Source organism: Planococcus citri, chromosome 5 (genome assembly GCF_950023065.1).
Source record: "Planococcus citri chromosome 5, ihPlaCitr1.1, whole genome shotgun sequence".
NCBI lineage: Eukaryota > Metazoa > Arthropoda > Insecta > Hemiptera > Pseudococcidae > Planococcus > Planococcus citri.
The window spans coordinates 15,601,433-15,672,781 of record NC_088681.1 but is presented as its reverse complement, the minus strand read 5'-3'; the positions used below and the strand labels follow the sequence as shown (position 1 = coordinate 15,672,781).

General features: G+C 33.5%; 4 protein-coding genes, 3 long non-coding RNA genes and 1 pseudogene across 8 annotated transcripts in view; 3 read left to right on the top strand and 5 right to left on the bottom strand.

Annotated features, from left to right (window-relative positions):
* Window positions 1–624, bottom strand: part of LOC135848703 (uncharacterized) — a 19,589-nt gene extending 18,965 nt beyond the window's left edge. Inside the window, exons 1-2 of the long non-coding RNA XR_010559415.1 lie at window positions 386–624; window positions 1–109 (exon numbers count right to left, since the gene is read on the bottom strand). The exon at window positions 1–109 is cut by the window's left edge and continues 18,965 nt beyond it. This is a non-coding gene — a long non-coding RNA (uncharacterized LOC135848703). The remainder of the gene's footprint in view (window positions 110–385) is intronic.
* Window positions 625–12,829: 12,205 nt separating this feature from the next.
* LOC135846729 (uncharacterized) lies at window positions 12,830–22,197 on the bottom strand. The gene is made up of 2 exons (XM_065365992.1): window positions 21,771–22,197; window positions 12,830–15,045 (listed from the first exon to the last, which is right to left on the bottom strand). The coding sequence occupies exons 1-2, from the start codon at window positions 22,031–22,033 to the stop codon at window positions 12,963–12,965; spliced, it is 2,346 nt and encodes a 781-aa protein (XP_065222064.1). The 5' UTR covers window positions 22,034–22,197; the 3' UTR covers window positions 12,830–12,962.
* Window positions 22,198–24,052: 1,855 nt separating this feature from the next.
* LOC135847069 (uncharacterized) lies at window positions 24,053–27,272 on the top strand (annotated as a pseudogene).
* A 13,622-nt stretch (window positions 27,273–40,894) lies between these two features.
* LOC135847105 (phosphoglycerate mutase 1-like) lies at window positions 40,895–42,995 on the bottom strand. The gene is made up of 6 exons (XM_065366520.1): window positions 42,816–42,995; window positions 42,583–42,654; window positions 42,020–42,131; window positions 41,708–41,940; window positions 41,370–41,634; window positions 40,895–41,293 (listed from the first exon to the last, which is right to left on the bottom strand). Exons 1-6 carry the CDS (start codon window positions 42,903–42,905, stop codon window positions 41,127–41,129), a joined length of 939 nt encoding a protein of 312 aa, XP_065222592.1. The 5' UTR covers window positions 42,906–42,995; the 3' UTR covers window positions 40,895–41,126.
* A 3,154-nt stretch (window positions 42,996–46,149) lies between these two features.
* Brf (Brf RNA polymerase III subunit) lies at window positions 46,150–65,687 on the top strand. 2 transcript variants are annotated; one of them, XR_010559522.1, is made up of 15 exons: window positions 46,150–46,475; window positions 46,614–46,938; window positions 47,022–47,158; window positions 47,234–47,338; window positions 57,779–57,928; window positions 57,995–58,088; window positions 58,670–58,802; window positions 58,877–58,991; window positions 59,075–59,281; window positions 59,363–59,602; window positions 59,689–59,790; window positions 59,877–60,012; window positions 60,095–60,183; window positions 64,503–65,366; window positions 65,442–65,687. XR_010559522.1 is itself a non-coding variant. In XM_065369743.1 (14 exons), exons 2-14 carry the CDS (start codon window positions 46,631–46,633, stop codon window positions 64,640–64,642), a joined length of 1,956 nt encoding a protein of 651 aa, XP_065225815.1. In that variant the 5' UTR covers window positions 46,150–46,475; window positions 46,614–46,630; the 3' UTR covers window positions 64,643–65,687. The 2 variants fall into 2 exon arrangements, 1 of the variants encoding a protein (XP_065225815.1); XM_065369743.1 differs by having other exon boundaries at window positions 64,503–65,687.
* lute lies at window positions 47,469–52,974 on the bottom strand. Its single transcript, XM_065369744.1, has 5 exons — window positions 52,634–52,974; window positions 52,132–52,416; window positions 51,898–52,045; window positions 51,234–51,816; window positions 47,469–48,275 (listed from the first exon to the last, which is right to left on the bottom strand). The coding sequence occupies exons 1-5, from the start codon at window positions 52,701–52,703 to the stop codon at window positions 47,808–47,810; spliced, it is 1,554 nt and encodes a 517-aa protein (XP_065225816.1). The 5' UTR covers window positions 52,704–52,974; the 3' UTR covers window positions 47,469–47,807.
* Window positions 59,235–60,611, bottom strand: LOC135849355 (uncharacterized). Its single transcript, XR_010559523.1, has 2 exons — window positions 60,330–60,611; window positions 59,235–60,249 (listed from the first exon to the last, which is right to left on the bottom strand). It is a non-coding gene; the product is annotated as an uncharacterized LOC135849355 (long non-coding RNA).
* A 2,978-nt stretch (window positions 65,688–68,665) lies between the features above and the next one.
* LOC135847825 (uncharacterized) lies at window positions 68,666–70,247 on the top strand. The gene is made up of 2 exons (XR_010559239.1): window positions 68,666–69,861; window positions 70,009–70,247. It is a non-coding gene; the product is annotated as an uncharacterized LOC135847825 (long non-coding RNA).
* The last annotated feature ends 1,102 nt before the right edge of the window (window positions 70,248–71,349 follow it).

Genomic DNA, 71,349 nt, shown 5'->3' with positions numbered 1-71,349 from the left:
GACGGTGTTCGTTTTCTATATTGAACGCTTCGTCAATTTTTTCTGATAAATTTCAGGTCGAGTAAATCCGGGTGTATCTTTCATATTGCATTCAGATTTTGTTGGAGATCTGAAAAATGAAGGTATTTGATATGTGAATAAGTAGAATAATACAAAAATAATGTGTAAGGAATTTTTTTCGGCTGGGTTGAAATCAAAATTTTCCGGGGTAATTTTTGATTTGGTAAAGAATTTTTCTATGCTGATTTCGAATTAATGTTTTCGTGATGAATGAATCAAATAGGCACATAAGTATGTACCTGTATCGTAGTGGGGGGGGGGGTCATATATTTCCCAAAGCAAAACAAATCCCGAATAAACCACAAAAACAATAATGAAAACTCACCTTCAACATCTGCATTTTTCTTGGCATAGTGCCAACTTCGGCCAACTCGGTGCATCCTGGTGCATCAATAAGAAAGTCACGACCGTGAATTTTTCAACACGCGAGTTCGCCTGAAACATTGCGAATTGGGTATTCGTTTTTCGCGGACATTTTATACACTTTACGAGGAGATATACTCGGATCTATGGTATGATAGACGCGCCATCGCAGAATGAATAAAAAATAGAGTAAAAGTGCGGTGCTTTTATTTAGATTAGGTATCAGGTTTACCAAGAAATATTTAATTGCAGAAGATCTCATATTGCGATTTTAAATTCCGCTCTGGCAATTTTAAGATTTTTTCAATTGATTGAGAATATGGTAATCTGTTTTTTCTTAGTGGAATTTAGCTTTCTAAGAAACAGCGATATGGATGTCGAAATGTAGTGATTTTATTTTTAATTTCAAAACTCGTTTGATCTCTAAAATCAATATTATGCTTCTCAGAAGGAGGCTTTAGGAAGAAAATTTTGAAAAAAGAATGCAGGTATCGAATTATAGGATTTGAAGATACTATTCTGAAATCAGTTTGACTCCAAAATTAAAATTGAGCCCTTCAGAAGAGAATTGGGCCTCGAATATTGAAAATTTCGGAATGATTAGTGTTTTTGTCCTTAAAACCATACGTGTTGAATTTTGACACCTGTATTGCATTTAAAAAATTTTTGAGACTCAATATAGGTACTCACTTTTCTGCAGCTATGACAATTTTAAGTCATTTCTTCCCAAATTTCAGTCTGGCGCACTATGCCCCCCGCCTACCACTATTCAATAATGATGACTTTTTATACTTATGATTTTTTTCGCAATTGTCATTGCTTTCACCTCCAAAGTTATTGGTTTTTCTGGGGAAAAAAATCCTAAAAAATTTAAGATTTCCTGTTTCCAGTTTGAAAGAGGCCGTACCGGGAAATCCCCTCCTCCACCATTGAAAAAATCAACCAAAAAAAAAACTAAAAATCCAATTCACCTATCTAGAAATTCACTATTTTCGTGTCAAAATTGTTCTACTCGTAAATAATCTATTTTTGAAAAAAAAATCTTTCACGACCCACTCAAACAATGCTGTTTCTCTTGTATGGGCGAAACACTTCAATTAAAAAAATTATAGCTCACGAATTTTTGAAAAAAATTTCGAATTATGTAGCTTGAGATATTCGATTATTTTGTGTTGAAATTTTGATATAGTTAGATCAAGCATACCTGGTATAGTTAGAATTGTGATAAATATCTGGATACCTATTTAGAATTTTCCTCACATTCTCTAAGGGAAGAATGAGAGTAGATTTTGCCTGGACTAACTCAGTAAGAGACATTAAACAGTCATGCAGTCTACTATAGTCAATTATTATGTAATGAAGAAAGAACTTATTCCAACATTCAAGACAAATTACAAACATTTTATTGAAACGTAATTTACATAGGAAAGCATATTATCCTTTTACAAACATAAATGGTTGCCTATGGGCCGTTTCAAGGCAGAGTATGAACATTTTCACATCATGGTACAATAGCATAGCAATAATATACATCGTAGCTAAATCTAACTAAAGATACCCAGCTCTAATGAGTACATGATTAATAATTTAAAGAAACACGATACCCGCACAACAATTGTCGACGTCGACATTTACATCGACTACGTTTTTTTCCAACATAATGATGGAAAAGCGATAAATCAATTATTTAGTAGGAATCTTCTGTCCGTACAAAAGCCAGGTAAATGAAAAGTTTCAAAATTTTCTGATTATTTCTGATACCTCGACATGCCATCTCGACATGTAGATGTAAAATTCGATGCTCAAAATTTACATCTACAATTATGTCGACCAATTTTTCAAAATTAAAATTTCTGTTTTAGTGTTTAAAAGTTTAGTAAACATTCAAAGATATGATCTTGTTCAATGAGGCAAACAAACTTTTTAGGGCATTGATGAAATTATGCACTTTTCCTTAGTTTGGAGTTGTAGATGATATGATGTTGATATTGTGGATGTATTTGTTGATGTCGAATTTCAAATCAACATTAACATCAACATGTCGACATGAAAAATGGATTAGTTTAGTACTCTTAGATAAAGTATTGCACCATCTTTGATATAAAGAATTTCTGTTCAACTATTTGATTGTACAGACTTTTCGTCTGTACTTCTTCGGAAGTGGACTTTATGTCAATGCTGTTTTCAGCACGAGCAATAGCCACATCAAAGGAAATAATTTTTGGAAAAAAATGTTCAATTTTTAAACTCAAATTTTATAATGTTACGACGCAGGAGGTCGACATAAATTTCGATGTGAATGTCGATCCATCCACATCCGTCACTTTTGGATGCCACATGTCGATGTGAATTTCGACCCTGTGTTGAGCCAATTGTCGACACAAATGCAGATCAACATCAGTCGACAATTACATCGACAATTAGCTCGACACAGAGTCGAAATTCACATCGACATGTGGCATCCAAAAGTGACGGATGTGGATGGGTCGACATTCACATCGAAATTAGCATGGTCATTATTGTACGGGTATAACAATGTTTTAACTCTATTTGAATAAATAAATACATAAATTAAATTGATTGAACCCACAACCCCCGTATTTGTAGATTAAATCACCACCACTAATTAATCACTACATTTAAATTAATTAGTCCAAGTACCTAAGTTACTTCGAACCTACTTACCAAAACTGTACACTTTTTCCATCTCTTCTGATGCCTTTCCAATACCAATGGCTTCAATGGAACTTTTCTAAAAGAGGCACAAGTAAACACTTTGCATGATTCGCATATGACCGGCACCATACAAATTATTGATCATCGGATCCATGATCACTGAATTTACATTAGTAATTAGTATTAATCACACGCGGAGGTGACGTAAATCAAAGGGTGTAGGTCGCGCACTCCATTATCACAGATCACTAATTTTACACTTAAGGTGTGAAATCCTATGATAAGGAGAATTAATCGCGACTGTACGTATTTTTCACGACGAGGAACCGCAATTGTGCACTATTCGAAGCCAAGTCTCATCGTTGGCGCTAAAATCCCAGTATATATAGAAAAAAAGGTGATTTTAGTCCCTCCCCCGAGGTCACGTGGTCAAAAATAGGCTTAAAGGCGCTAATTTACAAAAGAAGCCTCTACCTGTCAGTAAGCGAGCATTCTTTCCAATAAATTTACCTAATTAATTGACTATTTTCCCTATCTCGGGGTATAAATGTCACTGGTGGCTGTCAACCCTTATATAATTTAATACCTATCTTTAAGGAGGGTTCAGTCGCCAGTGACGTCAAATGTACAAGTACATGAAGTACTTGTACATTTCTTCATCTTTAAAGTATACCTACACGCTTCCATAACCTATCGGTTTAAGGGGTATAGATAAAATAGGCATCTCCTTAAGTGGTGCTTAACATCTGCACCCCCTAAGAAGTGCGGGCCATATACACTATGTCGATTTTTCCAAACAATCCACTTATAGACAAAATTTTCCTCAGTCTCCCCACAATTTGGTCTCCTTGTGTAGAGCCCTCCAAAATAGGAAAATGCTTTTTAAAAAAATGAAGTCTGTGAAAATGTTTGAAAATTTTTCATTTCTGGTTAAATTCCTTCTAAGTAAGTACCTACTTATCTTTTTCACAAAAAAATGGTCTTTCTCCCCCCCCACCCAGTTAATTCTCACGTACAAAGCCCTTCACAGTCGAAAAAAAAATTGAAAGAATTAGAAATATTGTTTAGGGGATTAAAGAAGGTTTTTTCTTGAAAAGCAGGTTATTTAGAAAGTATTCTGATCAGAAATAAAAATCAAAAAAAAAAAAATTTGGACTTTGATTGTCAATTTTTTATTATTTTTTTCAATTTTGGGAGGGATCTATAATACAAGAGGACCAAGATTGTTTGGGAAACCGAGAAAGATTTTCTTTTCAAAATAGAATTATTTAATGTAGAATATTCCGACGGGAAAAAATGGAAAATTTTTGTATAAATTGGATTTTTAAACATTTTTCTAACCTGGAAGTGGGCTTTTGGCAACATTTTTTATGGACATTTGATACAAAAATTAAAAAATGGGGCTTTTTTTTCTCATGAAATCCAACAATTTTGATAGTGGCGGTGCAGAAATGTGAACTTCAAAATAAGAGCAATTCTAATGAATACATAGAAATTCCAGCTGCCTAATCGATTAATTGATTTTTGAAAATTTTTGTGGTAAAAAGATGTAATTCCTTATTACTGAATTTGAATTTTTTTCAAGTATAAGCAGAAAAGATTCACACTTTGTTTTCGTAGGTAAGGTGCCTACATATATGAATTTGTAGATTTTATCAAGTGAACTTTGTTTCGATGATACTTGAAATAGGTAACTGAAACAATCAATTTTGCTGGGTATAATTCTATAAGTTGCATATCATATTTATACAATTAGTACGATTATCAGTTTTCAACAAAGTATTCTAATTAAACTTGAAATTAATACTAATTTAGTTAATTAGTTGCCTTTGGAAAATTTCTACCGTTTTAAAAAAAATTGTCTAACGAATGGTTTTTAAAATTATTTGTTTTTTTGTGTTGTTGGAATGGTGTTTTTTTCTGAGTCTAAACTTACCCATTGATTGATAATCTTCCTGAGTAATGAATAAAACTTAAAAATGTGCCAACCACTTCGTATCTCATTTTTTGCAACTATTGCTGTTTTATTGATCTGTGATTTTAAGGCTCACGCTGGAGGTAAGTTGAAATTGCATTATCATTGCATTCAGTTACTTGTAATTCATTCAAAACAGGTACCTACCTTATTTCCTCAACAATTCGGATAAAGTTAGACAATGCTCGAAATGTGTACTAGCCTTGTTATCGTAGATACCCAGACTTAACCCGAACTCTAATCTGGTGTATGCAGTTTTTTTTGTTCTTTTTTTCAAGAGACCTGTCTCCTCCTCATCTGCCTTTTTATCGTCATCCTTGATTTTTTTTATTAATCCGTGTGACATAGTTAATAACAGACGCCTCGAGTAGAAGGAGAGGAGGAATTATTTATTTTCCTATGCTAGTGAGTTTTAGAAATATCACCTTAGGGGTGAATATTTCCCTATTTGCCTGGATAGCTCAAGACTCTCTATCTAACCAATAACCTGACATAACTATGCAAAAACTATGTAATGAACGATGAAATAAAGACAACCTGCATTACAATTTAAAAGAATTTATTATAACGTATTTATACATAGGACTTCGGTTCTACCAATTGGTAGCCTACGTCTACTATGATCCGTCATAAGGAAGTATTAAGCATTTATAACTAGTACCGAGTGCACTTAATTAATTTCCTCGTAGCATTCCTCCTATTTAGGGAATGCTCACGAGTAGAAAAATAAGAAACCTATACACAAAATACAGGATGAAGTCATGCAAAAACACCATTGATGAAATATTAGGTAGGCATGGAATTCTCCGATTCCATATACCTACCTATTACAATAATTAGTAATAAGCCAATTACCTTGATGATAAATGCGCTTTAACATTTATCTGAAAACTGTCCACATTGACCATCTCTATCTGGGGTCCTACCAAATCCAAGGATGACGATGGCACCTTAACTAAACGAGATTTCACGTAACACTTCGCATAATTTACAGGTGTCCGGATACACCTCAAACTACCAAAAAGAACTCCAATACAATTGATCATCGGATCAATTGATTGTCTAAATCAAATTATATAAATTTCACACGCGAGGTGTTAACAAATAAAAACTTATTACTAAATGACGAAGAACCATCTTGCTGCAGCTAATGAGACTAAGTGGAGAAAATGCCGCGGACTACTTGTATATATAATTTTTTAAGATAGTCACGTGACCAAAGGCTAAGATCTTTGTCGGCATTTTTCCCTATTTAAATAATCGACTTGCGGCCGCGAGCTCGATACAAAGACCTAACTTGTCATCATAAATCTGTCATTTAATTGATGACAAATTACTAACTATTTACCCTTCGTAAAGAACACATTCTCAAACTTTTCAGTTTAAGGGGTTCACAAAATCATCCCCCTTTAGGCGATGGAGGCAGTATGCCCTACAAGGGCGTATTCAGGGGGGGTGATTTGGGGTACAATCACCCCCCAGGGCCAAAAAATCCTTAGGTCAATATAATTTCCTACGATTTCTTGAATTGAATCACAGGAAAAAAATCATGTTGTTTTACGTTTCTAGGGAGATAATTTGCTACAAACTTCAAAATTCATTGAAAATCACATTATCTCCCTAGGTAGTTGCCTTCAAAATTCATTGAAAATCACATTATCTCCCTAGGTAGTTGCATTAATCTATGTACTAAGTATTTTTGTTTCTTGAATTATGAATTTCCAATGCTTTTGTTTGCTTTCCTTTTTTTGAAATTGAAATTTCTGGAAGCATATTTTTCGTTATTATAAGGGAGAAAAAGTGCTCCTTTTGCTCCAGCTTACTGATCATTATTGGAATTAAATACTTAGGTACAGGGATTTTTCTCTCTCATAACAAAAAATATGTTATCCAACTCAGGAGAAAAAATGATTTTTGACAATTTTGAATCATTTTCCTCGCGACGCTTGGGCAATAAACCTCGAAAATCGTCAAAAATCATTATCGCTCCCTAGTTGAACAAAATACTAATTCAAGTCCGAAGACGTGAGGAGTGTCAAGTTAAATCCAGAAAAATCAATTTTACAATCAGAAATGTAGTATTTTTTACTCTTTATTGAATTGACAAATTTCCAAAATTTTTCCCTCGCTTCGCTCGTGCTTATCTGAATTTCATTATAAATAGGTATAAACAACACAGGATAAATTTCAAAAACCTCACTTTGATCAACACGTTTTTCAAGCTGAAATTCAGCATGAAAATGTCTGAAATGTGCCTACTATTGAAATTTTCATACATATGAGCCCGTTGGGAATTTTGTGATTTTTGTCCCCTACTTATGAGTCATTCATCACCCCCCCCAGGAGGAAATTCTGGATACGGGCTTGATGCCCTATATCACGTGTTGTAAATACTAGGTACGATTATTTTATACGTTTCGTTTTATATCATCGCGTATACCGCAGTATACTATACCTACATACTTATTAAGGTATGAGCGTTAAAGTGTATTTATTTCTGTTTATTTTGAAATCTAATAAAATGTTGCTTGCGTCATTATTCTATTTCGCAAGGTTACAACGTTATGTTTCCTTTTATTAGGATAATTTTATAACATCGCTCTCTCTGTCTATCTCCATTCTCCATGGTTTATACCTTCGTTCAAGCGTAGTATTCCAGCGTCAGAAACAGCATTTTCAAAGGTTCATTCGATTAGCATTTTGTTTTTCGTTGGCGGAGTTGGTGGTTTTAAAAGCTCTTTGTCGAGAAATCTCTTTGCCACTTTCATTCATAAGTATACGGTTATTACACGATGAAAGAATACTGGCAACGGCGTGTATTTGAATGGTCGTAAGTCGAAAACTTGACACGTGGAGTCGTGAAGTGACTTTCTTTGTGGCGAATCATTTCGAGATTACAATTATTGTAATCTCGAAATGATTCGATTTTTTTTTGGCGCAGATGAATGATTGGGTATATGCAATATGCATAGGTTATGATTTTCTTTCTACTGATTTAAAAATTTATTCTAAAAAATACGCTACAAATTGATCAGCCCATCAAATTTGTCGTGGATTAGTACCTAGATAGATACCTATATTCGTAGGTACTTACATAAATACTATTGGGATGTTCATTCGATTTTCCTGGACCCCGTCCACAAAAATTCTCTCAACAGAGTACCTCCCTGCTCAATTTTTCGTATAAAACGCCCTTAAGTTGTGAATCGTCAGCTTCAGAGTTCAAAAATCGCAATTGAGTATATTGAAGTCCATCTCCTCTTTTGCAAAATGGCTGAGGGTGAGGGTCAATTGATTAGAGTTCTTTTACTTATTAACCACTACTTGAAAAAAAAAATGAAAAATATCGAAATTTAAGAAAAACACGAGGTCGGAAAATGAAAAGTCAACTTGGTGGTCATGGTCAAATTCAAAATTCAAAATTGCATTTGTTGATTGAAAGGAAAAAATAATTCCATAACAAACTCAAGTGAATAATTTATTTACAATTAAAATCTATTCATTTACGACTTGAAACATTAATAATTTAAACATACGTAGGTACTTACAATGAATAACAATAATACTTAATTCCTGAACTTGAAAAACAATTAAATTGATAAGTAGCGATTGAAAAGAAAAAAAGTAAATTCAAGTATAAATAAAATGCGAATTACAGCCTAATACGTCTGAAAATGAACGAGTCGCTAAATATGTAGCTACAGCTTCGTTACAAAGACATTAAGTTCAAGTACATAAGAGGTACCTAAGCAGATAACTTAATTAATATTTGTACATAGTAATCTAATTCCTAATTACAAAAAAAAAAAAAAAAAAAAAAAAGGAAATCAGCAGCTTTTTTCAACTGAAAAAACAGGAAATGAAATAGGTAAAATAAATTTTGAAAAAGACGATATCATTTCGAAAGTAAGAGAAACAATATTACCGAGGAAACTGGTTAGTGAAAAGGGGGCTGACCATCGAAAAATGGAATCATTCAGAGGGAATTGCTGATTCGACGGATAGATTCAGATTTAAATTTTTTTTAAATTCATTTTTCTGTGGGTTTTCAAGAGAGAAAGAAAGATCCTATACAGCTCTGTCCTGTATTAAGAGACATTAAAAAAAAAAAAAAAAAAATGAAATACTTAAGTTTTGAAAACATTTTATTCATTTCATTTTTTGGCTTTTCAAAGGAGGAGGAGGAAGGGGTCATGTTGCGAAGCAGGTTCAGAACAACAATATTGTTTAGAAAATCGAGAAAGGGTTGACTTTGAAAAAAGTATTTTGCAATTTCGAGAAAAACTAACACAGAAATTGAAACTTATTGAAAAATTCAATTCATTTCATTTTAATGGTTTCTTTAACAGAAGGCGTAGGTGGGAGGAAAAGGATTTGGTAGGTGGTTGGAGGAGGGGGTAGGTTCAGAGACAAAAAATTGAAAAAAAACATCATGTCATGTTTTCAACTTTGTTACTGGGAGAAGTAGGCAATTCTTAAAGAAAATAGTTATACTCGTACACTTTGAAGAATTTTGAAGCAGAAAGTTATGATTCGCTTAACCCATTGAAGGTTCTCTAAGATTTGTTGGGGAATCAAATTGCTTTGAGGGGTACCCGGCCCAAATGGCAAAATCTCAAAATATGAGTAGTTGAGCTTTCAAAGGAAAATAATTTTGGAAAATTAAAGTTTTGAAAAAGCTCAAATCCTTCATTTCCACAAAACGAATGAATAGGTATGGACACAAAAATAATTGAAATTTTTTTTCAAAAATAATTCAACAATAAATGAGTAAGTAAAAAACACTAGTCAAAAGCAATTTTTAAAAATATTTTTGAAAAATGAATAAGAAAAAAAAATTGTAGGTACCTAATAACGGTAAAAAAGGACATCTGGTATTTCCCAAGTTGAGCAAAAATAAAAACATGATGAAAGAAACACATTTGACCAATACTTACATGAAAAAGAAAAAACAAACAAAAATCTAGGCAGAAAATAAGTAGACGATTTTCAATCAAAACATAAAGTCTTGTTGAAAATCGGACCGAAATGTGATACAAAATTTAGCGAAATTGCAAGCTTTGTAGTGGGCGTAACTAATAAAATGTAGAAAAATTTTTGCTTGGAAGCAGGAGTTGTAGCTCAGAACTTTCATTCATTTTGGAAAAAAAGAAGTACACTTTTACCGCTTAATCATTATTGTTGGAATATGAAGATGAACATAAAGAGAAATTCTTCATATTCCAACATCTGATCAAGTGGCAAAATACTAGGTATTTTTTTTCCAAACTGAAAGAAAGTTCTGTGCCTATTGACTCTTGCTCCAAAATAAAAATGTCTCTTTTATTATAGTTACCTACCCCCATTACGAAGCTCGCAATTTTGCCAAATTTTGTGTCGTACTTTGGTCCGATTTCCACGATTTGATGAGATTTTTGTTTTTTTCATATTTTGGTCAGAGGCATTTCTTTCATCAAGTTTTTACTTTTGCTCAACACTCGGCAAATCCCAGATGGCCTTTTTTACTATCGTTATTACGACTGTTTAAAAAAATATTTTCAAAAATTATTTTTGACCAATGTTTTTTATTACCTATTCATTTTGTCGAATGAGGTAGGTACTTTGAAAAAAAATTACAATTTGTGTACCACTGTTCACACATTTATTTGCTTTGTTGGAAATTAAGGATTTGAGCGTTTTCAAAACTTTCGTTTTCCAAAATGATTTTTTTTTAAAAGCTCCACTTTTTTTTTGTGATTTGGTAAATTGGGTAGGGTACCCTATTACATTATTTTAAAGCAATTTGTTTCCTAACATGGAAACCTGGAGAACCTCCGAAGGGTTAGAAACAGTTTTTTATTTTTTTGAGTTTTTTTCCCCACAAATTCATTAGTTAATCCAAAATTTTTAGTTTGGGTGCCCATATCAACTTTCAGCTTTCTGGGTTAATTTTGTTCTTCTTTTTTCTAGTGGCCACTTTTGGTTTCTTGCAATTTCAAATTGGAAACTGTTGGGAAAAAATTGAAATTTTTAAAAAGAAATTTCGCGGTCTATTTTTCGAAAATAAGGTACGAGTAGATACCGGTTTTTGAAAAATGCGGTAGCCAAATTTGAGCATTTTTACCTTATATTATGATGGAGAAAAACCCCTGTAAGTTGATAAACTCACAAACGTTGAGTGGATGCTTATAGAGGGTGCACGAAAATATCCCGGTAAGTCCATTTATTCCAATTCAAAGTACATACATACTTACACGAATTAATTATACTCATCCTTTAGAAATAATAAAAAGATGTCAAGCAAAACGTATGTAAGTACAATTCGAACTTCCAGAGAACAAGTGAAACGTAAACCAAAATAATATTTTAGAATAAACAGAAAAACGTAATAAATTCGTAGCCAATAATATTTAACATAATTCTAAGGTTTTTAGATGTACGAGAATATTTTTCTCTTAACGCTCCCCTCCATCTAAAAAACCGTCTTTAAATCTTAATAACTTTTAAAAAATAAACTAAATTACAAAATCAAAAAAAATTAAATTAAAAAAACAGGATATCTCTTCGGTTTGGATAAGTTAGGCCGGACCCATTTGAAACGTTCTTTTTGACCAGAATAATTATTCGAAGTATTCGGTGTAGGAGCTTGCGGACAATTCCAACCCTGATGTTGATCGGTCATTTGGTTACAACCATAACATAACCAACGAGGATTGTAGCAAACCTTGTAACTGTGACCAATTTTACCACATCTGGTACACTTTGTAGCATTACGATCGTTATTTCTATGATACGGTTTTTTCTTGAAAAACTTCTGACGCCGAACAACATGTTGATTTTGATTACGAAAATTCGATTGATCGTAATTCTGCGGAGCTGAAGAAACGTTAGCTGCCGTTTTGTCACCGTCTATATTATTTCGTTCAGTGACTTCTTTACGTGACTCTTCAGCATCTTTTAATAACTCTTTCAACTCATCTAGAGTTGTATTATCGGTTGATTCGTATTTAACTTCGGGAAATTGAGCTTTAACGGCTGCTAAAAAATTATCTTTAGCGTCTTCTTCACGCTGTTCACGTTTTTCTTGTGAATTATTTTTATCGTATAACATAAGACGCTTAAACGAACTGTCAAACCTGGTAATGAATTCAGACGCAGATTCGCCATTATTCATTTTAATATTTGAAAACGATCTTTTCACCGCAAAACGAGCAGTTTTTACCACAGGCTGACTAATAGTCTGAATTTTACGTAACATAGTTATCGGATCGGGTGCATCGGAACAAGAAATCTTATAATTTTCACAAATACGAGATAATAAATAGGCATTGATCCAACCAAAAACTCGCTTTTTTTGTTCATTTGAAATATTTGGCTGAACCAATTTTGAATTAATTGTCCAGTCTAGATTAAAGGCACGTAACTCATTGACTATGTGATTTAGCCAAACTTGAAAATTCACATTAGCGTTCAAAATATAAGGCGGTAAAAGCATACCTGAAGTTGGTAACGAAATTTTAGAATCTGACCTTGAATGCGATTTTTTCGAATTCTTTTTAGACTTATCTTTTTTCTTTTTATCGTCGTCATCTTTGTTTTCGTCCGAGTTAGAATCGTCACTCGAATCATCAGACGATTGAAGCAACTTTTCTTCGTCAGTATCGGATAATCCCAGACCAAAGTCGTCGCCTTCATATTTAGATTCGGCATATCTGCCATTATCGCGAAAACGTATTACACGCAATCTGCTACCACTTTAGAAATAATAAAAAGATGTCAAGCAAAACGTATGTAAGTATATTCGAACTTCCAGAGAACAAGTGAAACGTAAACCAAAATAATATTTTAGAATAAACAGAAAAACGTAATAAATTCGTAGCCAATAATATTTAACATAATTCTAAGGTTTTTAGATGTACGAGAATATTTTTCTCTTAACGTCATCAAGTGGATAACTACTCGTGAAATTAGGTTTTCGTTTGCGCGGCTGTTTCTTTCGATCGTTCTTATTTGCTGCTTGTAGCAGGTCGAAGGCAGGAAAGTCACCATTATATACTTCTTGCGTTTCAAGGGAAATTTTCTTATTTATCGATTCATTCTTAATATACTCCCGCACATCGCTCGCCAATGTGCTGTTGGCCGCGTCGATCTTGTTTATTATAATTTTACGATTTTTACACGGTATAAACACCCATGAGTAAATTTGATTATTCTTTCCTTTGTGAAAGTAGAGTACCAAAAGGTTTATTCTGCTTTGAAATTTTACGGTGCTTCGAAATAAGTCGTAATGGTTTATGTAGTATCTTAACAGTTGTTCGTAGCCTAACTTTGTTTGATTGTCAACTTTAATTTCTACAACTAAGTTAGGATGCAAGGAGGTCGTGAAGAAGTCTATGTCACCTTGGGGATTACCATTATCGTCGTCGTTTTCATCGCAGGGTTCACGAGTTCTCTTTATTTTTTTTCCGCATGTTGTTGTACCAGCATTGGTTTTTTGATTTTGCAGAATGGCGTTGTCAAACTTGATTTCGGTTTTGTTGAAAATCGTATGAATACGTCGAGTTACTTCGTACTCGGAAGCTTTGTTGCTCAACGGACCCTTGAAATTTGGAAAGCCCAGCATGTTCAGAATTTCGACAACCGTTGGAATATCTGGGGGGCAATGCCTCAAACGTTCAGTTAGTTTATCAAGGGCTTCGGATTCTTCCTTCAAATCAATAGTCGGCCTGAAGTTATCTATTTCTTTTTGCAAATGTTTTCGAATCTCACGATTAGGGAAATTCAAAATTGCAATATGTTCGTCTTCGTCGTAAGATATCATTCTTAGATACCCCGTTTGCAACATATACTGCCTGAGAGGGATTTTCTGAAGTGCGTCATATTTATATTCCAAATCGAAATTCTTCAAAGTATAATTTTTAAAATGTTTTAAACTTAACGGGATTTCGTACATTTTTCTAACAATATAATCCGACGTCAAGGTGCCACACCAATGACTATCGAACTTGAATTTTTTTAACGCGTTGATTACCGATATGGGATTATACACGTTATGATTCCTGTTAGAGACATTGCGGCCAAAATGATACCCGTCGTACCACGCCCTCATACGCTTCATAATGTATGTTGGCGTCTGATTCAGGCGAGCGGCAAATTCTGCTATATTAGCTTTGAAGGTTGTTTCTATTTCTTCTTTTGTAAAGCCAATGGATGTTGAAAAGTCGTCGCTCCAGGATATGTCCACAAAACTGTTGGGGCCACTTTGCAACGAGTTGATTGCAAATTTATGGACCCCTGTTACGAGTGCTAATTTTACCATTTTTTTAGCAGCAGCACTTTTAATCTGCTTATAAAATGTCTCTACATATATCAATATCCTATTCAGGAGGAGTTTGTTGAAAGTATTCTGGGCTAAGGTTATAATATCGTCGTATTCGTCAATCAGAATTACAACTGGGAGGTTGAATTTTTGATATGCCAGTGCAATCAGGCGGTAAATTGAAAGCTTTTTGTATGAAGTGGTGTCTATTAGCAATTTTCCGGCTGCATCCCGTAAATGTGCTGTTATGTCAGAACGTAGATCACGCATAGTTTCATCCACAGGTAAATTGCTTTCAAAATCGGTATCCACACCAGCAAAATCTAAGAAGATCACTGGATACTTTATCCATGTTCCGTTTCTACCGGGCGTGTTTCCGAGTTCAGACACGTTTGTTCCATTAAAATAATTCCATTCGCCACCGAAAAAGCTTTGAGTCGTTTGAAGAAATAACGTTTTCCCAAAACGACGTGGTTTGGCGAAGAAGTAAAGTTGACTACTATAATTCACAAAATTGGTTAGAAATCTGGTTTTATCAACAAAAAGCCTTTTTGCATCGTGAATATTCTCCCAACTATCGAAATCCATCGGAAGTCCCGTTCTTCCAAGGAGATGTGGCGGCACATTCATATCTGCCTTTCCAGTATTGTTCAGGGTGAAGTCATCGTCGTTTCTGTAAAAAGACAATACAAATAGGTAACAATAAGCTACATATATTATGCAAATTGCAAATGAACAACATAGAAAATTTACATGAAAATAAATCTGTTGAAAAAGCACACCTAGATACTTGATATTTAGTTAGGAAATTATGTTATATAGGTATGTATTTAGGTATACATATGTATTGTTGAGAAGAAATCTGAGGATTTCTTAACAATAATGAAAAGCAGAGCTACCATCATTTGCACTTTTCCTTAAAATTTCTTCAGTATAACTGGGGTATTCAAAGTACGTAGCATTAAAATGTCAAACACCTGATCATTTTATTCAGTAGGTATCATTCAAAAAGTATAACCAATTAATTTTTTTAATTTGTTATTTTGCATTTATTCTACCTCGTGTAACTGCAAAATTTAAGGTCACGTTTTTAGAAAATTGCCTTTTTGCATTTTTTGCATAATATGTACTTATTTGTATTTTTTAGAGCTTTAACAGAGAAAATAAAAAAGAAAGAATCAAAATACGATTAAAAACAGAAATAGGTCACAAAATTTGATTGATACCTATTATGATAGTGCTGTTGAGATAACCAGCCCATTTTAAGAATTCGGCACGAGACTAGAAATTTGTTTTCTTCGTTAGTACCTATGTATAATGAATCTATATTGAGAATGTATTCGAAATATTTTTAAAATTTTTCCCCATATTTTGGTGCAATTTCTTCAATTATCTGATTGAAAATATCTCGTAATTTAATTTGAGTCTTAAAGGAAGAGCAATGTAAGCTAGGGTGGACTGTCCCCTAAAACACCAGGACATTCTGACCAAATTCAGTAGAAATCTTCACTTCAAGTTGAAAGTCACTGAGAAAACATTGTAGCTCCGCACATGTTCTTAGATGAGGGAGGGGGGGGGCAAAGAGGAGATATTTTCGAAAAAATCATGTCTTTTTCACTCCCGTCGCTACCCAACCTGTCCACATTAGGCCCTCTTCGGTTTAAAAATGCATTATAATTACGTGACATTGTTCATTTATGTTTGCTTCACATGGTCTAAACTCTAAATTTTGAAGATATCCGGTCAGAACTGCATGTAGTGCATGTTCACAATTTTCATTTAGATAAAATCCTACCTATGTTAAAACCCATAAAAACAAAGAGAGACCAAAGGATGCCGTTCAATCTTCACATGATTTGACTGAATTTTTTTGTGAACTACCCACCTCCCAATAAAAAAATGAGGGGATGAAATCTGAACATTTCAAAAATTTTGTAATGATTTTCTCCGACTTTTTCCAGTTTTGTGGGCCAATTTTTCCAATTTTCCACACCCTTAAAATGTATGTAAAAACACACACACACACAAAATAATGGGGAGAGAGTGGATAGGACCAATCCGAAAAAACTTTTGCCAAGTACCTACAGAAAAAGGCCAGGATGGCTCTGTGAACGTTTAAATTTGGCTGCCCTTGGTGGCTAAATATGTAGTTTCATTTTAGGAATTTCATTGACTGAAAAATTGAGTACGAGTATAATGAAAGAATCTTGATACCAACAGAAGGAGAAAGAGATTAAATGCCCGGTAAGGTTTGAAACTTGCAGACATTTGAGTTATTTCTGGATATTTTGGCATCATACTGAATTTTTCTACCCAAAAATCTAAAAATACACGAAAACAAACCTTTAAGAATAATTCTGATCCCACGGACCCCTATTCTAGGGTATTTAATAATGGGCAAAACATTTTTGAAGACAGCAAAATTTCGAATGATCATCTTCGACTGCTCTGCGGAAGAAGGGCCAAACTGCATTTTTACACCCGTTTCTAAAACGGTACCTAATCGCCATACACATGATTTTATAGCAGTATAAACTAGGTTTCAAATTTTTCTCGCCTTCATTCATCATTCAAGTACAACTTTACGTGAAAAAATCACAGTTAGGTTCAAAAATTTATTAACAAGGAATGTATGTATTTGTAGTGAATGATGAAGATTGGCCCTTGGAGCTATAAATTATATTTCAATTTTTACAAAAATCATAAGGGCCAATCTAACAGTTTGATCAACATACTGGTACGATTTCACCATTCTTGGACAAGGAATATTCTCGAGAAAAGTGCCTTCTACTATTCCCAGCAACAGTTTTTCTTCTCTTGTCGTTTCTGATTAGTGATAATATGCCACAATACGAACTCCTTCTTTTGTATTTCACGAAGAGCCCAGTAATTTGAAAAAAAATTCATGTTTTTCTTGAATAACTTTTGAATGGTTGATGCTACAGATTTGAATTAAAAACCAGCTTGTAGAGGAGAAAGAGTAGATAATTTTTCATGCTTCAAACACCAATGTGCCCACTCAAAATTGAGATATTTCAATTTAAATGCAAAAAAATTGTAACCTTGAAACTTTGAACTTTGATAACTCGAAAATTTGATCGAGCACATGAGTGTTTGAAACATTGATAACTCGAAAATTTGATCGAGCACATGAGTGTTTGAAACATGAAAAATGATCTACTCTTTCTCCTCTACAACCTCGTTTTCCCTCAAAGCTCTAGCGCTTTTCAATCAAAAGTTGTGAAAGCTCAAATTGATTCATAAGCATCTCAGTTCCTATTAAATTCAACCGAAAAAACATCTTGCGCAGTACGCAAGATCAACCGACTTTGCTCTAAATAACCCCCAGCAATTTACACACATTTACCTCAGTAATTTACCACACATTACCTCAAAATTTACCAATTTACCAAAATTAACCAATTTACCGAAATATACCAATTTACCAAAATTAACCAATTTACCAAAATTAACCAAATTACCAAAATTTATACCAAATTACCAAAATTTATACCAAATTACCAAAATTTATACCAATTTACCAAAATTTATACCAATTTACCAAAATTTACCAATTTACCAAAATTTACCAAAATTTACCAAATTACCAAAATTTACCAATTTACTAAAATTTATACCAATTTACCAAAATTTACAAATTTACCAAAAATAACCCCAGCAATTTTGAATTTACCAACATTTACCTCACTGATTTACCAATTTTTTACCAACTTTTATTTTAATTACCCCAGTAATTTACTGCCATAGGTTTTTACCAATTTACCAAAATTTACCAATTTACCAAAAAAAAAATAACCCCAGCAATTTACTAACATTTATACCTCAGTAATTTACCAGACATTACCCCACTAATTTACCAATTTTTCATTACCCCAGTAATTTACTTCCAAAGGTTGATACCAATTCAACAAAATAAATTACCCCACTAATTTAACAATACCAAAAATTACCCCAGTAATTTACCAAAATTTTCAACCAACTTTATTGAAAAACTGAAAATTACCCCAGCAATTTACGAAAATTTACCAATTGGAATACCAATTTATCAAAAATTACGCCATTGATTTACCAAAACAAAAATTACCCAAGCAATTTACCATTTTCGACCAACTTTAATTACGAGTAATTCACCAAAAATAACTAGGTAATCATTTTATTTACTGAAAATTACTATTAATTTACCAAAAAAAAAAAAAAAAATATCAAAAGTTACTGGATATTTACCAAAAACTTAATGTTGTTTGTTGAAACAAAAATTACACTAGCAATTTTTGTAAAATTTTGATTTTTTATGGCAAAAAAATTTTGGACTGATAAAATTAACAAAAAAATCGACAAAAAATTTTCACCTCTTGACTCGCACAGGGTTGGAACACCCGACCTCCGGCGCACCAATCCGCAACCTACACACCCTAACCACCCGGTCTGTTTATTGGGGGCGAGCCGTTTGCTAGATATAATGGTTTACACAAATTTCAGCTTATCCAGTTAGCCTTAACGTTGAAACACACTTAAACGTTCATATCTCGTAAACGGCTGAATCGATTTCGACCAAATTAAAAATTTCTCTAGTTCAGTATCAAAGCAATATTTTGCCATCATCAGTTTCGACTTAAAGTTCGGAGCTTTTGAGTTCAGCGTGACACAAATTTATACATAAATTGATATACCTATACTTATATATATATATGGACCTAAGTAACCTCGACGTCACCATACATAAACAGTACCTTTTGGTCACCAGGCTTTTAAATGCCTCCGGAGGTGTATTTACTTCTTATTCGTTACCAGCACAGTTGTAATAGTGCTTATACTCTTTTCCCCACTTGATTTACATGCTTTAAGCTTATACAAAAAAAATTTACGAGAATGGTACCAATTTGCCTCCGATTATAAACTGATCTCTTCCGTGACCTTGTGTATTTAAAAAGATATTGACTATACCAAATTGTCACCTGCTGCCTTGCCTAATAGATTGCAACTGCGCTGGCTACGAGTACGAAAATATAACACAACTGGAAGCATTTAAAAAGCGGTGACCAATAGGTACTGTTTAGGTATATACGGTGACGTCGAGGGTATGTCCGTGTTGATGGAACAAAAATTTTAAAATCTGTATACAGTAGGGTAAAGTACCAGTTATGGCTCACTTTTTTCAACCGTTCATTACACCATGAAAATGACAAAAAATACTTTTTTTTTTAAATGCAAATGAAAATTCCATCCTTCTACTACACATTTTCAGCGTTGAAAAATTTTTAAAAATTTTTGCCTAAGCGCCACGATTTTTTGAAAAATGGTCCAAAAAGCCGCAACCGGGCCCCCGGGCCCGGTTGCGGCTCTTCAATATTTTGTAAAATTGAAATATTTCACAGCTTACCTACACCTTTCCATACAACAAGACAGCTGGAAAAATTTCGAAACGTTCAACTTCACATAGAAAAACGTGTTTGAAAAAGTACCAGTTGTGGCTCACAAAATCAGTGAGCCGCAAGCGGACAGATATGGATTTTCTTGGCCGAGCCGCTAGTGGACATTTAAAAGTTTTCAATTTTTTTTTGGTTTGCTTTGGTTTGTGTTTAGTTTTTTATCATTTCCCGCCAAATAGCAAACTCCAAGTCCTATTGAGTATAAAATTTTGATGCTACATTCTGAAAAAAATCAAAAATATTTAGTACCACTTGCGAATCACCCAACTTTCTGTCCGCTTGCGGCTCGGCAAATTTCGTACCATATGCGGCTCACACAAAAACTTCTGAAATTGATCGATTTTCGAATGAATTTCGTTCCTAGCACATCTAAGCTACACTTTAAGCACATACAAGCAATTTCTTATTTAAAATTACTAGCGAAATTTGCCTCCGAAAAATGTTGAAATCAACGTTTTTGTGTGAGATCGCAAATCAACAAAAGCTGCTGAAAGTTCGCAAATGAGCATGAATGATGTTTTACTAGCCTTCTACTTCGCATATAATGTATTTGTTCGATAAATTTCAAGGATTAATTGCTAAATTTTTCGAAAAAACTAACATCACCTTTTTGAAGTATCAAAAAATCACGCTTTTTCTTCAACATCAACTTTGATATTTTTTATTGGCTGTGTTATTGAACAAAACGCGATGTAATGAGTTGTAATGTGTGGTTGGAGGACTTGGGTATTAGAATATGGCAAAAAATTTAACTTTTAATCAATAGCGCTCCACACAGAGTAGTGATTCTCAACTGGTACGTTGAGCCTTAACTGGTACTTTACCCTAGGTGTATACATGACCTTTTCGTCACCGGACAAAGTTTTGCCCTTTTACGTTTCAGGGGAAAACAAACCGTTTGGACTTGTTATACACAGGGAAACGTTTTCGTCACCGGCAAAACGCCTCCGTCACCGATTTCGGTGACCAAGAGAACGCGTGAGTATATAAAAGGTGACGTAGAGGTACCATTTGCATATCTATACATGTAAAAACCATACATTACGAGATCCGTTTTATATAAAATCGGGCATTGCGAGATCCTGAGATCCTTTTGCCGGATCTCGCAAGTTCTGTCATATGCCATGGTACTCGTGAGATCCGGGGGACCCTGTACACACATTTTCAGCCGGATCTCGTTTTACCTACTATTTATATACTTATATACAATTTTTGAAAATAGATAAACGACGCATCTTGCGAGATCCACCCCCAAATCAGGTTTAGGCCGTTGGTGGATCTCGGTTTATGCGGATTGCGAAATTGATGGCGGCAATGCATAGAAAGGCACTGTTTACACACTGGAACGTGCGTTCGAACGAAGTTGTAGGGTTATTATTTGAGTTTTTAGCATTTTTCGAAATTTTTTGGGTCGGATCTCGCAATGTACTACTAAGATAGTATATATAAACTTATCTCGTTTTGCGCCATATGTCTTATCGTGATCAGCACACTTCAATTCGTCAAGAAAACCCACCCCCACCCAAATCCTCAACCATCATGACAAATACAATACCTTGACTTTCCGTTTCACGGCAAAGTCGGTAAAAATTTTGCACCACTTTCTATTTTTTGAAAGAAAATTGGAAGGGATAACTGGAATCTGGAACCACATTTTTTTCACTGAGGGCAAAACCAAAATTTGGGAATTATTTTCTCACCAAATGGAACAACTGTTGGGAGGTTGATGCAACAAAATTTCAAACTTGAATAGAAGAGCCGCCCTATAGTATACTACCTAGCCTAGGTATTTGATGAAACATTCAACGCCTTTGAGAGATTTTATATACCACACAAAGTTAGCAATTTTTTTAAAAATTATTCACGCGTCCGAGTATTTTTGATCACTTGAACCCGAGCGTTATGCGTATTAATACTTCGATGTGAATTGAGTGAAATATGCACTTACGAGTAATAATCGTATTCGTCAGAATCGAAGACAACGCTTTCTTCATCAGGGTCATAACGTTCAAAATAATTCTCGCCTGTTTCGAAGTCATCATTGCTTTTGTTCATCGGGGTCTTATGCGCGTAATCGTCATAGGAAACTGAGTCGTCCATCGAAATCGATGACGAAACATCGGCGTAATTGGCACGTGCGAATGCCGAATTACTAGTCCAACACAAACCCGCTATTAACGCGTGGTAGAGTTTTTTCGAAAACAGTTTCATCGTAAAAAATTTTAAGAATTAACGTAACCGAACAAATAACGCCTAGTTATATAGGTGTAGGTAGTCTAAATCTGCACTTTCGCGAAATAAACAGAAAGTCGTTGGCGACATGAGTATAGCGCGCGGAATGGCATAGTTGTAAGTGACCATCAGATTCTAGAATCGCGCATTTTAAATGGTACCTAACAGCTTATCTTTAATCACTGCTATCAGTACCTCTACGTCGAAACAACATTTTCTAATTGCTTAAACGTGGAGCTACTAAAACCAAATTATGAAAATTGTAATTAAGTTGAGTAGATGAATCAAAATTAAATATTTAATTTTAAAATTCTTCGTACATATAACCTAATAGTGGGATTCGATTGAGTACCTATTACTTGCGTTAGCAGTAGTAGGTAGGTACCTATCTCGCTATGGTTAATCATGGTATGTATCTAGGTGATTATTTGCATTCAGTCTTTGAAATTAAAAATCTTATAACTTGGAAAACATTTCATTAGCCGTTCTTAGTACTACTTATCTATCAATGATCAAGTGGCATGATTCGAATATGGAACTGAATCTTTACTCTTCAAAATCTCGTAACTCAAAATTAATAAATTTTGTCATGTATCTACTACCAGATAAATCCTAGCGATCAACAAATTTAATAAAATAAAATTCCTGAAATTAGATTCCTAATTCATAAATGTTAGCATCATCTAGAGGAGGGTGGCGCAAAAGTTCGCGACGAGGCAAAGGTACTATCGCAGATAAAACTTGTGCAAAACAATTTTCATCGGAAATTTGTTTGTTTTAGTGTGTGGCAACACTATCCACACTCCTAGAAAAAAAATCAGCCTTCTTGCTATAGATGCAGCTGAGAAATTCAAAAATAAGTAAAAGTGTTGAATTTTTCAAAAAAACTTGTGCATAATGAAATTTCAATTACCAGCATAAATATTTGATGAATTTTAAATATTAAGAACTGATTTTGAATCATTGTTCGATAAGTAACAACTTCTGATATTTTGTTTTAGCCTAAATTTAATATACATATTTTCTTCAATTACGAGATTTCTGCATAATAATTTATCCGGGGCAAATGTCCTATGATCAAACAATGAATTTCAACACTTGATCCAGGGGCACGCTCGTGCCCCACCCCGCCCTCGTCCCAGACAATAATGCAAAATGAAAACAACGATTATAAACGAAAACGAACGAAGGAAAACAACATATTATTGGGCCCGAGCGTGACACTGATATTCTGAAAGGAACTCGCCTTTGATCTCGCGCGTGCCGCCAACTAATTTTACTAAGAAAGCGTTTGTCAAATCAGAAAATTTGAAGTACCAATTTTTTTAATTTTTCAAGCGCTTTCTTTTGAGACCAAAATGAAGTTTCTACAATAAAAATTCGCGCACTTGGATTTCAGCAGAGTGTTGTAATTTTTATAAAATTCTTCGTAATGTTCAAGAGGGCTACTGAAAAAACGGCTGAACCAATCTTGATGAAATTTTGGAGTTGGGTTGTACTCATGAAGTGTTCTGAACATTTGAAATGAAATTTTGAAAATTTTGAAATTTGACCCTTCTCCCCCCCCATTTGGGGCCCCAAAATTTTGAAAAAATGAAAATTGGTATCAAAAACGGAATGTACGAGTTGAAATGCATAAGTTGTGAAAATTTGAATTCAATCGGATGATTTTTAAGTGTTGTAGAGCTTTCTGAAATTTTGCTATTTTATCAATTTCAGTCATTTTCGAGTTCCAAATGTGAAATAATGGCAATGAGTTGAACTTTAGGATTAGCAAAAGCGGCTATTCTCAAGTTTAAACAATGTATAATATACAAAATTTCAACTCATACAGTTTCCAATTAAGCTCTGTAGCTTTGATTCATTGATTGTACAAAAAGAAAGGACGGTTAAATTTGAATGCATGCTATTCCCATGCACATTTTGCCACCCAGTGCCGCAGTAATGTATGTATTGAAGTGTTCTATTTCTCAGTGCAGGCGCGTGGCTGCATGTATCATGCGGCAGATCACCATGTCGGATGTCTGTGGTTCAAACCCCACCCGACGACCCACATTTTTTTTCATTTTTTTTTCATTTTTTTTTTCAAGTTGATTTTTTTTAGAAAAATCAATTCACTGGTTGCATCAAATTACTCTTATAGGTATCTTTTTTGAACGTTAGATTTATGGAAATCTATGAACTTTGTTCAACTTTCTCTCAATGTTTCAGTGAATGAGTGAAAATGCATATTATTGATAATTTTGATGCGGATTTGGGGAGAATTGTTTCTGAAAAGTAGCAAAACAAAACTACGCAAAGAGGAAGTACATAGAATGAAAATCAACTGAAAAATTGATAACATTGCTAAGCTAAAATTTCTATAAAAATGCTTTCAGAAACTCAAATTTTCTCCAGGTGGTTCTCAACTTCAAATCAAGATCATTTTTGAAATTTTGTTGAAATGTATATGAATACACGTACCTAGTACCTTGTGGTGACCGGGTCTTTTATGGTAATTGTGGTGCCCGCGTACATAGAGGATCACATATATATGTATGATAAAGGTGTTTTGGTGCAGTTTGGATTTTTCATCATAGTTAGTCATCCATTTAGAAGATTACCTTCAGCCTTTAGATGTCGGAAGACATCCTAAATACGATCAGTTGATTGACGATGAGAAGCTGTGTTCGCGAAATTGCACGAAATACCCTGAGTCTCGTATTTGCTATTATAAATTAGTAGCCGAACAGTACCATCCAATGGGCCCGTAAGTGTCTGAATAATAATATTTCTATATTATCATTTTAATTTAAAATCATTCTATGCCATTTGTGGAACTTTTAGAGCTTGTAAGAATTATCCTGTTAATCGAGAAGATTGCTTTAGTCCTCAGTGCATCACAGCTGATGGTGTTGAGAGAACTGTGCTTGTATATTTAATCGATTGCTGCCAGGACCAGCTTTCCACGTAAGAATGTGCATCTTCAGATACTAATTTTTCAATCTGGTTAGGCAGAAATTCAGAAAATTGTACCTTCTCGTTTGTTTTTCTCTTCTTGAAAAAAAAAATGAGTTAAATTCATCGTTGAAAAAAATTGATGATTTTTTTATGAAACCAAAACACATAGAAGAGTGTTTCCCTCATCACTACATGACTCAATTTCAATTTTAGATTTGTGTCGGTGATCGTGTCATCGTAGACTTGAAAAATTCAATGCCTGCTCGAGAAGCTTCCATTCACTGGCACGGACAGTCTCAAGCATCTTCTCCATGGCAGGATGGTGTGCCTTATGTTACTCAGTGCCCTATCGCCAGTAATAGTTTATTTCGTTATGATTTCAAAGCCGATACATCTGGAACTCATTTTTATCATTCGCATTCTGGTTCGTCGTTTTATCTTATTCTTATATGTACGTCATCACTGGACCATTTGAAATCCACCTATACATACCTACCAAAATGTTTTAATGTGAAACAATATGTAGGTACCTAATTAATTCGTCATGTTTGATTCAGGTTTGCAATTATTCGATGGATTATCGGGGCCTTTTATTGTGCATACCAGCGCAGAAACAGATCCTGTGAGCAGCTTGTACGATTACGATTTATTCTCTCATACGATTCAAATTCGCGATTGGATGCACGAATTAATCGACGTTAGGTATCCTGGATACAAGAAGAATCAAAATCTGACAACCATCCTACCTGTTTCGTACCTGATTAATGGGTTAGGAAGCTATACGGTTTGTTTCGTGGTTCTTAAAATCCTTTCACCTTTGTGCATTTGTTCGAATAATATTAATATTCGAACAAATCATTCAATCACAGGAAACTGATTCGAATAAAGGCTTCGATACTCCATTGGCTGAATTCAACGTCAAGGCAAATAGAAAATACAGATTTCGAATAATTACCGACACATCGACCACTTGTTCGTTGCAATTTACCATTGAAAATCATCCTATGCTTTTGATCGCCGCAGATGGCTACCCTGTTGAGCCAAAGATGGTCAGGACGCTTTATTTGAGCGCAGGTCAGTATCCAGGAAGACGATTTTCATGATTAGAATGTCTTTCAACTCTTGAATAATTTTTTTTCAGCGGACAGCTATGATGTAGTGATAACAACGGATAAACCTTCGCGACCTTATTGGATTCGAGTACAAGGATACCAAGGAAGATTTTCCTTGGCACATCAGAAAGCCATATTGAGGTATGAAGGGGCCGATGTTTCATTACCTGCCACCACGTCGAATACTCCAGAATTATTTGATGTTATTCCAAACTTACCTGTAGGTATACCTATAGATGAATTCGCAAGTGATATGGAAAAGTAGGTATGAGATTCTCACTGAGTTCTTTTTTTTTGTTTTGACAGGAATTGAATAATGTTAGGAAACCTTGCCATAATAATAATACAGATAATCTTTGCTTGGATCAAATACATTCGCTGTATAAGGCACCGGAAAGGTTGCTGAAGGATGTTCCTGATCAGCGTTTTATTTTTGAAGCACGTTCTAATAGATTCACAGAAACCGAATTGTTCGATACGAAGACATATCATAGATATTACCGTAAATATTTGAAGAAATTACAGCTTAAAATAATGTAGGTGACTTCTGCCTATATACCAATTTGTGAAATTGTACGTATTTGTTGGCAGTTCCTGCAGGTGGGCCTGGATCGAGCCCTGTTGGTGGAATGTACGAGGACACGATTAATAATAAATCAAGCGTTTTCATTCCAATTGCACTTTTGCACGATCCCAAGAATCCGTTGATAGATCAGATGAAATGTCCAGACGAATGTGCTAATCACTGCCGATGTTTGCATTTGATCAAATTGGGTTACAATAACGTTATTTAAATGGTTTTCATAGTCAGTATGCTCGTATTACCATCTGTTGTAAAAATTCGATGCACTGGTGATTTTGCCTGAACAAATGTTGAACTGTTTTGATTTTTTTTTTCTTATCTAGAACGTACATTTCCACCATTTGGAGGTGATCATCCATTCCACATCCACGGTCATTATTTCAGAGTAATGAAATTAGGCACCCAAGAGCAACTGATGTCTGATCCGGATCGCCTTAAAATCAACGCAACGAATCAATACCCTATGATCAGAGACTCGATGCCGATCAAACCAGGTGGTTATGCAGTCGTTAGATTCATCGCTGATAATCCAAGTATGTATTAAGCATGCCATTTAAAAAGTGCACTCGGGTCAGTGCCTACGTACGTGCAGGTATTTAATCAACATTACTTTGGTGTAGGTTTTTGGCCCCTTCATTGTCATTTTTCTGACCACAATGGCAACGGTATGCAAATCGTTTTACAAGTGGGAGAGCCCGAGCAATTTCCTCAGTTACCTGGTGATTGGCCAACGTGTGGGAATTATTTGCCCCCTGTTTACTGAAGAGGATACTCATTTTTCATTTTAATACCAGTATCGTATTTTGGGATCAGTTTTTGAACCCCTGGATTTTTCCAACGTGTACAGGAATCGGTGTGGTAGTTTTGTAGTTTTGCAGTAATGTTTGGGAGCTTCTGGATCTCACGTTACTCTGCGTAAAATGGGTCATTTTTCCGAAGTAGAATTGTTTTGGGAATCCATGAATTTTTAGAGAAACAAAAATGTTGTCAATTTTAAGGGTCGTACTCGGTTACTTGAGTCGCTTGAAGTGAATTTTGGTTAGTGATATGTTACTTTTTTTTTTAATTCTAAAAATTCAATTCTTTTCACACACCTTGAGGAAAAAAATGTTTGTGTCAATGAGCAAATAATATACAAAATTTCCAACTGGCTATTATTTGTATGCCTTTCAATGTCGCACTTACACATGCCTTGCCTTTTTGCTAAGATTGTCAAACATTTCAAAAATCTCGTTTTTTGTCAAAGTTGCCAAAAAGTCTGGTTTTTTGTAGAAATTTCCTCACAAACCGTCATCTTTTGATTTTTGGATTTTTTAATATTGAAAAGAGCTGGTCAAAAAACCACTCTTGAGGTGTCACTCCCGAAATCGGCTCAAATGTAGATAAACTCGTTAAACAGGTCGAGTATAATACACAACTCGATTTTTAGCTGCCCAACTGCATATTCGCACCTTCTGGAGCAAATTCAAAATTCTGGAGAAATTGAAAAATCGCGCTGGAGGCTCCAGAATGGCTGGAAATTGTGAAATTTGAATTTGGGGGGTTAGTTACAGACAAAATACAGCGATTCGCGTGAATTTTGAAAATTTCCACACAAACGGGAAACTTTTGATTTTTTGGATTGTCTAATTTTGAAAAAAGCTGGTCAAAAAACCACTTTTGAGGTGTCACTCTCAAAATCGGCTCAAATGTGGGTAAACTCGTTAAACAGGTCGAGTGTAATATACAACTAGATTTTTAGCTGCCCAACTTCATATTCACGCCTTCTGGAGCAAATTCAAAATTCTGGAGAAATTGAAAAATCGCGCTGGAGGCTCCAGAATGGCCAGAAATGGTAAAATCTGGATTTGGGTAATTAATATTAGTTTCGGGACTTATTTTGACCATTTTTACTGATCAAGTTCGTACTTGTAAAAAAAAACATAAATCGCCAAAAACAGTCAATTTTGAATTTTCAAAAATTCGCCAAAAATCGAAAAATGAACTTGAGCAGCTGAAAATTTGGTTTTGGGGAGTTTAGACTATGCTCTTTCCAAAAATCGCGGTCCCGTTCAAATCGGAGTGTGACACCTCAATAGGTTCCCTTGTAATATTGTCAAAAAATTTCAAAAAATCTCGTTTTTTGTCAAAGTTGCCAAAGAGTCTGGTTTTTTGTAGAAAGCTGCTAAAATATTACGTGTTTTTTCCAAAAACTTCCAATGAACAAGTTTTAATTTTTTCTCTTAAAAGTTGAAATTACCCAAATGACGCCTTTTCACTATAAAAGTTGGAAAAAAGTCTTGCATTTTTGACAAAAATCGCATACAATGTACATTTATGATTTTTTGCCAATTATTTCCCAAAGTGTCCTGTTTTTTGCTTGAATTGTCAAAGTCTTGCTTTTTGTCAAAAATTCTTCATTTGTAGCAAAATTTCAAAATTTCACCTTTTTCTCAAGAATTGCCCAAGAGCCTCACTTTTTTAAAAATTGACAAATGTTACCTATCACTTTTTATAAAAATAGCCTAAAATGATCGATTTTTTGCAGAAAATTCCGTGTGTAAGTCCCTTTTTGTTGCTAAAATTGTTAAAGTTTTGTTTTTACAAAAAATTGACCAAAAACTCTCGCTTTGTGGTTTTTCAAAAACTGACAATAGTTTAAGCTTTTTAACAAAGTGACAAAAAAATAAAAAATGTCGTTTTTTTTTGGTAAAAATCTAAAAAAGTCTCTCATTTTTTCAAAAATTGTCCAAAAGCGCAAGAAATTAGGTATTTGCTAAAATTGTCAAATGACAAAAACCTTTTGCTTTTCACCAAAATGGCTAACTTGTAAGAATTTTCGTTTTTTTTTTTTGGTTTATTTTTTATTGCAAATTTTATGTTTTTCCAGAAATTGTCCAGAGGTCTCATTTTCTTTTCTTTTTTTTTTTTGACTGAAATTGCAAGAATTCTTATTATGTCCTAAAATCCTCGTAAACCCAAATTTCATGAGCTTAAGTTGATCATTTTTGGATTTTTGGCGAATTTTTGAAAGTTTAAGAAATTTAAAAAAAAAAAAAAATTTCATTCTGGTGTTGAACGTGTTCCGAGACAGTCGTGTTTTTCGCTCGTTTCTGTGCTCAGTGCTACATTTTTAGAGAATCATTGATCATATAATCTTTTTATTTTATCATTAGTAGATAACGTTTTATTTTCACACTGATAGTGACTGTTGCAAATTGTTATCTCCGGTCTCAGCTTGGCTGAGCCGGCTACACACCACACAATGACAAGTAACCCCTCTACTGGTACTGACTACAGACCAGGCACAACCTACTCATCTATAACAAGAAAGACAGATACCTTCCCCTCTGCCAAACAAGCAATTATCTTTCCGGCTATTGATAATGTACCTATAGCATACTATGCAAAGAAGATGATAAATGTAATTGGAGAAAATGTCCTACACTGCGCAAAAATCTCAGGTGAGAGAATTAGAATGTATTTAAAATCAAGAGAGATAGCTGAAAACTTCTTAAAATCCGGAGGTACCATTGAAATAGATAGGAAAATGATTCAAGCACGTTGGTATAAGAAAGAGCAAACAGACAAAAAAATAATAATCTCAAATGTACCTCCTCATGTGCCTCATGATATCATCATTAAACAAATGGCAACCCATGATGTTATACCTACATCCCAGATGAGATTCCTACACATTTCTCAAGAAGAAGAACTGAAAAATGTCCTTTCTGAAAGAAGATCTGTATTTATTCCTATTGAATCTGAATCTAAATTACCACCTTCGGAGATGATTACTTATGATGAAGAGGAATATCGTGTTTTTTACAATAATGCTCAAGTTAAATGTTTTATATGTCACCAACTCGGACATACTACAGCAACCTGTGATTTTGCTAAAAAAGATGACAATAAGATAGCAGAAAACACCATAATAATTCCAGAACTTGACTCCAGTTCCAGTGATGTAAAAATAACAGAACAAAACATTGAAAACGCAGGCCTGACTACCACACAGATCCATGATAATCAAGTAGAACATATGGACCTTGACCCTATCCAAAATGCAGCTAAAAGACCCTTATCTACAAGTACACAATTATCTGAAGAGGTACTTAACCTACCTAATATCACCACTGAAGAAAAAGATAAACAGGACAAAAAACGCATAAGATTTGAGCCTGAAACTGAACATCTAGAGCCAATTTCCATCAAACAACTACTTGCTCCAATAGAAGACAACTTCAAGGAAAACAGTGCAGATTATCCCATTTCTTTCAGCAATTTTGGTCTACTTATGGACATGGTAAAAGGCCAAAAAGATCCCTGCCAAAGTGTACTTCAATTTACTGCAGATTTCAAAGGAGTTATTAAAATTCTACAAGACAACTACAGTTTTCTATCTCACAGATCCATGAAAACACGTTTTACAAAGCTTCAAAATAAGCTCAAAAACCTCACCTCAAATGAACCACCTACTACAGAGCAAGATCAACAACTTTCAGATGAGAACTCTTAAACTTGAATTTAAATCATCAAGAACTCGCCAGATACTTCAGAAAACTTTCTTTTTTTTTTTCTTTTTTCATCAATTATTAAAGCATTTTAGTTATTTTTCCTCAAATAACTACCTGATTGATCTTATTATATAGGTACTTGGAGCAATGTATGTTAATTTTAGTTTTAATTTTAAGTTGTATTCACACCCAGGGAAATTAGTCATTGAGGTACAAAATTAAAATTATTTTTTCGTAGCAAAAATTTAAAAAAAAAAAAAAACATAAAAATTAATAAAAACAACAAAAAAAACCAAATAAGTTAAATTTAAAAAAAAAAAAAAAAAATGACATTTTTGATACAGTGGAACATTAATGGTGTTTATAGCCACTCTGGCGAGTTGAAAACTATGATTTATCACCTAAATCCTGAAATTATTGCTCTACAGGAAACACATTTTCGTTCCCATCATTCTTTCAAGCTCAAAAATTATTCATCTTTTCGTTTTGATTTTAATGGTGGAGAAAAAGCTTGTGGAGGCACAGCTATTTTTGTTAAAGACTCAAAAACAGCCTCTCATCTGAATATCACTACTGGAAATATACAAGCAAATGCAGTATTGATAAACTCACCAAATTCTGCCTGTACCAATCTCACAATCTGTAATATTTACGTTCCTCCCCACCAAATTATTTCTACACAAGAACTTGAAGACATTTTCTCTCAACTACCAAACCCTTACATTGTCCTGGGAGATTTTAATGCCCATTCTAAAACTTGGGGTTCCATCTCAACTAATAATCGTGGCAACATAATTGATAAATTTCTCCTAAAAAATGATACCATACTCTTAAATTCTTCAAAGCCAACCCATTTCAATATTTCTACTGGTTCTTTTTCAAATATTGACTTGACTTTTTGCTCTCCAAACATCTCTCATCTCCTCTCTTGGAATCCTCAAGATGATTTACACTATAGTGATCACTTCCCAATTAATATAACTTTTTCTGATCAAATTATAAAACCAAATAGAGAAAAATGCCCCAAATGGATTCTTGATAAAGCAAATTGGTCCAACTTCAATAAAAAAATTCTCCCTATTGATTTTTCAGTTGAGGACCTGGACTCTATAGTTGAAAAATTTACAAATTCTATTATTCAAGCAGCTATACAAAGCATTCCAAAATCTTCCTCCAAAATTTCAAAAAAATCTGTACCCTGGTGGTGCCAGGAATTAAAAAATGCAATTCTTGAACGCAAAAGGTCCTTAAAAAAATTCAAGAAAAATAGCACCATGGAAAACCTCATTGATTTCAAAAAAAAGCGTGCTATTGCACGTAGGATCAATCTATCTAAACAAAGAGAGAGCTGGAATAAGTTCATGTTGAAAATCACTCAAAGCACATCAGTGAAAGAAATGTGGAAAAAAATTCGAATTTTAAAAGGATGTTACATACCAACTGAAATTTCCTACCTAACTGATGAAAATTTAACAATTACCTCTCCTCAAGAAGTGGCCAATGTCCTGGCCCAATCTTTTGCAAAGGTTTCCTCTACAAGCTCTTATAGACCTACTTTCCAAATGATCAAGGCACAAGCTGAAAATGAAACACTTGATTTCTCATCTGAAAACCTAGAGTCCTATAACACCCCTTTTTCTATGCAAGAATTACTATACTGCTTAAATCACAACATAAAAGACTCATCTCCAGGGCCTGATGACATCCACCCTCACATGTTGAAATATTTGGATGAAAATGGAAAAAATGACCTGTTGAACTTATATAACAAAATTTGGACTACAAATTTATTTCCTCAAACATGGAAAAGTGCTATTATCATTCCCATCCTAAAACCAGGTAAAAATCCTCATCTTCCTTCTAGTTATAGACCCATTTCCTTAACATCAGTCCCTTGCAAAATCTTAGAAAAAATGGTTATCAAAAGACTAAATTGGTTCATAGATAGCACAAACTCTCTCAGTTCCTTTCAAAGTGGATTTAGAAAAAAAAGATCTACACTGGACCATCTTTTTAGCCTACAAAATGAAATTAACACTGCTTTTGAAAATAAAGAATATGTACTTTCAGTGTTCTTTGACCTTGAAAAAGCATTTGATAAAGCTTGGCGTTATAAAATTCTCAGAAAATTACACTCCTTTGGAATTCGTGGACACTTGGCATACTTTATTCAAAACTTTCTAACAAATCGTTCTTTCAGAGTTCGCCTAGATAACACTTACTCAAAATCCTTTGAAATTAAAAATGGAGTTCCTCAAGGTTCTGTTCTTAGTACAATCTTGTTTCTGATACAAATTGATGACATTTGTGATGTTATAACTAAACCACTCTCTTTGAGAATTTTTGCAGATGACTTAAACATCTCTCTTAGATCTAAAAACCTCAACCTTATTGTAGAAAAAATTCAGGAAACCCTAAACCAAATTGAAAAATGGGCTGAAACAAACGGGTTAAGTTTTTCAGAATCCAAAACACATTGTGTACTTTTTTATAGAAAAAATCAAATCTACCCAAAACCCACTCTAAAATTTAAAGGTCGCTCCTTGGAGTTCAAATCTTCTACCAAATTTCTCGGACTTACGTTTGATGAAAAACTAACTTGGACCCCCCATTTTCTAAATGTAAAATCAGAACTCTTGAAACGTATCAATTTATTAAAAATAATAAAAAATCCTAAATATAACCCTTCCCGTAAATTATTAATCCATCTATATAAATCTCTCATACGCAGCAAAATTGACTATGGCGCAGTCCATGCTTTACAAAAATTTCCAATAAAACCGCCAATATCTTAAAAACTGTTCAAAATTCATCTTTACGAATTTGCATTGGAGCTCTTTACTCCATGGAACTATAATCTTAAAAGGGAAGCGACGTTGTATGTTGTAAAAAGTGAAGCTATCGCTATCTCTCTCCAACCAACGTTTTCGTGGTCATTATGATACGCGTGCTTTTTCAAATTTCAAGCGCGTGATCAAGATTTCGAGGTTTTCACATTTTTTTTATAGTTTTCGCACCTGTGAATCATTTATTCAATTTTTTTTTCAAACAATGATGAATTTTTTGTTTTAAAAAATTATGAAAACAAACTCCGTACAGGTACACTTCTATATTGAGTCAAATATTTTACGTAATTACCTACTGACCTTTAAATATAACTAATTTATTAAATTGACTTCGGATATAAGTATCGTAGTCGGATTTAATTTTACAAAACTGGTGTAGTCTAATATTTACATAAATTTCAATTATACTCTTTAGTAATAAATTCACGTGATTGTCAATAAAATCTCCACTATCCAGCATATGATCGTTCAAACTTTCAAAAATGTTTTCGTTTAATAGAGATGTTGAGACACAGTTTGTTATTTTTAAAATCGTTTGTTTTGTCACGAATGCGATATTTTTGCCATTTTCAATTTCCTTCAAGTAGGGTTCGCACAGAATACAAATTTTTACAACATCATCGGCTGGATAAATCAACTTCCCATAGTCTTTTATTTTTATGAGATCGTACATATGAGACGACTGAAGGTCCGCTCTCAGAGCCAAAAGACATTTTGAACATTTGATTTTTTTTCCAATGTGTGAACTACAAATCCTAAGGAAATAAAAATTTAAGCATAAGAAATTTTGTATGATACATAAATATTGAATTTTTGAAAATGGGTTATTTCTAACTCACCGGCTATGAAAGTTATTATCTGCTTTCGACACGTAGATAGTGGAATAGAATCTATGCAACAGTTATGGGCATAAGCATCAAAATTTTCAAAAATGTTTTCATCGGTTTGGTTAGAATTTAAAGTTGAATCATCCGAATTAGAATTCTCGGTGTCTGTTATCAAATTGGAAGTAGTACATGAGCTATTGATGCGATCGATTGGAGAATTCAGAATTGGAACATACTCTTGAGGGATACAGTTGCCATTCCTATCAGGCCTCAATTCAACATGAACAAGTATTTTCTTATAAGCAGCCATGAACTGCCAACAGGTAGGGTTGTTATTACATCCTAGACGACTTCGAATTGTACTAAAAAAGGTCTCCAGATGGTCTTGACTAAATTTATAGGATGGTATAAAATTCATGATTTTTTCATTCTGAACTAGATCGATGTAAATGTTCTTAAAATTCATAAGATCGATGATAGTACCTAAGAATCCAGTATATCTAGCACATTTTAAAATCGACCCTCCTTGAACACTTGTTTGTAAGTTTCTTAAATACGTTTCCAAATAGTCCATTTTTGATTTAATAATTTGAAAATTGTTTTCGTTCAACGGCTTTTTCAGCTTCCTCTGTTTCAGATTTCTGGAATTTAATATATCGAAAGCGTCATTGATGTTTGTTATGAACTTTATAGTTGCTTCACTATCATTAAAGCCAGGTAGTTTATAAAATTTACAGAAAGTGATCGCATCGGCAACTGATTGACTGAAGACTTGAACAGCTAATGCAACTTTCATTTTTTGCTTGAAATACTGAATGTGTCGTTTAGTTATACGGTTTCCAATCCGCAAACCTTCAGTCTCTTGCAAATTATTCAAATTTTTGAATTGTATGCTTTGGCAGAGTAATAGTGCAAAGTCAATGCAAATCTCTTTGCTTCAACTGAATACTGGCGCACCCGTTTTTCATGCAAGCAAAATTCAAAGCACATCGCAAAAACTGGGATAAGAGTTTTCAACTGTTCACAAACTCTGTAAATTTTTTCCAAAAATTTATTTCTCTTTTTCATGGCTGAAAGTTTTTTTTTCAGTTGCAAATTCGTTTTTTTATATCGTCGTAATTGTTGATTTAGAATACGAATTTGTTGAGAGTTTTTTGCTTGCAATGTAATTTGATTGGTTGTTGATGGATGATTACATTTGATTGAATCGAAAATTTCAGTCTGAGTAGCTTCGTCGATTTTTTGAATTTCAGTTTGACAATCTGGAGTGAGAGAATTAGAGGCGAAATTTTCAGCATAGTTACAAGCGGATTGAATAGGGATTTCTTTTGTTGTTGTAATTTCAATTTTGATCGGATTTTTCGCCAAATTTTCAGGAATATTAGCATGAACAGGAGATACAGGCATAACTTCAGCTTTTCTCGGCATCGCATTGGAAACTTTATTCGGAGTCGGAGTTTTTCGTTTTAATATCAAAGGCATGCATTTTTCCTGAAATTGTTATAAGCGGCATTGAAATCATGCATTTGATTTTGACATTTCAAAAAGTTCTATTTTTTTTAAAAAACATAAAAAAATAAGCATCCTAAAAAAAATTAATGACGTTTTGTCGATTGGAAATTTAATCCTCTAGAATTTTGACCAGATGTAATTTTTTTGAAGAAAGCTTTGTTTCACCTCCAGATCGATTTTTTTAAATTAATTTTTGAAAAATTTGCAAACTGAGTTTTTAATGCTTACCGAATGCTTGTTGAGGTTAGGCTGAAATGGCTGAATTGTTCCGAAATTTGTCAAGTTTACCAATTTTTCATTTTTCAATGCCAATGAGGGAACAGCGCCTACTCGTAAATTCCGTTTTTTTACTGTTAGGTTCATAATAGCAATCATCGTTAAAATGCCTCGAGCAAACAACGCTGTTTTTTGTGGGCTCCCAATTTTCATCATTAATCGACTGCACCCATAATTGAAAATCGGCCTTAGAATGTGGGAACCTTGAAATTTTAAAATGTATAATTTTTATGATGGAAATGTACAAATGTTTCAATTAAAATAGAAAGTCCAGATATCAAACTTATACTTATGAAAGGAGACCCCTTTGGAATTGTTGCTGGTATTCCTGCAACCCCTTACACAACAATTAACCATGATTCAAATTATTAACCCTTCACGAATAAATGAACCATGATTAAAATTCGGTATCATTTTAGTAAACTCAAAGAAATGAATTATTTATTTACCATTTAAAATGGCCAACTATTTCTTTAGAGAGAGGCAAAAAATAGGAAGGAATCAAATTCATTGTTGGAAAATTTTTGTACAAAAAAATTCATCATTTAAAAAAAAATAATCAAAAATTCGAATTAAAAAACGCACGTGCTTTGTATTTTCGTTTAAAATGGTGAATATCATCAGCAATAATCTTCTTTTATGTAAATTAAAAAAAAAAATTGAAAAAAAATTTAATGGCACACATCAGCATTTAAAAAATTTGAAAACCTCAAAAATCTTGATCGCGCGCTTGAAATTTGAAAAAGCGCGCGTATCATAACCGCGACGAAAACGTTGGTTAGAGAGAGATAGCGATAGCTTCACATTTTTTCAATACGTTGTCGCTTCCCTTTTAAGATTATAGTTCCATGCTTTACTCCTCACCCATAGACAGCATCTACTGTGAAGCTGCGGAACTACCCTCAGATTTCAGAAAATCACTAGTAACAAATAAATTCATTACATCAGCCTCAGCTAATCCATCACATCCCCTCCAAAATCTTATCTCAATATTCAGCTTACATCATTTCCAACAAAATGACAACCCACTTGCTAAGTTCATCTCAGAAATAAAAAACCTTGAAATTGATCTCAAAAATCTCATCCAGAAACCCATAACATACCCTCCTTGGCTATTAAAACCCTTACAAATTGATTTTCAACTGAGAAATTATCCTAAAAGAAACCATTCCCCATTAGAAATCAAAATCCACTATCTTGAACTCATATCAAACTACACAGAATTCAATTTATGCTTTACTGATGGTTCCAAAATCTCTAACCTACATACAGGATATGCTTTTTCAATAAATGAAAAAATTTTCAATTTTAAAATTCATGAGGTCTCTTCAATATTTACTGCCGAACTTCTTGCAATTTACCATTGTCTTTTGAACATATCCACCACTCAGCTTGAAAACAAAAACTTTTTAATACAAAGTGACTCTCTTAGTTCCTTGATATCCATACAAAACATTTTTTCAGATCACCCTATTGTTCAAAATATTCACAAAATTCTGCTAGATCTCCAAAATTCAAACCACACCATCCACCTTATGTATACTCCTATAGACATTATTGGTATTACGTCACAATGAGGCAGAATGGTTCTTGCTGTGCGCTGATTGGCTGGTTGGTTTGTTATTAAATTATCAGTGAAGTTGGCGCAAAATTACATCTAATTAATCAAATATCTCAGTAATTACTGAGAATAATTAAAAAGTAATTAGATATTTGAAATCTACGCATCTGAAAACATACATGAGAAGTTCAAAAATGAAGAAAGTGGAAATTCTCGCGAAATAAATCGTTTATCAGTGTTAGGAATTCTGGTTTTTATCATTGTAAACAGAGAGCACAATTCGCGACACTGATAAACGATTTATTTCGCGAGAATTTCCACTTTCTTCATTTTTGAACTTCTCATGTATGTTTTCAGATGCGTAGATTTCAAATATCTAATTACTTTTTAATTATTCTCAGTAATTACTGAGATATTTGATTAATTAGACGTAATTTTGCGCCAACTTCACTGATGATTTAATAACAAACCAACCAGCCAATCAGCGCACAGCAAGAACCATTATGCCTCATTGTGACGTAATACCAATAATGTCTATAGTCTGTTCACCGAAAGAAGGGACCGAGCTGAACAAAAAAGTTTCTGTTTGCGGCCAAATATTTGCGCTGCGGTTGAGGGGTTGAGGCCATCATTGAGAATTCGAGGTACGCTTAGAATAAACAGCAAGAGGGTATTCAAATTTTCAATACTGAATTTCATTTCTACGTTAATTTTCCTATTCAATTTCAACTAAATACCTCTATTCAATATTTCATTTCATTCCAGATCAGAATTTGTACTTCATTCTACATACTTTTTCGATTTATGTAACATGATAATGTGTTTTGTACTTTAAAGTAAGCGTACCCTCAGTTTTCAGTGAAAATTGCAACGCGAATATTTGGCTGAAAATACAAAACTTTCCGTTTAGACTCGGTCCCTTCTTTTGGTGAACAGACTATAGTCATGTCGGCATTGAAGGAAATGAAATTGTCGACACCTATGCAAAATCAGCCACTATCCCCCCTCCCTTCACCATTTTCACCCCTGACGATATAAAATCCTTCTTCAAACAAAATACTCACTCTAAATGGCAAAATTTCTGGTCATCACAGACATCAAACAAACTCTTTCAACACAAAAAAACAATCTACCCCTGGAAAAATCTTAATCACCTAAACAGAAGAGAAGAAATAATTATAACCCGTCTAAGAATAGGTCACTCTAAAATCACACACAATCATCTCTATCAAAAAATTCCGAAACCCCCCTGTCAATTCTGTGAAAATGAACCTATATCCATCCAACATTTACTATTCACCTGTCCTAAATTACAGCAAACAAGACTATCTCTCCAAATAGACCCAAATTCAATGACCATTCCAGATAACCCTACTTAAAAGCACCAACCTAATAAACCAAATCTAAACCCTTCTAGCCACGGGTGTAATAATCGTGTAATTATAAACACCCAAAACAAAAAAAAAAAAAAAAAAAAAAATTTTAATTAAAGTGAACCACCGTGAATTATTCCTCTATTTCAACTCCCATGCATCAACAATTACCAGTTTTGAGCCATTCTGGAGCCTCCGACGACTTTTTAATTTTCTACAGAAATTTCAAATTGTTCTGGAAGGGCTAAAAATGTTCTGAAAATTTTTTACAAAATCGCTGGACGTTTCAGAATAGTTCAAAACTAGTAGTTGTAATGGAGTTTGATTAAAAAAATTATTTACATTGGTTCATTTTGTTAAAAAAAATTCATATTTCATAAAAAATCTTAAAATGTCCTTTTTATGTGGTTTTTTGAGATTTTTTTAAATTTTCAAAAATTTGATGTTGATTTCAGTAGGTTTATGGAATTTTAGTTACGTAGATCTTAAGATATGCTCTTTCGATCTAGCTTGCTTTCGTTCAATTCGAAGGAGTGTGTGTTTTAAAAAGTTCCCTTGTTACTAGATCAACTTGAATCTCTGAGGCGAATTGTAATAAATAATAATGAGAATGATTTCGAGAATTTGGACTGCATTTTTGCAAACAAGGAGACGTTCTTCTAGATTAAACGAATCTTCGAAGAAATGTGATTTGATAAATGATAATCAATCAATTCTTTAATCATCTTGAGAAACGAAGATGAGAAGTTTTGATAAACATTGCAGAAAATTACATAGATAATGGTTCTTTTGAGTTTCGACTCATTAGTTTTGAAATCTCTAATCAAAACATCAATTTTGAATTCATCGGGTTCATTTTAAATTTTTTACTGGTTTTTTAATAGTTCTATATTCTAATTCAATAAGTTTAATCAATAATCATTATTCAGAATTGTGTGAAAGAACACAATCGTCTTTTTTTTCAAGTTGAATTTGAGAACTACTATACGTCTTCCTCGAAGGATCTTTGTATCGGACTAGTTTCAAAGAACAGAAAAGGCACAACTATCCAGCCTGCTAATTTAACAATAATTGTCTTCGAAAATGATAATTTTTTAAAACCAATTTAGGCACCACTTAATTAAACATTTTTCACTTTCCCGACTTCGGCATACAGATTACCGGTCTAATCAAAACCGAAGATTGAATTAAAGTAGTTCAAGGTTATCAAATTACATCACGAGTGAAAATTTATCACCGTCAATACTTAACACTCGAACGTCGAGCACACGAAACGTGAAATCGAATTCGATTCAGATTCAGAGTTTGAAACCATTCGACAGTAAAATAACTTTGTATTTTTGAATACATCAACGAACATGACTGGAATTACATGAAATTTCAAAAATTTAAATAACACTTGAATTATAAACCTTACATAAGTAGCGAATACTTTGAACAAATTGATTATTTACAATTTCGGCTCTTTCAATAATTATTTACATACTTCGAGGAATAAATTATTAATTCGAAAGCTATACTCTTATAATTGTACGATATCTTGGAATTATTTAGCTTTGCCTTGAGCGGCCACAGCATCCATAGCCTTTTTAACGGTCTCTTCGTCGCCTAAGAATTTCAACGATACGACTGGTTTCAAGTTTTCGTCGAGTTCGTATACGAATGGAATACCGGTGGGGAGATTTAATTTCATGATCGCGTCTTCGGACATATCTGCGATAAGAAATTGAAGTTAGATTAGACAAGTTGTATAGATTATTTTGATCGACAATAAGAGAAGAGTACTTACTGTCTAAGTATTTGACAATTCCTCGTAAACTGTTACCATGAGCAGCGATTAATAAACGTTTTCCTTCTTTGATCTGAGGGACGATAACATCGTTCCAATAAGGCAGAGTACGTGCGATGGTCAATTTCAAAGATTCGAATTTAGGGAACTCGGCCGGCGATGGACCATCTTTGTAGCGAGGATCGTCGACGATTTCTTTGTAATATGCGTGATCTTCTTCCATCGGTGGAGGAGGAATGTCGAAGCTACGTCTCCAAACTTGTACCTGTAATACGAATATTTCCATCGTGTAAATAATCGATTATTTCGATATGAACTCAAAACACAACAATTCGTACCTGTTCTTCGCCATATTTAGCTGCAGTTTCAGCTTTATTCATTCCAGTTAATCCACCGTAGTGACGTTCGTTTAGACGCCAAGTCGTCTGGATTGGTAAATCTTTCTGATCGATTTCCTCCAAAATAGAGCACAGCGTTTTCTGAGCTCTGGTCAAGACCGAAGTGTGTGCTACGTCGAATTTATATCCGGCTTCTTTTAAAGCTTTGCCAGCAGCTTTGGCTTCATCTTGGCCTGAATTACGATAATAAAGTGTGTAATTAATTATGTGATTAGATAGATAGGGTGATATGTAAACAATTAATATTGTTACCTTTGGGACTCAAATCGGCATCGTACCATCCGCAGAATAAATTCTTCAAGTTCCATTCGCTTTCGCCATGTCGTACCATTACTATCGAATACTTGGCCATCTCGGAGAATTTCTTTAAAGGAGTAATTTTAAACGAAATATTAGTAAAATTAAGGAATTACGCAAGGACACCGAAAGGTTAGCTGTACTTCGAAACTAATCAATTTTTTTCAAGTTCAAATAAACGTGCGGACCGGCGTAAAGTTTAGGTTCAGACGTTCATTCAAGATACAGGCTTGCATTACGAGCGACTCTAAATTCTCTAGTTTCTGTTTCATTTGGCGAACAGCGAATGAGTTCAAATTTCAAAATTGAAACTTAAGGATGTCCTTTGTAAAAAATTTTCTGTTTTAATTTTTAGAAAATATTTATCCTCACAACACAGACCCATATTATGATTTTATTATCGAGTCTGATGGCAGGCTGGGGAAGGGAGGGGACTCAAAAACTCAAATATCACTGAATCTGACTGAAGCTGAGAAATAAGAATAGAATGTTACCTATAATTTGATATGTTTTCTTACCGTTTTGTAAGTTTGAGGAGTATTGTTGAATTTTAAATTATTCTGTATGTTCAATGGACATTTCCAATCAGCCTAAAAGAATAAAATGTCCTGATAAGTGATGACTGATGATCATAGGTAAAATTCGATGCCATCTTTATCATTCATATTTCATAAGGTAAATGACCACAAGTCACGATGAAGTGTAACTTTTAGATACTATTGGAGAAGTATTGCGATTTATGCGTACTTACAGCAGCTAATACGGTTGTTAAAAATAATAAATGGGTTGAAAAATATGAAAACAAATTTGAAATTAAAGTTTTTCTCGACATTGTGTGCATTTGATTTCGGAGAAAAATGTGGATAGGTAGAGGTACCTACACAACTTTGGGATGAAACTAAAAAAACGTCGGTGTTTGAGAACTTTTAGATTAATACTGATAGATAGTTCACTTTCATGATCATCATTACACCCTATCTTATTTAATAATTGGTCAATGAGGCATATGCATATTCATAGATGTTACGTGAAATATTCGCTTAATTTTTAAAAAAATAAATTAAAATATCTAATGAGTTTGATGATGTAATGTATAATCGCTCTTTCAAATTGCTTCAGAGCTTGTAGGTACTTGACCACTTTTTTTAAATTTTAGGTGCCAAAGTTATTATTTTTTTTTTTAATTTTCAAAAAATGTTTCCAAATCTTGGTCCAGTTTATTGAGAGAAAAAAAGAAGGAAAACCTGTTTATAATATCTCGTTTTATTCCAAAAATTGTTAAAAATTGTCGTGATTTTTTGCAAAAAAAAAAAAAAAAACCACTAAAAGTCACACCTTTTTTGTTTTGTTTTTCTGTCAGAAATTTTCGAAAGTTCCTTTCAATAAAATTAGCCCTCTCCTCTGATGCGTAAAATAACAAAAAAGTTCAACTTTTTTACCCATAATTGCCGAAAGACCTGCTTTTTTGTCAAAAATTGTTAATATAATTTTCACTTTTTACCAAACATTTGGAAAAAGCCTTACTTTTTCGCTGCCAAATCGATTGAAACTGTTTCAAACCGTTTTAAGCAGTTCTGGAGCCTCCAGCAGATTTTTGAAACTCGCAATTCTCACCTTTCATCAAATGGAGTTGGAAAGCCGAAAATAATTCTGCAAACTAATTTCAATACGCTATGAAGTCGACTGCTGGTGAATTTCAAGTCGTTTTGAAGCCTCCAGCGATTTTTTGAAAATTATTGGAGCCTCCAGTAGATTTTTGAAACTCGAAATTCCCACAAAATTTCATCAAATGGAGTTGGAAAGCCGAAAATAATTCTGCAAACTAATTTCAATACGCTATGAAGTCGACTGCTGGTAAATTTCAAGTCGTTCTGGAGCCTTCAGCAGATTTTTGAAACTCGAAATTGTCACTTTCATCAAATGGGGTTGGAAAACAGAAATTAATTTTGCAAACTAATTTCAATAAGCTATGAAGTCGACTGCAGGCGAATTTTTAGTCGTTTTGGAGCCTCCAGCGATTTTTTGAAAATTACTGGAGCCTCCAGTAGATTTTTGTTCCTCAAAATTTCATCAAATGGGGCTAGCAAGCTGAAATTTACTCTGCAAACTAATTTTAACATCCTCTGAAGACGACTTCAGGTGGCTTCAAGTAATTTTGGAACCTCCAGTGGCTTTTTGAGAGGTTTCATGGCGTTTTTAGGAAAATTGAAATTTCCAAAAAGTAGCTGGAAGCTTCAAAACCACTTGAAACCACCTTGCACTCGACTTAATATTATTGAATTGAAAGGTCTCATTCTTTGACAAAAATTTTGAAAAAATGTCACCTTTTGGCTTTTGCCTTTGCCATAAATTGCATAGAATACCTCTTTTTTACTAAAGTTTTTGAAGTCTTCCATTCTGCCTGAAATTGCTGGAAACTTTTTTACCAAAAGTTTCCAGGCAATATGCCTCAATTTTTGGCCAAAAATTTGTAAAAACTGTCTCATTTGTCTTCTCAATAATCAGTTAGAACTCAGAAATGTCTTTTTTCGTCAGAAAAGTTACCAAAAAGTTCAACCTTTTGCTATCAAATTGTCAAAATCTTGCAAGTTTTCCAAAATCTGGTAGAAATTTCAGGTTTTTCTCGAGAAGTTTTTTTTTTTGCTAAATTATCAAAGCTTTGGCTTTTTACCAAAAATTACCTATCCAGGGCTCTTACTTTTTTTCTTACTAAAAAATTGCAAACAAATTTTACTTTCTTGCCAAAAACTTCAAAAAAGTTCAAGTTTTTGAAAAAAAAAATTGCTAAAAAATAGTTAGGTATGCCTTTGGCAAGCATTTTTCATATTTCTGTACTCCAACGCAAAAAGAATGGAAGTCCATTTTGTGAGGGGAGGGGGGAGATTTTTAGATGTTTTTTTACATCACTGGAAAGATTTTGCAAACTTCTTTCTAATGATGCAAAAATCGAAAATGAAACGGACTTCCATCCTTTTTGCTCTGGAGGACAGATTTCGTTTTCTGCCAAAAATCGTTAGTCTCACTTTCATCCTCTGTAAGTTTGAGTCCTAAACTCGTTATTTTCCCAAAAAAAATGGCCAAATGTTCTGTCTTTCGCCATTCGTCAGAATTGTCAGCCAGGTCAGCCAGGTCAGCCTCGCATTTTGTCGAAAATTTCCAAAAATTCTCGATTTTTTGCTAAAAACAGTCGAGGAGTTTCGCTTTTTCACAGAAAATTGCGAATAAATTCAACTTTTTTGATAGAAATTGCGACCATATTATGTCACTTTTTTGTCGATAATTTTCAAAAAACTCTTAGTTTTTAAATTACTTTTTTGATCTTTTTTGGTTACTTCTCAGTCACTTTTTTTGGAACAAATTGAGTACGAGCCCTGAAATTTTCAAAATTTAAATTAAGGATTCACATTTTTTTTAATTGCTCTAATTTTTTAGTTTTTTACTTTGGGTCAAATAAATCAGAAAAATAAAATAAACTTCAAAAATCGTGTGCAGAAGGAAGAATGATTTCAATTTTCACGCTCAAAGTTGAAAGTAGGTAGATCTTTAAAAAATTCATTTGATTTGAATTTGAATGAATTCTGTCCAGTCCAAGCTATTCGTACTTTGTAGTCCTTACTCCTTAGGGACAGTGATTTTGAAATTTGAGTTGATCTTGACTGAGCTCATGAGCTGAGTTATCTTACTCGTCGAACAAAAAATTATTCCAAGTGGATCTGGAATTCCGGTGAAATGAAAACTGAAAACAAATTTAATTTATCAAAACTGAAATTACCTATCGAATTCTTTTTGTTTGAAAAATGAAAATAAATCAAAAAAATCGAACGGAAGGACAAAGGACCACGAAGGAATGAAGGATAAAAAAAAAATCAAAAATAAATCGCTTTTCGAAAAAAAAACTCTTTTGATACTGGCAACACTGTTGTCAAGTTATGAATGAATGAATTTTGATCGAGTTCAGCAAGAGCAATCTCGTTCTCCAAATGAATTGAATCACGTTCGAATCAACGTTGATCGAAAATTCTTTTGAACCGAATCGTTCAATTTCGTTTGTCAAACACGTTGTAAAAATAGCACGTTGCTTATTTTATCCTAGTGATAATGATAATTTTTGTAGTTTTTTCCTAGTTTTTTTTAGAACACTGAGACCGTGAGACGATTTAATTAAGAAATATTGTGTAAAAAATCGCAACTTTAATCGTAATGAAGTCCAAAGTGACATTTTCCTAGGGTACGTATAGAAACACCAATGTATTCATTTCGTTAAATCTCGAACCAGCCTCTCCGCACGTTGCGCTGTTGCGGTTCATCGAATCAAACGTACCCCTGAAGGAAACCCCGAGATCTTAATTCAATCGTTTTCTCTCCATCTTCGCCGTATTTTCCGGCATTTTCCAGTCCAAGCTGTTCTAACGTAAGTAAACTTACTCTTCTAGTTAAATACGATCAAATTTTCAACACTTGTTCGATGATATCGCCTCATTTACGAGCAACAGATGGATTCGTCACCGTATCACTAGGTAATCAAATTACTGTGTTTCGTATTCCTCAGAACCTCAAGAATTCACCATGTCAGGCAAAAATAGCTGTAAAAACTGCGGTTCGTTCGACCTGGAAGTCGATCCCAGCAGAGGAGACACCATTTGTACAGTTTGCGGTACCGTACTCGAAGACAGTGTTATCGTATCAGAGGTTCAATTCGAAGAAAATGCTCACGGTGGTAGTTCTGCCATCGGTCAATTCGTGTCTTCGGATTCGAAAGGTGGAGGTAGTCTTTCGATTATGGGATCTTTCAGTCACGGTATTCAAAAAGAGTCCAGAGAGATAACCATACAAAAAGCTAAAAGCGAGTTGTCTCGAATGTGTCAACAATTGAGGTAAATTTTACCCTAATTTTAATGTACCTACGAGTTGAGTTCATTCGTTGATTGGAGTTTAATCTCGTGATGTATGTTTCTAGAATCAATCAGCATTGTTTAGAGACAGCTTTGACCTTCTATAAAATGGCTCTGACTAGACATCTCACCAAAGGTAGAAGGAGCAGTCTGGTTTGCGCAGCTTGCCTGTATATCGCTTGCAGATTGGAGAAAACACCTCGTATGTGTTTCGTTATTATATTTTTTACATACGTTCGATTGTATTGTTACGGAATTTGAGTATTTTTTTGTGCAGATTTATTGATCGATTTCAGCGATGTTTTGCAAGTGGATCCTTTCACTTTGGGACGTACGTTCACCAGTATTTGTCAAGATCTGTGTATTACTCTGCCTTTAGTTGGTAAGTTGGTCATTTTTTCAATTTCTATGTATAGTGAATGTAAGTATTCTTCGAGCGATTACTCGATATTATGATTAGTTTTTGGATATATTATGTGAATCGAGATCGAGTAAGAAAGAATTGAACCCCATTTGCAGCTAAATTGTATAATCTTTATTTCGTTACAAAATAATCATCTACCAAAATATAATACATGAGCCTCGTTTGAAAACGCGTACAAATAGAAAGGAATTAAACGAAAAAGAAAAGCACATTTGAAAACGTCGTCGTAACTTATACAGAAAAAAGAGAAAGAGAAAAAAAGAAGAAAATGGTATCAAAAAAAAATAGGTACGAGACAACAATCTAAAAGAAAACAAAAAACCATACGAACGTACGATCTGACCATAATAAATAGCGAATTGCACCAAGCTTAAATCTAATTGTGGAAGGGACAGGGGGTAAGAAGGAATTGCTACATGACTAAAATCTAACTTTTCGATTCGGTACTTCCGTAGAATATGAGTTCTGGAATTTGACCACCTTGAACTCCGGTACCATTTGTGCTTTCGGACGATCCTTGGAATTGGAAAGTTGTACCTCCGACGGTAACCTCGCTCATGCCTTCTTGGCCAAAATAGCTCAATTCGCTACCGTCCAAGATGACCGAAGCTGTGTAGAATGATTCGGGCTCGATTTGTATTGGATGTTCGAAGTAGACGCGAAATGTGTTTGAGGAACCGTCGCTGTAAAATGTGATGTTGTTTTCGGCCAATACTCGTCCTAATCTTTTCAGCTCGATTTTAACGTTATAATCTGCGCTGGCGTTCGATGACCCGTACAGACCGAAACCGACGATGAATATTCGTTTATCGACGCTGAATTGAATGCTATCGCAACGTCCTCGGTATCGCCATTGATTACTCCTGTAGGCAGATGATTGGAAACGGTGGCAGATCTGGAATGAGAGAAAAATTATTCGAAATGTGTACGAAGAATGAGAGATGATAGTCGGGGAGCCCGCTTAAGGATAAATTGCACCCCCCCCCCCGCCGATCCTCCGGGACAACTTTTTTCTTAAAGGTAGAGTCCTAAGGAACATTTCTAGCCCTTGTACTCAACAAAAAAAGTGGCCCAACATACAAAATGGCGGCCATTTTGATTGACAGGTCAGCCGAAATCGCAGATTTTGCGTTCCAACATAGGACTTGCACAAAATATTTCAAACTGTACAAAAGTAGATAGGAAGATCAAGCAACAATTTACCACCTGTCAAAATTTCAAGTGCTAAAGTGCGTTTTCCGATTTTTGGTGAATTTTTGAAAATCCAATTTAGGCCAAAAATGAGGGAAAAAATCAAAATTTTACCAAATTGACCAAGAACGCTAAAATTTGAGATACACCCTATTTTTGACTTGCCAAATCGATTGGAAACTGTTTCGAACCGTTTTGAGCAGTTCTGGAGCCTCCAGCAGATTTTTGAAAATTGAAATTCCCACAAAATTCACCAAAATGGAGTTGGAATTGGAAAGCTGAAATTTATTTTGCAAACTAATTTCAATGTGCTAAAAAATACTGCAGGTAAATTTCAAGTCGTTTTGGAGCCTCCAGCGACTTTTTGAAAATTACTAAAGCTTCCATTAGATTTTTGAAACTTTATATTTTCACAAAATTTCATCAAATGGAGATGGAAAGCTGAAATTTACTCTGCACTCCAATTTTAACACCTTCTGAAGACGACTTCAGGTGGGTTCAAATCATTTTAGAGCCTCCAGCGACTTTTTGAAAATTACTGGAGCCTCTAGTAGATTTTTGAAACTTGAAATTCCCGCAACATTTTACCAAATGGAGTTGGCAAGCTGCAATTTACTTCGCAAACTAATTTCAATACGATATGAAGTCGACTATATAATGGTTTCAAATGGTTTTAAAGCTTCCAGCTACTTCTTGGAAATTTCAATTTTTTTTTGCACACATTGAGAAAGAGAATGTTTGTATCAATGAGCAAATAATTTACAAAATTTCCAACTGGCAATTATTTTAATGCCTGTTCTACGTCGCACTTACACAGCCTTTCCTTTTTGCTAAGATTGTCAAAGCTATCACTTTTTCCCAAAAATTTCAAAAAAATCTCGTTTTTTGTCAAATTTGCCAAAAAGTCTCGTTTCTTGTAAGTGTTTTTCTCCAAAAACTTCCAAAAAGTCTCAATATTTTCTTTTATTAAAAGTTAAAATTACCCAAAGACTCACCTTTTCATCATAAAATTTGGAAAAGAGTCTTGCTTTTTTGACAAAAATTGCAAATATGATTTTTTGTCAATTATTTACCAAAGAGTCCTGTTTTTTGCTTGAATTGTCAAAGTCTTGCTTTCTGTCGAAAATTCTTCCTTTTTAATAAAATTCCAAAATCTCACTTTTTCTCAAGAATTGGCCAAGCCAAATGCCTCACTTTTTTTTGCCACAAATTGCTAAAAGTTATCAATATTTTGTCAAATACTTCCAAACATCATCAAAAATTCTCATTTTTAAAAAAATCGACAAACGTTACAGCTTTTTAGAAAAATTTCCTGAAATTGCATGCAGATTTTTTACAGAAAATTCCTGGTTTAAGTCCTTCGTTTTTGCCAAAGTTGTTGAAAATCTCGATTTTACGAATAAAATCGCGAAAAAGTATTTTGCTAATAATATCCAAATAATGTTCTTTTTGTTGCTAAAATTGTCAAAGTCTTGTTTTTGCACAAAAAAATGACAAAAACTCGATTTCTCGCAAAATTTCTGAAAAATTCACTCTTTCCATTTTTTACAAAGTTTTAGAAAGGCCAACTTTTTTCAAAAATAAAAGTCCTTGATTTTTCTGAAATTGTCGAAGGGCTGCATTTTTCCAGAAATCATCAAAAAATTGACAAAAGTTTTAGATTTTTAACAAAATAGCCAAAAAATAAAGTGTCGTTTCTCTTGCAAAAAAAAAGTAAAAAAGTCTCCATTTTTTCAAAAATTGTACAAAAGTTCTGCTTTTTTGCCAGAAATTAGGTATTTTTATAAAAAGTTCCGCTTTTTGCAAAAATTGTCAAAAATGCTTGCATTTTTAGAAATGACAAAAACCGTGTGCTTTTCACCAAAATGGCTGAGAAGTGAGAATTTTCGTTTTTTTTTTGGTTTATTTTTTATTATGAAAAACTTATGTTTTTCCAGAAATTGCCCAGGTGGTTTCAAATGGTTTTAAAGCTTCCAGCTACTTCTTGGAAATTTCAATTTTCCAAAAAACACCATACGACCTCTCAAAAAGTGGCTGGAGGCTCCAAAACGACTTGAAATCCACCAGCAGACGACTTCGTAGCGTATTAAAATTAGTTTGCAGAATAAATTTCAGCTTTCCAATTCCAACTCCATTTTGGTGAAATTTTGTGGAAATTTCGAGTTTCAAAAATCTGCTGGAGGCCCCAGAACTGCTTAAAACAGTTTGAAACAGTTTCTAATCGATTTGGCATGTCAAAAATAGGGTATATCCCAAATTTCAGCATTCTTGGTCAATTTGGTAAAATTTTGATTTTTTCCCCCTCATTTTTGGCTTTGGCCAAAATTTGATTTTTGAAAATTCACCAAAAATCGAAAAACGCACTTTAGCACTTGAAATTTTGACAGATGATAAATTTTTGCCTGATCTTTTAAATTTATTGTGCAAGTCCTATGTTGGAACGCAAAATCTGCGATTTCGGCTGACCTGTCGATCAAAATGGCCGCCATTTTAGATGTAGGGCCACTTTTTTTGTTGAATACAAGGGCTAGAAATGTTCCTTAGGACTCCCTCTTCAAGAAAAAAGTTGTCCCGGAAGATCGACCGAGGGGGGGGGCAATTTATCCTTAAGCGAGCTCCCCGACTATGAGGATTGATTGTAAGATTATTATTAATTACGTACCTGTGGCTTCAGCCCAGTCCTCGGTTTAATCGGATAATTCAAATGGGGTTTATTTCTAGCGGTGAAATGTAGAAAAATATCGATAGTTTCTTGATTCGTCAGTATGCCAAGTTGAGCAGCAGTATTAGCGAACTCATCCAGGCTCATGGTCGGTATCCTAATCAGATACAAACTGTTACCCAGCACAGCTCTTTTGTTCTGAGCCGATGGCTCTAGTTCTTTACGAACGCATTCGGCTGCAGCCCAATTCAACGCAGCTTCGAACAAATGCATTTCTTTGCAGTTCAACGTCTCTCGACTGAGAACGCTTTCTAAAGTGTTGATGTCGATATCTACGAACCCTTCGGCTTGCAAGGCCATCTCAGCTTGAGCATCGATCACTTCCCAGCACCTTTGCATGAGTTCGGGTTCTTCGAAGAATCTAGATTGGCTGAGAAGTAGACAGGCGTTTTTTTCGTTCAAACTAGTTTCGAGGTAATTGACGCAAGCTCGAGCTAAATGCGGTACTAGGTATTTTTTAGCTACGTATAACGTTGCCAAAACTGTATCTGCTTCTAGTTGGATTTCGTCGCAGTATAAATACCTGTGAAAGTGTCAGAGAAAAATAACGAATGAAATGAGGAGTAAAAATTGGCATAATGAGAGATCTCTCAACGAAGAGTACCTAAGAAGTGTTAAGAAAGCAGATGGTTCGACGTCTAGAACTTCTATATCGTCTTTGATCTCGGGTAATCCTCCATAAAACATGGTATAAAATACCGAACTTCCTGTAGCAAGGATGTATTTATGAGCTGGGATCCTTTCAGTGTTACCTACATCGATTGAACAAAATCATTACCGTCTAGTGTCTATGGATTCACTTTGAAACCGTCTAGATCCGGGTTCGAGCTACACTTACCATTACTCCCGACTATAAAATGCACATCGGCCATTAATTCGTTATTAAACATGGCTGCATTTCTTTCACGTATCGTAGGCCTGGTAGCTTGCCAATTCGGATCATTGGTGGCGTTTATATTGTACGGTAAACTCAACGACGTGGTTATTTGTACAACTGGCGATGCGGCTGGCGAACTTGGCACCGTACAAGGTGGACTAATTTGGATCATTTCGCGCTGCGCCGGCGAATCTGTCTCCATATTCGGCGAATTCAATAATTCGTCGTTCTGTTTGAACGTATTCTCTGCGAAAAAAAATTCCATCAAAATGGGTAAATAGGTTAACTGCATCGTATATCGAGTTTAGCTGATTTCGAAATCACACTCCAGTGTTACTAAATCACTAGTTTGACCTGTCGCGTTTTTCGATTACTGTTTCGAAACACTATAAACATACCGAACCGAACCAAAGTTTCGGATGATTTTAGGATACGATCGAATTATTATAAGAGGTAATATTACCATTAATCCAGGCATTTCTGGAAGTAATCATTGCGAAATAATCTTGAGGTTTTCGTGGTGGTTTAGACATCTTCGAAGGTGCACCTATATGGGTTTTCACAAGTTCATATCAATGATAAAATTACTCGTTACGGATGCGCCCTTGTGCATCATCGATGCCCAATTCGTCGAAGGAACGAATAAAACAACGAAATTTACGTATTAATCACATTTCACCGTAGGATTATTTCGTATTTTACACCATTTTTGTTTTCTTCTACGAAATACGAATATTTAATAGCGATAGAATAGAACGTAAACAGGAATGTAAACAATGCTAGATACGAACTAACTCGATAGGTCCGTCTGCGACTGCGCAGTGACCGCCGCCGTCGCTGCTTGCGTGACGTAGATGCAATGTTGCCTCGGAGTGGAGCGAAAATATTTTATGGAATTTTTATGATTTTTTCATTCGCGAATAATTATTATAAATTAAATATTAATTATCAATTAAATGTGGTGGATAATTGACTAAGGTAATATTGGGATTTGGGATGAGGAGGGGAGCTATTGACAGCAGGAGGAAGGTGTTCGATTTCCAGTTTCATTAATTTAATAATTTTCTTCCTTTCAAGAAATAAACATTGTAGATAAGTAGGTAATGGATTTGAAAAATCAGAATCAGATCAAAAATTTTTGAGAAACGTTGACTTTGATTATTTTGATTTATAAATAACATTGCGTTGGATTGGACCCTAAAATGAGCTCTGCTCTGATGAGCCTCGAAGGGGGAGGCTCAGGGGGGAAGTCAGGGCTCAACGGTTGAAAATTTTGAATATTCATTGATCGGATCAGGGAGACTCTTATTTTGCCTCACCTCATGGTCATTAGCCAAAGTGGTTTCACTTAAACGTAGGTTGAAAAATGAGTGCTTATGACACCTCTTGAGGTGTCACACTCCGATTTGAACGGGACCGCAATTTTTGGAAAGAGCATAGTCTAAAACTCCTAAAACCAAATTTTCAGCTGCCCAAGTTCGATTTTTGGCGAATTTTTGAAAATTCAAAATTGACTGTTTTTGGCGATTTATGCTTTTTTTTAAAAGTACATACTTGATCAGTAAAAATGGTCAAAATAAGTCCCAAAACTTATATTAATTACACAAATCAAAATTTTACAATTTCCAGGCATTCTGGAGCCTCCAGCGCGATTTTTCAATTTCTCCAAAATTTTGAATTTGCTCCAGAAGGCGTGAATATGAAGTTGGGCAGCTAAAAATCGAGTTGTATATTACACTCGACCTGTTTAACGAGTCTATTCACATTTGAGCCGATTTTGAGAGTGACAACTCAAAAGTGGCTTTTTGACCAGCTTTTCTCAAAATTAAAAAATCCAAAAAATCAAAAGTTTCCCGTTTGTGTGGAAATTTTTGAAATTCACGCAAATCGCTGTATTATTGTCCGTAACTAACCCCCCAAATCAAAATGTTACAATTTCCAGCCATTCTGGAGCCTCCAGCGCGACTTTCAATTTCTCCAGAATTTTGAATTTGCTCTAGAAGGCGTGAATATGAAGTTTGGCAGCTAAAAATCGCGTTTTATATTACACTCGACCTGTTTAACGAGTTTATCCACATTTGAGCCGATTTTGGGAGTGACACCTCAAAAGTGGCTTTTTGAACAGCTTTTTTCAAAACTAAAAAATCCAAAAAAATCAAAAGATAACTGTTTAGAGAGGAAATTTTTGAAATTTGCGCGAATCACTGTATTTCTTCTAGAACTGACCCCCGGAGCGTAAATTCTACCATTTCCAACCGTTTTGGAGCGAGAGTGGCGTTTCAAAAAACCACTCTTGAGGTGTCACTCTCAAAATCGGCTCAAATGTGGATAAACTCGTTAAACAGGTCGAGTGTAATATATAACGCGATTTTTAGCTGCCCAACTTCATATTCACGCCTTCTAGAGCAAATTCAAAATTCTGGAGAAATTGAAAATCGCGCTGGAGGCACCAGAATGGCTGGAAATTGTAAAATTTTGATTTGGGGGGTTAGTTACGGACAAAATACAGCAATTTGCGTGAATTTCAAAAATTTCCTCTCTAATCAGTTATCTGACTTTTGATTTTTTGGATTTTTTAATTTTAAGAAAAGCTGGTCAAAAAACCATTCTTGAGGTGTCACTCTCAAAATCGGCTCAAATGTAGATAAACTCGTTAAACAGGTCGGGTATAATACACAACTCGATTTTTAGCTGTCTAACTGCATATTCACGCTTTCTGGAGCAAATTCAAAATTCTGGAGAAATTGAAAAATTGCGCTGGAGGCTCCAGAATGGCTGGAAATTGTAAAATTTGAATTGGGGAGGGGGGTTAGTTTTGGACAAAATACAGCAATTTGCGTGAATTTCGAAAATTTCCTCTCTGAACAGTTATCTTTTGATTTTTTGGATTTTTTAATTTTGAAAAAAGCTGGTCAAAAAGCCACTTTTGAGGTGTCACTCTCAAAGTCGGCTCAAATGTGGATGAACTCGTTAAACGGGTCGAGTGTAATGTACAACTCGATTTTTAGCTGCCCAACTTCATATTCTCGCCTTTCTGGAGCGAATTCAAAATTCTGGAGAAATTGAAGAATCGCGCTGGAGGCTCCAGAATGACCGGAAATGGTAAAATTTGGATTTGGTTAATTAATATTAGTTTTGGGACTTATTTTGACCATCTTTACTGATCAAGTACGTACTTGAAAATTTGAGGGGTTAAAAGCCTTAACATTTTTTCGATTTGTGAAAATTTATTTACTAACCTCGAAGAATACCTATTTTTGACCAAAAAAAATTGAAGAAATGCTTTAATCGTTTTTGAAGTGTCAAGGTCTTGAGTTAAACAGAGAGGAGAAGGGAGGGGGGTTGTAGAGTTGGATGATCCCAAAATCTTGAAAATCAAATCCATTTTTTTCACATTTTGTCATCGCAAATCTCAGGGAATAATTTTGAATTTTTGAATTCGGAATATGGTATTTATTGAAAAGAGGGGAAGGGTAGGGGGTATCCCAAAAATTATAAAAATCATCCAATTCAAGAATATTTTTGATTTGTAAATTGAATACTTGACCTTATATTTCAAGCATGTGACGTTTGATGAAGAAGGATGAGAAGGCACGAGCGAGAGGCTAATAGTAGGGGCGGGGGGGGGGGTGTTCAATGTATACAAAATTTTGAAAATCAGAATTCTCATCATTTTACGAATTTCTGAGGAGCTTATTTTTTCCCAATAAAGTACCTATGATTGAACTGTGAAGTATTTACTGTCATTTTTTGAGTAAAATTTTTTCGAATTGGCTGAATTTTCATTCATTTAAGAAATTTTTTAGTCACTTGATACCGTATTTTTTCAATGGGCTCCTATGAAATCTTAATCATTATAGAAAATTGCGTGAAACTATTGTAAAATAATAATGATTGAAATTGTCGAAAATAGATATCTTAAAAATTGTTAAAAAATCTAAAATCATTTAAAAATTGTTTAAAATAGTGTAAAAATGAATGAAAATGTGTTTTAAAAAATCCAAAGTGACCTAAACTTTGTTGAAATACCATTAAAATTATTGCAAAAAAATTTGAAAAAAAAATTGTGAGGTCTTATATTTGTTGAAAATGTTATCTCGATTGTTCTTGATAGCGTGAAAATTATTCAAAACAAGATAGACATTTTTAAAGTACCATTATGAATTTTTTGTCAATTTTTCACATGATTTTGTGATTTTTTCAACAACTGTCTTACCCTTTTGAGCATTTTTCGGTAGTATTGTGTAGTTTAGAGTTTGGCCGTGTTTTTTCATTGTTTTTTAGTTTTTTTTTTTTTTTTTTTTTTTTTTGATACTTCGTCATTTTTTGACATTTGTTACTTTTTTCTGGTATTTTCTCAAAGTAATATTTTCGTTTCAATTTCGCCGAAGTACTTTTTTTATTTTTTTTTTTGAAGATTTCAAGATTTTTCAATCTTAAGTTGATTACACCTGACAAGTTTGAATTGAAACCTGGTGATTTCGATCCCTTCCTCCTAACTCTTGTGTCATCATTGTAAAACAAACATTTTTCTAAATTGCCTCTTTCAATCTCTCGTGGAAAAAAATCGACCCTTGAAATTATCTTCAAACTTTCAGTAATTTTCCCATCCCTATTCTGCCAAAGTCGATAAAAATTGGGCTCCAAAAATTTTTCTATTCAAAATAAATACGAGTATGCTACAAATTAGATATTTAGCAACTTTTTTTCTGATACCTACATATTGTTTCTCACTTTTTCCAACAATTGTATGATTCTCTTATCGTTAATTGTGGCAATAAAATATCGTGAGTAATCGACGTGTATTCCATTTGACGACATCGTCTAGTCGATTATCTCATCGAAACATGATAACGAGTACTTTGTACCACCCACCTTTAGCTATAGATACAAAACAACGAAATTATCGAAGGAAAACATCGTACATTATATTATGCCCTACATTGGATTTTCAGTGTTATAAAAATACTCGCACTTCATCTTGCTTGGTAAAAATCTTACGCATGTTTTCTTTATCTACATAAATGCGAGATAAGAGATGAAAAGGCATAATTCTCTTTATAACGTCAGTGATTTGCGCGAAAAAGAAACATTGTTCTTGCAATCAGAATTGATTGGACCAACGTCACTTGCGAAAAAAACAATTAACGATTATTCACACGACACCGAAGAGCATTAATGACGTAGATTATTTGCAAATTAACGGCGGCGTTTTGAAACAATGTATTTTTGTGTTTTTGTCTCGACAAAAATTTAAGGAGGTGAAAATTGGGAGCGTTTGACAGATTTTCTCATATCGATGGGCATTAATTTTGAAGCGGAAGGAAGGAGCTGAGATTTTGTGTATTCAAACTTCGGAGCATGAATAAATTTGTTGGAAAAGTGTTTTAAAATTTAAAGGGAAAAAATTCCACCTCGAGTGATCAATAAAATTGATTCAAAACTTGACAGTTGGCACACAAATTTTCTTCAACTATTCTAGATCACAATAGATTTTAACGATGAATATTTTATTCTATTTAATAAGTATTTTATTCTATATTTGAGACTGGATCATCAGCCCACTTGAACCATAGCAACTAATGTAAAAATTTTCTATCCTCCGCAGATCCCTGTTTATATATTTTGAGATACGCCAATCAGATGGATCTCGGCGAGAAAACCCACGAAGTATCCACCACAGCCCTACGTGTACTGAAAAGGATGAAAAGAGACTCGTTACATTGTGGTAGACGCCCCTCTGGCCTTTGTGGCTCGGGTAAGTTGACCAAAATGTGCGAATTTATTCTCAACCCGGGAGATTAATTGTTCTTTTATGTTTTAGCTTTGATTATCGCCGCCAGATTTCATAACATTCGAAAGAAATTGAAAGATATTGTCAATATTGTTCATATACAGGAGGTTACTCTTCGAAAAAGGTACGCAATTGGACCGTAACGTCCGTCCGGTCCGTTGAATCGCAAAACCAACGTGAAATTCGATTTTAGCGTATTCGAATATGTAGAAATCGATATGTCACTCGACTATGTTATTATGAAGGTTTTACCTCTTTGCCCCCTCCCCCACTGGGCCATATTAGGAGCGTTTCTTATTTATTTACAATTTTAATGCTTGGAATGTTTTGCGATAATTCCAGTGTTTGAGAATGTTTTTCCTCGGAGAATAAAATTCTGGACCCCTTATTCCCCTTTTCATTTCTCAGAACCCCTCCCCCCTCCAATAAAAAACAAAAGAACACGTGTATAGTGGGAGTAAAATCGATGCATTTTTGTTTACATCAAAAATTCACTTTTACGCATTTTGAGCTTTGGACATCATAAAAGACGTCCTTTCGCTCCATTTAGTTGTTGGGGGAGGGGGGTGGGGTCTCAAATTTCGAAAAAATTGAAATATCGTGTCGCATATCGTTTTCTACGTTTTCGGGGTCGCTGAATTCGAATCTGAATATATTTTTACGATTTGACCCATCTAACTCGAGTATTTTCATCTTTCCACGCAGATTATTGGAATTCGGAGACACACCGAGTAGTTCGTTAACTACAGATGAATTTTTGACCGTTGATCTCGGCGAAGAGCAGGACCCTCCGTCGTTTAAAGCGGCTCGAATGAAAGATAAAGAACGACTGCAAAAGGTAAAAGTCTTAAAAAGACCATTTCCGATTATTTTGTTCATTTTTTCAATCGGTATTTCGATTTTTTGTCACAGTATACGGATGTTGAATACGAAATGAAGATGCAAAAATTGCAAAGATTAATCGATAAAGAGCTTGAAAAGAAAAGAACCAAAGGCAGACGATTTTCAATTTGCAGCGTCGATACGAGTAAGTTGAAGTTTATTACGCTAAAGTTATTTGTGAAAGAGAAAAATAACGTTTTGTGATCCCAATGACCTTAATTTCTTCAGCATCTACGGATAACAACGACGATGCTCAAAGCACAACGAGCGGTATACTGAAAGATTCGCTGGACGATCTTCTAGACGACGAAGGTGGTGAAGTCTCAGAAGCAGTTGTTAAAACAACTCTGGAAAGCATAGATAACGTGTGTAGCTCTTTGAAGAAAAATACCACCCTGGCCGAAAATGAAAAAGCTGCTTCCCCGAAAGGATTAGGTATAAAAATTACCCTCACAACTGGGAATTTTTTCTTCGAAGAAAATAGGTGAAATTTACCTATATCGTTTTTGTTCGCAGGTCCTACTCTCGAAACGATCGGAATTTCTGGCGAAGAAACCGAACCTGCCCAACCTGCGGCTGATCCTGAACCGAAACCGGCTGAAAGCACCGAAAAAACTGACCAATTTGAAATCGAACATTCCTTAGATGATCTCGACGATGATGAATTAGATTCGTATATCGTCACAGATGACGAGTTCCAGCAAAAGAAGAAGGCTTGGATGGAGCTGTATGCGGCTTTCTTGGAAGAACAAAAAAGTACGAATATATAAAAATCTGTTGTTTTTTTTTTAGTAATAATGAACTTGGGAATATTTTTATAATTGGCGGATTTAATTTTATAGAGAAAGAAGAAGAGAAATTATTGAAAGAGAAAGAAGATGGTAAAGGCGATAAAAAACGTAAACGACAGAAACGTACCAAAGGCGCTGGAGCTGCTACAGCAGGTGAGCATTTGATCATCTAATGTAGGTATGTTCATCTCACAATCAGAAAAATATTTTTACGAATTTTTTTCTCTTTTTTATTGTAGGAGAAGCTGTAGAAAAAGTATTAAGAGAGAAGAAAATCTCGAATAAATTGAATTACGATGTTTTGAAATCTCTCAACATGAATGATTTCGTTAAATCCATGAATTTCGGCGCACCGGGTACGATGAAAGAAATCGAGTAAGTTACCTGATCCATTATTCAATCTTTTGTGTGATTGATAGATTTGAATTAGATTCTTAATTGTTCGTTTGTTTTCCAGATCCAAAGCGAAAGATGGTAGAAGCAGCGATGATGTGCCTAGTAAAGTACCCAGATTGGGCGAAGCCCTTGCAGCCAGTGCTGATCCTGGTAAGTTCTTGGGATTGTATAGGTGGTGGGTATTGTTGAGCAATGATTGTCGTGCCAGATTTGTATCTAAAATTGAAAATTACATCGCAATTTACTGTGTTTACCGTCGAATTACCGTCGTCTAAGTCGTTTACCGCCGTAATTACCGTATTATCTTTCCGATAGTATCTGATCTCTTCGTTGTAGTCGTTGGGTCAAATTCTCTCTGGATTCTTCGTTCGAGATTTTTGGCTAGAATTGTGGTAAATCTCACTCGATTCATCGTCATTTATCGTTCATATGTATACCTTCCGTAAAATCTGTCGAATTACAGTAAATTACCATCTAATTACCGAAAAGATGGTTAATCTTGATATATCTATGATCTACACGCATTGTATCGTTTACTTATGGTTACATAATTACCATAATCGATTAATCGTCTCTGAACTGTCATAATATTACAATAATGTGGTAATTACCCTTAAAATTACCAATATTTTTTTCAAAATGGGTGGGAATATCGAATTTTTGAAGTTTATTATCTTGTATCGAAGTAAATAATGTAACGTTCGTAATTCAAAAAACGTGTAAATGAACAGAAAATAATAAAATTCTACTGAAATTTTCCATAAATGCTCAGAAAAAAGTCGAAAATATCTTGAACTTTTCTGTAAAAATAATAAAATAATTATTCAAAATATCAGTGAAATTAGACATTTTATCAACACTTTTACAAAATTCAGTAAAAATTGAATAAAATATTTTTGAAAATATTCCGAAATCCTCCCCTCCCTTTCCCTCCTTAAAAAAACTATAACTGCAAATTACTAAAAAAAAAAAAAAAAATGTTGCAATTTCAGCAAAGATTTGCCAAAATCACTAGAAAAAGTTTTAGAAATCCATTAAATTACCTACTGTAAATCATCAAAAAATGATAAAATTTTAGTAAAATTTGCCAAAAAACATCAATCATTCGAAATTTAAGTTCTTCAAAACGTAAAATTAAAAATTAAAATTGCAGAAATCACCAAAAAATACTTAATGGTATTTTTGTAAATTTGTAAAAAAAAAATGCTCAAAAAATGGTGTGAGAAGACACTTACAAAATGCATGTAAAATAAAAAAGTTGAAAATTGGATAAAATGATCTAACAACAAGTCAAATACGTAGTCATGGGAATCAAAATCATTGTACGAGTAAATTAATAAAAAATGATCAAATTTCATTGCTTTAAATGACTTTTGGTTACTTTTTTTCAACGTTTTGTTTGCCTAAAATTAAATGATTTTTCATTCAAATTTTCAAAAATTAAATATTTTTATTCATCTTGATGCAAAAAAAACTGCTACTGGTTTCACATAATCAATTTGTGAAAAATTCGCGATAGTATACCAAAAATGGTCAAATTCCGAAATGGTCAAATTTTTTTCCAAAAAATTGAAAAAAGCCTCCCCTTTTTACAAAGATTTTAAAAAGTATCATTTTTTTTTGCCAATAAATGTTGAGAAGTCGCACTTTTTGCTGAAATTGTCAGTCTCGCTTTTTGCCAAAAATTGTAAAAAAATACGTCTTGCTTTCTCAAAAATTCACAAAAATTATCGTGTTTTGCAAAAAGTTGCAAAAGTCGAACTTTTTTCACAAATTGTCCGAAAAGTTTTTCTTTTTGCCAAAAGTCGTCTAAAAGATTAAAAGTCTTGTTTTTTTTACCACAAAAATGGCAGATTTTTCATTTTTTCTAAAAATTATCCAAAAGTTGTTTTTTTGCCAGAAATTTCCAAAAAATATTTTTTTTTGCCAGAAATTTCCAAAAAATATTTTTTTTTGCCAGAAATCTCCAAAAAATATTTTTTTTTGCAATGATTCCCAAAATGTCTTGCTGAACTGTTAGAATTGTCAAAGTCTTGCTTTTAGCCAAAAAACATCAAAAATTTCCTTCTTTTTTTTTGTTTTTTTTTGCCAGAAATTGCAAAAATTTACCTTCTGTAAAAATTGCCAAATTAGTCTCGTTTCTTGCTATAAATTGTCGCTTTTTCGCAAAAATTCCAAAATGGCACAATTTTATTCCAAAAAATTGAAAAAAAAAACTCCCTTTTTTTGACAAAGATTGCAAAAAAGTATCATTTTTTGCTCAATAAATGACATTTCTCAATTTGTCAGTCGTTCTTTTTGCCAAAAATTGTATAAAAAAAAAATAGTTTTATCAAAAATAATTGAAAAGAATTATCGTTTTTTGCAAAAAATTTCGAAAAGTGTTATTTTTTTACAAAGGTGTCCAAAAACTACCCAAAGAAACTCGCAGACTTCCTCTTTTTTTCCAAAAATTATCCAAAAGTTGTTTTTCTGCCAGAAATTTCCAAAAAATATACCTTTTTTGCCAGTGATTCCCAAAAAGTCCTGTTTCACTGTTAAAATATTGTCAAAATCTTGCTTTTTGCCAAAAATCATCAAAAATTTTCTGTTTTTGTTTTTTTTGTTTTTTTTTTTTTTGTTAAAATTGTCAAAGTAGTTTTGTTTTTTGCCAAAATTTGTTTCTTTTTGGCCGAAATTGCAAAAATTTACCTTCCATCAAAATTGCCAAATAGTCTCTTCTCTTTTTTTCCAAAAATTATCCAAAAGTAGTTTTTCTGCCAGAAATTGCCAAAAAAATACATTTTTTTGCCAGTGATTCCCAAAAAATCCTGCTTCATTGTTAAAATTGTCAAAGTCTTGCTTTTTGCCAAAAATCATCAAATTTTTTTTTGTTTTTTTTTTTGTTAAAATTGTCAAAGTACATATTGTTTTTTGCCAAAATTTGTTTCTTTTTATTGGCCGAAATTGCAAAAATTTACCTTCCATCAAAATTGCCAAATAGTCTCGCTTCTTGCTATAAATTTTCGACAAAATGGCCCATTTTTTTCCTGAAATTTATTTTAACCAACATAATCAAAAAAAAACCTCACTTTTGACAAAAGGTGCGAAAAAGTATCATTTTTTTTCCAAAAACTGTAAAAATACTCGTTTTTTCAAAAATTGGCAGAAATGTATCGTTTTTTCAGCAAAATGACTCAAAAATTGTCGTTTCTTGCATAAAAAGGTCAAAAAAGTCGAACTTTTTTTCAATTTTTCATAAATTGTCCAAAAAGTTGAACTTTTTTTCAATTTTTCATAAATTGTCCAAAAAGTTGAACTTTTTGCTAAAAGTTATCTGAAGACTAAAATTTTTGTTTCTTTTTTTACCAAAAAAACGTGCATTTTTTCCTTCTTTTTTTTTCAAAATTCATCCAAAAATTCGGTTTTTTGACGGAAATTTCCAAAAAGTATCACCTTTTTGCCAATGATTCCCAAAAAGTTCTGTTGGAATTTGTTGAAATTGTCATAGTCTTGCTCTTAACCACAAATCATCAAAAATTCTGTTTTTTTTTTTTTTTTTTTTTTTTTTTGTTAAAATTGCCCAAGGTTTGCTTTTTGTTAAATATTTTTTTTGTCGGAAATTGCAAAAATTCTTACTTGGTTGCCAAAAATTAACCAAAAATCTCGCTTTTTTACCGTTCAAAAAAATTCCATTTTTTTAAAAATCAGAAACCAGAACGTTTCAGTTTGCAATGTTCTGTTTTTTTTCGCGTTAAAATGTTTTGGTCGCGTTTTGTTCCTTTTTTAGTTATTTTTCCAAAAAATTTTTATTGCTGGAGTTACCTTTTTTCTTTGTGGAAGAATTGACTGCAAGCCATAAATATGCCAAAATTGCATGGGAAAAAAATGTTACTGAAATTTCAGCAAAACTCGTCGAAAATTCGTAAACTGTAATAAGTATGTAACCACCCCCCCTCCCCCTCCCAAAAAAAAGAAATTCTAAAAACATTTGAATTTTAGTAAAATTTGTCAAAATGCATAAAAAAGGTGAGAAAAACATGAAAATGGTGCTGTAATAACACTTGAAATCCTCGTTGAATTACTGTAATTATTTTCCGTATTTGACCGTAATTACGCGTAAATATCCGTAAAATTACCGTCGTTTTGCGTAAATAACCGTAAAATTCTCGTAATTACACCTAAATTACCGTAATTTTTTGTATCTGTACGCGTAAATAAACGTAAAATTACTGTAATCTACGTTGAAATTACCGTAATTACGCTCTGAATTGCAGTATTTTTACATCGAGTGATGGTAATTACGCAGCCGGGTTTTCATAATTGTTTCTTAACCCTAAAATAAATTATAAATAAGCAAATCGGACGAATTACTCAACCATAACCCTATTTAAGGATATTCTTATCGCAATCTCATTATCTATACTTAAGACTTGACAATAATAATTAAATTACCAACCATACTAACTTGAAAAACTTTATACAATCAGGTAACGAGGATGAGGACGATATGGATGACGATTACGATGACGATGAACCCGAACCCGAAAGTAATGTGAGATCGATTAGTGAAATTTTAAGAAGCCAGCACGGCCAAGACGACGACGACAACTACGACGATGATTATTAATTTTTCACAATATTTCATCTCGACCTTCTCAAGTTCTCAGAACCAAGTCACTTGATACCTGTTGAAATTTATCCCATGGAAAACTTATCGATGGATTAAGTTGAAAATTTCGTACTGTAATGTAATTATTTTTAATCACCCTTATAATCCTAATGCCGCATTGAACTGTATTTTTATGTAATTGTCTGAGACAGATACACACTCGAATGCAACATATTTACTAATTACTAAGAATAAGAATGTAACCAATACGAGTTGAGTACATATTTCTATTTTTTTATACCACGACAATCGCCATATGCTTCCTTGGAACTCGATTACGATGATTGTAAGTGAAATGTGGCGAAATGTTTTGCTTTCCCAGTGCTTTGCTTTAGTATTACCAAATAACCGACTTCCTTAACATAATTTCTCTAGTCTACTTTGAATTGAGAGTTGTTTTGTTTACGCTCTTTTTATTCGAGATGAATATCCACTGTACTTATATATATATTAAGCTCGTGTAACCCTTCGAATCAACAGTCTCGTCCTGTGGTTTATTTTGGAATCAACTCGTACGTTTTTTTAAGTTAAACTTGTGACGCGACTCGAGTTTTGAAAAAAATCTTCTGCTTCAAAATGATTTTCACCAAAGTGTTTTCTCTCGTGGGTGCGACGTATTTGTTTTTATACGCTGTTTTTACGTTGGGGTGTTTTTGAAAAGCTCATTACGATGGTGCTGGAGGTAATTTTTTTTGCAAGGTTTAAATTATTGTTTAAAAAAAAAAAATTATTACTTATCGGAAGATTCGTTTTGTAGGTTTTCACGATGAGAATTTTTTTTGCCAAAATATTTATTATTCCGATTCTCGCTGCAATATTTATTCGAGTTGTATAAAATGTGCCCAAATGCTAATTAACCAGAATCATTCCAAAGCGGATAGCCGGATACCTAATTATTTTATATGTATGTTGTATAGTAATTTATTCATCATTCTTCGGTTTACATTTAAGTCGTACTATGGTTTCTATGGATTGACAATATAATTTATTATTACGAGGTGTATACTTTGTTTTGGTGTCTTGGTTTTTTTATAATTATTTGTATAATGAATTTGTGGTCAGTGGTGTTCGTTCCTTTCCTGAGGACTCTTATCAGATCCGTTCATTTGTGAGTTGGGTATTTATTTTTGAAGAGTTTGGATTTGAAGAGCCATTGGCGTTGAATTGATGCTCATTGGATGTTCGTAATATTTGGTTCAAATTGGACTGGTCTCAGATCTCAAAATCTTGAGAAGAAAAATACTTTTTTTTGGGGGGGAACCGAATAAGTACCCTGATTTGGCTAAAAAAATTGGGGAAATTTAAATGAAATTTTTAGGAAAATGATGCGAAAAATTTCATAGGTACCTTCAACCCTTTTGAAAGCCAGAATTCACCACCTTTAAAAAATGTATCATTTTTAATGTTCAAAAAAAAAACGCAGTCTTTGAAAAATTCATCAAGTATGTGAAGTTTTTCGTTTTTTTTTTCACTTTTGAAAGCTGCAGGTGACTGACTTACTCGTATTTCAACTCGCATGTTACAAAAAAATTGAAAAGCCATCAAAAATAATCCATTTTCGAAATTTTGAAGCTGCGTACTTTGGTTTCCATGAACATTGGAGGTTTGAAATAGGATATGTTCTACATAACATCTTTGCTTATCCCATTTCTTGCTCATGCGTTTTGCTGTGTTTTTCTCTTTTTTGCTAAAATCGCCGAAAAAGTGTTCGCTATTTTTTTTTTTAACAATTTTTCAAAATGTATAAATTGGCCAGATTTTTTCACTACCTCATTTCAGAAGTTTAAATTTTTCAAATTTTATTCTTGAGTGATAATTTTTTTTTCAACCACAATCATATTAAAAAAATATTTTATTAGATGCTCTAATACATATAATATATATTTTTTTCATCATAATAATTTGTCAGTAGTCCTGCATTTTACCATTTTTCAGATCAAACTTTGAAATAATTTTCCATCTATCATTATTTTAATCAAAAATTGTTGACACCCTGCTACTCTAAAAAAATAAAATATTTGAAAAAATGTGCATGCTTTTGAAAGCCTTGCTTTTGTGGTGCTTTTCTATGATGTCTTGCTTTTTAGACACCTTGTACTTTTTTTAGTTTTTAATTTATTACAACTTTTTTTTATTGTCTCCTTCATTTTTTTTAAATTCTAAAAAAATTTTATCAAGTGATATTGAAACGGAGGAAAAATGTGAAAATTTAAAAATTATGAAAATATGCTTTCTCGAGTACCTAGGTAATGAAAAAAATCTGTAAAAATCATAGCCACCCTTTCTAGACCCTCTGCTCAAAAATTCAATAATATTATTTTGAAAAAAGTCGTTAGTAGTCCCTCTTTTGTTCCCTTGAATCAAATCTTGAAATTTTCCATTCTTCCTATGTGTACTTACATTAAAAACTGATGACCAAAAATTGTTTGATCTGAAAAAAATTTGGCCCCTACACCCTCTGCTCAAAAATTCTATAGGTACTAGAAAAAATTCTCTTAAAAACCCAGCTTTTGTTCAGTTGAATCACATCGTTAACTTTCCCATTTTTTTTTTAAATTGAAAAATTATGGCTGAAAATTGTTTGATGTGAGAAAATTTGGCCCCTCCCTCCACCCCTGCTCAAAAATTCAATATTTGAAAAAAATCCATTAAAAGTCCTGCTGAATCACATTTTGAAATTTATTCATTTTTCTAATATCTACATTAAAAAAACTGATGACAAAAAATTGTTTGATCTGAGAAAATTTGGCCCCTCCTTCGACCTTTTGCTCAAAAATTCAATATTTGAAAAAAATCCATTAAAAGTCCTGCTGAATCACATTTTAAAATTTATTCATTTTTCTAATATCTACATTAAAAAAACTGATGACCAAAAATTGTTTGACCTGAGAAAATTTGCCCCCCCCCCCTTCCATCTTCTGTTCAAAAATTCAATATTTTTGAAGTAAGTCATTGAAAGTCCTGCTTTTTTCCTATATTTTTTTTAATTAAAAAATTGTGGCTAAAAATTGTTTGATCTGAGAAAATTCCCCCCCCCCCACCATATGCTCGAAAATTCGATATTTGAAAAAATACCAATGAAATGTCTGCTTTTGTTCTGTTGAATCAGATTTTCTATTTTTCTTAAAAATTGAAAAATGATGGCCAAAAATTTGTGATTTGAGAAAATTTTCCCTCTTCCACTTTTCAAAAATTAAAATAGGTACCTATTTTGGAAAAAATGTCCCTCTGAAATTCTTGCTTTTGTGTTGCTTTTTCAAGACACTTGTAAATATTTTTACAAGTTTCCCTTTTCTTCATTTCAAAATTTGAAAATTTCGTAATATTTAATTTGAAAAATTTATTTGAAAAAATTCCATTAGAAGTCATGTTTTTGTCCTGTTGAATCAAATTTTGAAATTTTTTTTAAAAATTGAAAAATGACGCCCAAAAAATGTTTGATCTGAAAAGGTCCCCTTCCCTCCTCCATCCATTGTTCAAAAGTTCAGGATTTGAAAAAATGCTATTACAATTTCTGCTTTTGTCATGTTGAATAAAATTTTGATTTTTTCCATTCTTCTTTAAAATTGAAAAATCATGACAAAAAATTGTTTGATCTGAGAAAATTTGGCTAGTTCCACTTTTTCATAAAATTAACTCCCTTTTTGAAAAATCGTCCCTCTGAAAGTCTTCCTCTTTGTGTTGCTTTTTTAGGACACTTGCAAATATTTTTCCAATTTTCCCTTTTCTTCATTTCGAAATTTGAAAATTTCATAATTGAAAAAATACCATTATAGAAGTCCTGCTTTTGTCCTGTTGAATCCAATTTTGAAATTTTCTATTTCTGTTTAAAATTGAAAAAACATGACAAAAATATTTTTTTCCATAATTTCAATCACCGAAATTTTCCATTATTCTTTTTTTTTCGTTTCAGAATTTGATAATTTGATGATTTTCACTTAAAAATTATAATAATTATCGAGCAATTTAAAAAAAAGTAAAAATTCCAACCCTCCCCACCTAAAGAATTTAATGTTTGGGATGTGTTTTTGAAAAATGAAAACAAATAGTGAAAATTTCGAAAATTTCAACCTCTCCCCCTTCCTCTTGAAAATTTAATATTTAAAGAAAATGTCTTGCCAAGAGAATTGCTTTCATTGTGTTTTTTTACGATTGGACACCATTAAAAAGTCTATACTTTTTCATAATCCGAAAAAAAAAATGCAAAAATGATGGTTCTGTGCCTTGGAACTGTTCAAATCCCCCCCCCCCCACCTAACCACGACCTTTTGAAAGTACCGAATGGAAATTTTGTTTTTTGGTTTCAAAATTACGAGTTTAGAATCATTAAAAATAATTAAAACTTGCTTTGATTATTCAGTTTTTCAAAATGGGGTTTCAAAAAATATCATTGCAATATCTTTTACTGATTATAATCCCATTTTCATTACCATTTATTCAATTTCTTTCCCATTTTGAAATTATGTTTTAAAAATTTCGAAATCAATACCTAAGCTTGAAAAAAATTATCGATTGATGAGGAAAAGCTTCTCTTACATTTTGAAATTTCTCCTAGGATGAAGGGGTATGAGAGAAGATTGAAACGTCGAAGGTATTCAGTTCCTATGATAACCGATAAGATTCGTTATACAGATTAATTTGTTTAGATTTTTTTTATCGTGATGATAATTTACTTAGGATTCAAATTAATTTTCGAAATATTTTCCTCTGAAGAATGAGTGAAGGTGGTGACGAAAGGGAATCGCGTAAGGATGTTTGGAAATAATATAATTATAATTTCTTCTCACTAACACAAAGAGAACGTGAAATAAATTAAATCTCGTTTATCTAAAATTGGTTATCCGACAACCCTTGAAGAAATCTTTAATTTAAATTAAATCATTCGAATTGATTAGATTTCAAAACGTTTACATTTTATAAATCAACCTACTTATTTCGACTTTGGTGATTCGAATCAATCGACGATTTTCAGCATAATTTATTCGTATATTCGTAGAAGTCAGCTTCGGTAAATTTTTCCTCGAATTTCGGGTTATTTTCGTAAACTGACAAGTTTTTTTTTACCATGAATTTCCAAGCAATTTTCCATTCTATGGCTTTCAAGATGACCGTGCTAGCGGTAACTTACGCCTACTATTGCTATACAGTGATTGTCGGATAACCCAATGCCAACTGGGGTGAGTTTATTTCAGTTGTTTGCATTTTGCTTTCTTCTCATTTTATTCTAATGAAGATTGCTTTTACTGGAATTATGGGATAGGGGATGAATTTTCATTACATAGGTATTTGGTGACTAATTTCTTTCCTCTGATTTTATTTCATAGGTCCCAAGAAGTTATTTTTTAAGATTAATGAAATTACCGGTACCCATGGATTGCTTTCCTCGAGCCCTTCATCCACGAAATATCCGTTTACAATTTTGCGATTTTTATTGACAGTGCAGAATTTCATGGATCTCCCTTCGAGCCACCCCACTATTCGTTTACCATTTTGGAAGATTTTTATTCGTAATGCCAATTTTGAGTTAGTAATTTTAAAAATGTAATAAAAGTTGTACTGCTTACCCCTATATGTCCTTTTTATGTTTATGCTTATGGTGTGCACTGTTTTCAGTTCTTTCAGTTGGCTTGAAAGTGTGAAGGGTACTTTAATCATTTTGGGATAAAATTATAGTAGAATTTTAATGTACCTAATGAGATTTTAGAATTTTTATTCTTCGATGGGTCTTTTTCTAGTGCAATTGAAATGATGCATTCGAATGCATGAGAGAGAAGTGACAGAGCTGCAAAAATCAGAATCCGTTATTTGAGGGGGGGGGACATTCCGATCAAAAATCAAGCATGATTGAAAAACAATTAATCGAACTCTAAAAATTGATTTATTTGCACTTTCGATTTCATGTGATCGATCATTTTAGAGAAAAAAAATCAATTTTAGCTTTAAAACAACGACTTTTAGATCAAAAATCGACTATCGCATTCCAAAAATCGATTTATTCGCGATTTTCGATTTCTTGTGATCAATCATGATCGAAGTCAAGAATAAATCTTATCCTCTAAAGTTGGTCATTTTAGCATCAAAAAATAACTTTCCGGATCAATATTCGATGATGATCGAAATTCGATTAATCGAACCTCGTAACTTGATGTATTTGCGTTTTTCGATCTCATAATAAATTTATAAGCGATCATTTTGGAAGTAAAAAATCAATAATTTTAGTTTTAGAACAACGACTTTCAGATCAAAAATCGATTATCGCATTCCAAAAATCGATTTATTCGCGATTTTCGATTTTATGTGATCAATCATGATCGAAGTCAAGAATAAATCTTATCCTCTAAAGTTGGTCATTTTATCCTCAAAAAACGACTTCCGGATCAAAAATCGATCATGATGGAAAATCGATTAATCGAACCTCGAAACTTGATTTATTTGCGATTTTCGATCTCCTTATAAATTATTCATGATCGATTATTTTAAAAGTGAAAAATCAATTTCAGTTTTAGAACAACGACTTTCAGGTCAAAAATCGATTATCGCATTCCAAGAAATCGATTTATTCGCGATGTTCGATTTTATGTGATCAATCATGATCGAAGTCGAGAATAAATCTTATCCTCTAAAGTTGGTCATTTTAGCCTCAAAAAACGACTTCCGGATCAAAA

Bases quoted from the DNA above. Each gene is read 5' to 3' on its own strand.
- LOC135846729 (XM_065365992.1), bottom strand. From the start codon at position 22,033: ATGAAACTGTTTTCGAAAAAACTCTACCACGCGTTAATAGCGGGTTTG. The intron at 15,046-21,770 runs GTAAGTGCATAT...GTCTTTTTACAG, and splicing joins GACGAATACGATTATTACTC to AAACGACGATGACTTCACCC.
- LOC135847105 (XM_065366520.1), bottom strand. From the start codon at position 42,905: ATGCACACAATGTCGAGAAAAACTTTAATTTCAAATTTGTTTTCATAT. The intron at 42,655-42,815 runs GTAAGTACGCAT...TTATTCTTTTAG, and splicing joins TAACAACCGTATTAGCTGCT to GCTGATTGGAAATGTCCATT. The intron at 41,635-41,707 runs GTACGAATTGTT...TTCGTATTACAG, and splicing joins CTAAATATGGCGAAGAACAG to GTACAAGTTTGGAGACGTAG.
- Brf (XM_065369743.1), top strand. From the start codon at position 46,631: ATGTCAGGCAAAAATAGCTGTAAAAACTGCGGTTCGTTCGACCTGGAA. The intron at 57,929-57,994 runs GTAAGTTGACCA...TTTATGTTTTAG, and splicing joins CTCTGGCCTTTGTGGCTCGG to CTTTGATTATCGCCGCCAGA. The intron at 60,184-64,502 runs GTAAGTTCTTGG...TTATACAATCAG, and splicing joins TGCAGCCAGTGCTGATCCTG to GTAACGAGGATGAGGACGAT.
- lute (XM_065369744.1), bottom strand. From the start codon at position 52,703: ATGTCTAAACCACCACGAAAACCTCAAGATTATTTCGCAATGATTACT. The intron at 51,817-51,897 runs GTACTCTTCGTT...ACACTTTCACAG, and splicing joins GCTTTCTTAACACTTCTTAG to GTATTTATACTGCGACGAAA. The intron at 48,276-51,233 runs GTACGTAATTAA...CTCTCATTCCAG, and splicing joins GGACTGGGCTGAAGCCACAG to ATCTGCCACCGTTTCCAATC.